At 36.5% G+C, this 66,095-nt stretch overlaps 3 protein-coding genes and 2 non-coding genes across 5 annotated transcripts; all 5 read right to left on the bottom strand.

The window, feature by feature from the left end:
• Positions 1-30,946: 30,946 nt before the first annotated feature.
• On the bottom strand, positions 30,947-34,427 carry LOC107820003 (ras-related protein RABA1f). The gene is made up of 2 exons (XM_016646212.2): positions 34,066-34,427; positions 30,947-31,535 (listed from the first exon to the last, which is right to left on the bottom strand). Exons 1-2 carry the CDS (start codon positions 34,284-34,286, stop codon positions 31,103-31,105), a joined length of 654 nt encoding a protein of 217 aa, XP_016501698.1. The 5' UTR covers positions 34,287-34,427; the 3' UTR covers positions 30,947-31,102.
• Positions 34,428-36,187: 1,760 nt separating this feature from the next.
• Positions 36,188-53,338, bottom strand: LOC107788877 (uncharacterized). Its single transcript, XM_016610610.2, has 19 exons — positions 52,943-53,338; positions 47,841-47,915; positions 46,896-47,046; positions 46,732-46,800; positions 46,385-46,554; positions 45,085-45,222; positions 44,345-44,470; positions 43,314-43,412; positions 41,632-41,752; positions 41,404-41,467; positions 40,944-40,998; positions 40,730-40,854; positions 39,429-39,502; positions 38,583-38,632; positions 37,830-37,916; positions 37,431-37,481; positions 37,272-37,355; positions 36,862-36,912; positions 36,188-36,539 (listed from the first exon to the last, which is right to left on the bottom strand). The coding sequence occupies exons 1-19, from the start codon at positions 53,246-53,248 to the stop codon at positions 36,456-36,458; spliced, it is 1,980 nt and encodes a 659-aa protein (XP_016466096.2). The 5' UTR covers positions 53,249-53,338; the 3' UTR covers positions 36,188-36,455.
• Positions 51,338-51,432, bottom strand: LOC142165650 (small nucleolar RNA snoR113). The gene has a single exon (XR_012696304.1). It is a non-coding gene; the product is annotated as a small nucleolar RNA snoR113 (small nucleolar RNA).
• LOC142165651 (small nucleolar RNA snoR113) lies at positions 51,717-51,811 on the bottom strand. The gene has a single exon (XR_012696305.1). It is a non-coding gene; the product is annotated as a small nucleolar RNA snoR113 (small nucleolar RNA).
• A 10,005-nt stretch (positions 53,339-63,343) lies between the features above and the next one.
• LOC107788876 (protein ASYMMETRIC LEAVES 2-like) lies at positions 63,344-64,103 on the bottom strand. Its single transcript, XM_016610609.2, has 2 exons — positions 63,510-64,103; positions 63,344-63,405 (listed from the first exon to the last, which is right to left on the bottom strand). The coding sequence occupies exons 1-2, from the start codon at positions 64,069-64,071 to the stop codon at positions 63,344-63,346; spliced, it is 624 nt and encodes a 207-aa protein (XP_016466095.1). The 5' UTR covers positions 64,072-64,103.
• Between the last annotated feature and the right edge of the window lie 1,992 nt (positions 64,104-66,095).

The raw sequence follows: 66,095 nt of genomic DNA, 5'->3' as shown, positions 1-66,095 counted from the left end.
TTCTTGACTATTTTTCTTATGGTGAAATAAAAAGTATCTATGTCCCCAAACTGAATTAAAATAGCTAACATCACTCTAAAGCAATTACGATAAATAATCTGACAAACTAATGAAACTATATTTACTACAACTTATTTTAGTTAGAAACAACTCCTTCAAGAATGCTTTATATTTTACAGAAGCTAAACATTGTGACTAAGAAATCTTCATATTCAAAAGTAACGTAGAGATTTTCATATTTAAAAGCAATGCTAAAACAGTAGCTTGTATCTCAACAAACAAATCTACAATAGAACTAAAATCTTCCACAGATTATTGTTCACATAAAATAACTAAGCAAGAGAGGAATAAAAACCTTTGCAGTGAAGCTTTTCAATATATTTTGAGAAAAATCCGACAATTACAACATATGAGCAAAAATTGTAACCGCGAACTGGATCCCCAAACTCGAACTGAACCTTCGTCTCTCCTAAAGCTCTTTTGAAACTCTCTGAAATCTCTTCACTAATTTTTGTTTGACCTTCCTCTTAATTTTGTTTTCTTCTCTCAAAAATCCTGTTCCCCCGATAATGTTAAAAGCTAATATGTTATGATAAATATCACATTATGTTGGATGTCTACTCTTCTTCCATGATCTTCATCTCAAATGTTTAATGACATATTCAATGACATATTTTGTATGTTCAATGACTCCATGACATATTTTCTTCACTTTTATGCCTATATAAATGCCTTGTAATAGATAGGAAAATACAAACAATTGAAGAAGAAATAAGAATCTCTCTTCCTCTCTTTCTCTCTATATCTCTTAGTTTGTTTTTGCTTGTTCTATATTGTTATTTTGGGTTATATTTTATAATACGTTATCAGCACGAGACTCTACCATCTCACGAAGATCTTTGAGAAAATTAAGTAAATATGGATATCTTTCAAAGCAAACTTGGATCAAAGTTCAATTATAAAAATATTTGCTTAATTGATTCATGTACGACACATGCAATATTCAAAGAGAAGAAATATTTCTCTCATTTAAGTATGTGTAAGGCAGATATTACTAGATGAGAATCTCACCTTTCTCTCATTTCATATTGAGACAATAGATGAGAATAATATGGAATATCTCATCATTACCAAGAATGTCTCTGGCCAGAAAAGAATTATTGAGAAGTTCTCATCTTTATCTTGTGGCCTGTATTGGACAAAAATTAGTGCAATTGAGGCACATTCTACCTTAAACCAAAAGGTTACTGCTTCCAATACTTTTGTACTTTGGCATGATCGATTGGGCCATCCTGGATCAATTATGATGAGACGAATCATAGAAAACTCAAATGGGCATCCATTAAAGAATTTGAAAATTCTTTTAAATAATGAATTTTCTTGCACTTCTTGTTATCAAGGCAAGTTAATTATAAGACCATCACCAACAAAGGTTGGGATTGAGTCCCCTACGTTTTTAGAACGTATACAAAGGGACATTTGTGGACCTATTCACCCACCTAGTGGGTCGTTTAGATATTTTATGGTCTTAATAGATGCATCTTCTAGATGGTCTCATGTATGCCTATTGTCATCTCGCAACCTCGCGTTTACAAAATTAATGGCACAAATAATCCGATTATAGGTACAATTTTCCGATAATCCAATTAAGTCTATTAGACTTGATAATGCTGCTGAGTTTTCATCCCAATCATTTATTGATTATTGCTTAGCAATTGGGATAGAAGTGAACATCCTGTAGCTCATGTTTACACTCAAAATGGCCTTGCAGAGTCTTTAATTAAACGTCTGCAATTGATAGCAAGACCGTTACTCATGAAAACGAAGTTGCCCACTTCTGTTTGGGGTCACGCCATTTTACATGCAGCAATGCTAATTCGTCTCAGACCGACAAATTATCACAAATATTCCCCGTTGCAATTAGTTTTGGGTCATGAACCTAATATATCTCATCTAAGAATTTTTGGATGCGCTGTATATGTGCCTGTAGCACCCCCATATCGCACCAAGATGGGCCCCCAAAGAAGGTTAGGAATATATGTTGGGCTTGAATCGCCCTCCATTATTCGCTACCTTGAAACATTAACAGGAGATTTGTTCACTGCTCATTTTGCAGATTGTCGATTCGATGAGGCATTTTCCCAAAATTAGGGGGAGAAATTAGTGAAACCAAACGTGAAATTTTGTGAAAAAATACATCATTGTCTCATCTTGATCCACGTGCCTCTATTTGTGATACAGAGGTGCAAAAGATTATCCATTTGCAGAAAATAGCAAATCAAATGCCAGATGCATTTACGGATCTGAAAAGGATAACAAAATCACATATCCCTGCAGAGAATGTTCCAATCCGTATTGATGTCCCTATTGGACAATCTTCTAGTGTCATAGCTAATGAGTCAAAAACACGCCTAAATGTGGCAGACCATTAGGTTCTAAGGATCGAAATCCTAGAAAAAGGAAAACAAATGATCAAGATGACACTACGAAAGAGTCTCATAAAGAAATTCACGATTTAACCAATCCTGAGATTCATGAAGAAATCAATGAGCCTGAGACTCAAGAAAATAAGGAACTATCAATAAATCCAATCGATATTGAGAGAAATTTGAATCGAATGGATATAATGGTGGATTACATCTTTGCATATAATGTTGCATCTAGCATTATGCAAGAAAGTGAGGATCTTGAACCTCAATCTGTTGGAGAATATCGACAAAGATTTGATTGGCCAAAATGACAAGAAGCAATCCAATTAGAGTTAAGTTCACTTGCAAAACGTGAAGTTTTTGGGCCTGTAGTCCAAACACCTAATGATGTTAAGCCTGTTGGCTATAAATGGGTCTTTGTACGCAAAAGGAATGAGAAAAATGAGGTACAAAGATATAAGGTACGCCTTGTTGCACAAGGATTTTCACAAAGGTCTGGTGTCGATTATGAAGAGACATATTCTCCTGTTATGGATGTTATAATATTCCGTTATCTCATTAGTTTTGTTGTCCATGAAAAGCTTGACATGCATTTAATGGATGTAGTTACAGCCTACCTTTACGACTCACTTGATAATAAGATATACATGAAAATTCCCGAGGGATTTAAAATGCCTAATGCACAGAATTCAAAGTCCCGGGAAATATTTTCAATCAAATTGCAAAGATCTTTGTATGGTCTAAAGCAATCAAAAAGAATGTGGTATAACCGTCTTAATGAGTAATTTATTAAAGGAGGGTTATATAAATAATGCCATTTGTCCATGTGTTTATATAAAGAAAACAACATCAGAATTTGTTGTACTTGCCATATATGTCGATGACATAAACCTTATTGGAACTCCTACAGAACTCCAAAAGGCAAATGATTATTTAAAGAAGGAATTCGAGATGAAAGATCTCGGAAAGACAAAATTATGCCTCGGTTTGCAAATTGAACATTTGACAAATGGGATTTTTGTTCATCAATCTGCCTACATTAAAAAGGTATTGAAACGGTTGTACATGGATGGAGCACATCCATTAAGTACTCCGATGATTGTTCGATCACTTGATGTGAATAAGGACCCGATTCGACCTCAAGAAAAGAATGAAGAACTTCTTGGTCCTGAAGTACCATATCTTAGTGCAATTGGTGCACTAATGTATCTTGCTAACACTATAAGGTCTGACATAACTTTTTCAGTTAATGTCTTTGCAAGATATAGCTCTGCTCCTACAAGGAGACACTGGAATGGGATCAAACACATATTGCGATATATAAAAGGGACTACCGATATGAGCTTATTTTATGGCAATGATTGGAATCCCGATCTTATTGGTTATGCCGATGCTGGGTATTTATCTGACCCGCATAAGGCTCGATCTCAAACATGCTATGTGTTTACATGTGGAGGCACTGCCATATCTTGGCGATCGACTAAGCAATCAATCATAGCTACTTCTTCTAATCATGCTGAGATAATTGCTATTCATGAAGCAAGTCGAGAATGTATTTGGTTGAGGTTTATAACACATCTTATCCGAGACAAATGTGGTTTGAAGTGTGAAACTACCCACAATTTTGTATGAAGACAATGCAGCATGCATAGCCCAATTGAAGTGAGGATTCATAAAAGGAGATAGAACAAAGCACATTTCACCAAAGTTACTCTTTACACATGATCTTCAAAAGAATGGTGATATCAATGTGCAACAGATTCGTTCAAGTGATAATATGACTGATTTGTTCACCAAAACTCTACCAACATCAACCTTCAAGAAACTAGTGTACAAAATTGGGATGCGAAGGCTCAAGGATGTGAGTTGATGCTCTCGTCAGGGGGAGTTAATACGCGTTGTGCTCTTTTTCCCTTACAAGGTTTTGTCCCACTGAGTTTTCCTTGCAAGGTTTTTAACGAGGCAACCAAAAGGCGTATTTCTAAATATGTGTACTCTTTTTCCTTCAGTATGACTTTTTTCCCATAGGGTTTTTCCTAGTAAGGTTTTAACGAGGCACATTATCTATGGACATCCAAGGGGGAGTGTTATGATAAATATCACATTATGTTGGATGTCTACTCTTTTTCCATGATCTTCATCTCAAATGTTTAATGACATATTCAATGACATATTTTGTATGTTCAATGACATATTCCATGACATATTTTCTTCACTTTTATGCCTATATAAAGGCCTTGTAATAGATAGAAAAATATACACAATTGAAGAAGAAATAAAAATCCCTCTTCCTCTCTTTCTCTTTATATCTCTTAGTTTGTTTTTGCTTGTTCTATATTATTATTTTAAGTTATATTTTATAACATAATACATTATATAGAATAGTGTGTGAGTTGTTAGAGAGGAAAAGTGGGGAGGTGGGAAGTGAGGTGTATGTTGTGAGGAGACGTGAGGGGAAGGGATGTGAAAGGTGGGAAGTTAGGCTAGAAAATGGGGATTATGGGAATAACAAAGTAAAAATCAGTTTTTTTTTTTGGAAAAAGTTTTGGTAAGAAACTTTGTCAATTTGACGTACTTCTATTTCATGTCTTCGTTTCCCTTTTATTTTTAATAGATAAATTAAATGTTACGACCCTAAATCCAACCCGGTTGTGATGGCACTTCTCGTGAAGGCAAGGCCACCCGACTCACTTCTAATTTACTTTAAGCAATTAAAATAATAACTACTAAGTCTTTAATCAGAAATAAAATCCCAAAATAAGCATTTAATAGTATAATTTGCGGAGATAAAAGCCAACATAGTCTGACATCATGTGTCACCATTCATGAGCATCTAAAACAATACTACCAGTCTGAAAGTCTACTCCACTACTAAATAATTGAATCAGAAAAAAATAAGATAGAGAGAGGTTGCACTGGGCTGCGAATCGCCAAACAGCTACCTAGTAAACCTCCGAAGATCTGCTGGAACTATCAACCCTCAGTAGAAGGACATATAGCGCCCGAATCTGCACACAGAGGTGCAGGGAGTAAAGTGAGTACTTCTAACTCAGTGAGTAATAAGAATAAATGAAGACTGAACGTTATAAAATTACGTTAAACACAACATTTAGCTATCATATGCATATCAAAATCAGTAACACAATTTATTAATGAAATCTCATAAAAACACCTTTTTAAGCAGTCAACAATAGATAAGAAAAAATAATTAGGAATGGTAAACACATAAGAACTGCCCCTCGGGCACAATAACATCAAATCAGCCCCTCGGGCAATATCACAGAACAATACCAGCCTCTCGGTTATATCTCATGTCACAATGGGTACCCGCACTCACTGGGGGTGTGCAGACTCCTGGAGGGGCCCCTTACGACCCAAGCGCAATATCAAGCCATCTCGTGGCATCATAAACAGGCTCTCGGCCTCATATCAATCTCAAGCCACCTCGTGGCATACAATCTCAAGCCCTCGGCATCATTATCATAATTAGTGTATCACTGTTGCGGCATGTATCCCGACGCAAAAGTATCCTCACAATACAGGCCCTCGGCCTTACTTAGTCAGAATCTCATAAGCCCTTCGGGCAATAGTAAAAATATGCAGCTCAACTCAAAATATCTTTAAAACATCATTTAAGGTTTCTAAATCAGATTAACATTCCTGAGTTATGAAAACATTGAAATATCTGGCATGACTGAGCACAAGTATGAAATCAAACAGTGAGGAAAATATAATTAACGATCCCCTAAGAGTTCAAACAGTTGGCACGAAGCCCAAATATGGCATTTAGCCCAAAGTATATTAATATCAAACAATTAGCTACCAAATATACAGAAAAATAGTCATTCGGGGTGGACTAAGTCACAATCCCCAACGGTTCACGACCCCACGCTCGTCATCTAGCGTGTGCGTCACCTCAACACAGCCGAACGTTGTATAATTCGGGGTTTCATACCCTCAAAATAGCATTTAAAATCATTAATCACCTCGAACTAGCTCGAAAAGCTACTCTGCAACACGCTTGCCTCTCGAACCAACTTCCGAGTGCTCCAAATCTACCAAGTTCAGATTTTTATCATCAAATTATGTTAAACGAATGAATTCCAATTGAAAATTATCGATTTTAAGCACAAAACCCGAAATCAGTCAAAACCCGACCCCCGGGACCGCATCCCCGAACTGGAAAAACTTTATACCAAAATGTTCTTCATCATCTCACGAGTCCGTACATATAAAGAACTCAAAAATCGGAGTTCGTTTGACCCCTCAAATCATCTCTAGAAGGTCTTATAATCTCAAGCCCTAACTCCACCTTTTTCTACTGATTTTCATGAATTAAACACTGATATTTTTTTACTTAATCACAAATAATTGAGTTTTAGGGTCCAAAATCCTTACCTCAATGAATAACAATGATTTTCTCTCTTCAAAATCGCCTCAAAGCTCTTTTCCCGTTCAAAAATGGTGTAAAGGGGTTTACTCTTCGCTGGGAGGGGGGGGGGTTATTTAAATACTGCTCACGCGTTTTACTGTTCACCCGAGTTACTGTTCACCTGAGTTACTGTTCACCTGAGTTACTGTTCATGCTGAATCTCAACAAATATACCAAGACGTCCCATAACATCATTCGAACTTAGTCGAGCCTTCGAAACACCAAAAACAACATCAAAACACTAAAATCACATCAAATTCAAGCTTATGAACTTTGAAATTCCTAAATTCCACCAACGCCGAAACTATCCAAAATAACCCCGATTGACCTAAAATTTTGCAGACATATCCAAAATGACATTATCCATTCCGACCCCGATAGCCTATTTTCCACTGCCGATCGAAAATCGCCAAAAGCTAACTTTCGCCAATTCAAGCCTAATTCTACACCGGACATCACAAAAATATTCCGGACACACTCCTAAGTCCCAAATCATCTAACGAAGTTATCCGAGCCATAAAATCCATATTCCTAGGTCATTTACCAATAAGTCAACTCTCGGTTGGCTTTTCTAACTCTAAAGCTACTTTTAGAGACTAAGTATCTCAAACTTTACCAGAACCATTCCGGATTCGATCCGACCAATCTGATACCACATAACACGAATAAACAAAGCATAAAGAAGCAGAAATGGGGAAAAATATAGTATTAACTCATGAGACGACTGGTCGGGTCGTCACATCCTCCCCAACTTAAACAAACGTTCGTCCTCAAACGTGCCCAGAGTTGTTCCAAAAGTCAACCAATCGCTGAATAACCTTACTATGCACATACCCGGGGGTGATCCCACGTCACCATATCTCATATAGGTCCAATAACATAATGCAACTGAAATTTCGCAATCCAACCTAGGCTATAAACCTTAGAACCATATTTCCACTTCCGAAATCATCCACAAGATCAGAATCTCATACCTATAATCTTAATAAGCCTGAACAAGCTGAAATAACCCATACTTGCAACCTCAGGTGCAATTACGTGATATACCACATAACTCAACACTTGTAGCGATAACTTCTAATCATAGCAGCTGCACACAACGATCGAATACCGGTGGAAAATCCCTTATCAACTAAAGTCTCATTCCAACACTTTCACATACTGTCAATAACAAATGAAACACGCAGTAAGCTATAACCATTTCTCAGATCAACCATTCATGAAGCCACTTCTCCTTTGGCAAAGACCATAGCAATTTCTGAGTCGAACCTCGACATTATCCTTCCAACGTGCTGAAATCAAATCCATTTGTATACATCAAAGACCCAAATGATCTCATCTAATCCAACATGACTAATCTGGTGACAGGACACATCAATACAGGCTAAAGCTGCAACTTGTGCAATCTGCGCACCAATAAGAAAAAATCCGAACATACTCAAATTATGAAAATGACTCAATTGAAAGAGATGTACCGCAAGCTCACCAGTACCACCTCACCATACTGAGAACCCGTCACACCTCGTAGAAACAGAACACACGAATTCAACCCGAAGGATCATACCTCCATATAACTTCGCTGCAATGCGCGACCCTATCCAAACACTGGTCCATATAAAACACCTCAAGTCACTATGCTCAAAATCGACCACTACGCAATTTGATGTCTAGAACCAAAGCAAATCATCATAACCACGACGAAACAATTGACATAACATTACACAACTTGAAAGGACACAGCTGATGCGCCATCCGCCAAGCAATATTCAATACTCCTCCCGCTCGAATTCCACTGAGAGACTCCCAATGCCTCGCGACACGGAAAGGTAACTCATAGATCTCCCCAGATTACTAATAAGCTCAATAACAATCGAATCAACCCATCCTTCAACAAACAACTCGGAGCCAACCAGGCCGACTCAAGTTAGAACACACATCCACATTGGCCTGCCAACGAACCCCTATATCAAGGAACCCTGAAGATGCTCCTTCAACTCCTTTAACTCTGCTGGTGCCATACGATATGGTGCCCAATACCAAATCAATACCGAAATCAACAACTTTGCCCGGCGACATGACCGGCAACAGGAAACACATCCGGAAAACTTCCTCAACACTAGAACTGAATCAATATGAGGAGCCTCTGCACTGACATCCAAAGGCGGACCTACATGGAGATGAGAGGGGTCACCGGAACCCGCTAGCCTCGGCAAATACCGTGTATATATATTTGTATATACATCAAGGACCCCTGAAATAATTTTGATGTGCCCCCTCAAGCAGAAAAGTTGAATAGCTTCCTTGGTTTTACAAGTTGCGTTATGTCCCCCCTCACTAGAAGACCTGGGTTCGAGACCCAACACCAGCTCTTTCTTTTTATTTGTTTTTATCTTTGAATTCAACATAGTATGTATCCTATATTTTGTGGTCAACTTGTTTTTTTTCTTTATCTTTTCTAAGTTAATGAACAATAATTCAGTACTAATACATAGAAGGGGATAAGATATTCTATTAACAAAAAGCCAATCACTTTCTTTATCCTTATATCTAAGTTTATAAGCGTTATCACTTTCTTGACATGTATAAAATTAAGTAATTCACCAAAAATTTCCCCAAAACAGTAATTAAAAACTCCAAAAACCGTTCTGCTTTCAAGGATCACTTTGGCAAAGTAGCAAACGTCTATCGATTCAACGATAGTGACTGAGACTCTACTTGGATTGCTTAATAAATCTTTAATCTTGATCATATTTGACTAAGTTTTTTTTATATTTTTGAACATTCTTTCGGTCACTAACTCATATTCATTAAGTTTTCAAGGAGTTAGTGTGCTAAATTTTGTCGTTATTAGCTGACATATCTATGTCAAAAATAGCAGTGCCCCCGCTGCGCTCAAATCCTGAGTCCGCCTCTGATGACATCCATCACAAGAGCCCAAATAAGAAAGACAATCCTTCCCATCCATCCGCTAGGTCTTCGAAATATAATACCACCCTACTAGAACATGAAATCCATCTAATCTCACCACTCAATCTGTGGCATTCCCGTCATAGCCAACATCGCCGCCTTAGCACAATCGCCCAGAATGACACAACACCGAGACAACCAGTCTATACCCGATATCACATCCAAAATCTAACATACCAAGCAACAAAAGATCCACTCGGGTCTCCAAACCCCGATAGTCACTAAACAGTGTCGATACACACGACCCACAACCACAACATAGCCTGAATATGAGAACTTTCTGTTTCCAAATCCATATGGCACATGAATCACCAAATCTGATCCCAATTCCGCTGTCTGAATACATACCACACCTCCAATACCCAATCATTCCACGAGAGATACTCTAAAATTCTTCTGTGCCACCAAGCAAACTCGAATATCAGCAGTCGATCTAACAAAAAGTGTCGCAATACTCCCGAAGTACCATCAACTTAATCACATTGCCTTTTTTGAAACATATACCCTCGCCAAATCACTCCAATTAGCAATACCATTTCCTTAATCATCTAAAGATCATTTCCCCAATCATCTGCACGCTGCCTAAGAGTTTTATGACCTTCCTTTCAGAACTGAACCGTAACCTTACACACGCAATCTCAATCCTCCACAATGTACCGCATATACCATACCATCCTAGGATAACATGAGAACTTCATATCCCTTCCGAGCCACAAGAAATTATGTACTCCACCAACCAAGAACTTTCCATTGAGCCTATCTGGAAGAAAATCACTATATATCCCATTCTCCTCACGCTCGTGGAAAATATACACCTCTATCAGTGGTAGAAATCATCAAAACTCCCCGACTCCTTTTTACACAAAACCCAACCTGTCAGGACTAAATCCTTCTAACTCAACCAAGCTACGCATGCCACTAAACCCAAGAGCATTGCCGCAAAACACCTGTAGAAACTCATTACCTCGTAAGCACCCAAGGAACTAATCATATCCTTATCGTACCGATCTGGCCTACTACAAAGCTATCCCATCTATCCAGGTTCTTTCTAATTTACTTTCAACTTGATGCTTCTTTTTGCTATAACACTACAATCCTCGACCCAGAATTGCCATACGAGACCCAAGCATAAAGCCACACCGTCTAAGGTTCATAACCCACTGAATACTCTCTTAAATATCCCCAACAGCACCATATTCGAAACACTTTACTCTGAAGAGACTTCCTGCGCATCTAAATCCGTGGCCTTCAAATTTCTGATGCTGATATATATAGAATTCCCTAATTGATATCAAAATACCACAAGCCTTGACACCCTCCAAATGCAACCTCAGTTTCTAGCCAAAAGTACAACTTGAAAATCACCTAATCATTGCATGTAAAATCTTGAACACATTAGAACTATTCTCTAGAGTCATCCACTCTACTCAAATTGCAATTAGCCTGATCCAATGAACCGAACAACCTGTGCCTCATTTGCACTCCGACACCGCAGAATGTAACTTCACCTTGATGCAACCAAGCCACTTTTTTTTCTATGCACCGAGCATTCTTTATCAATAACAACTCAAGACATTCTGTGATTCTCACACACCTATGAAGCATGATATAACCTTACCTTAGTCGAAAATTTTCCTTTACTCGAGCCATCCTCGGTTTCAATCTCCGTAAGCCATAACTGATTCACCCATACGCCTCAACTGGAACGACGTAGCACATAATCGTGCAGTTAACTAATCAATAGAAGACTTCCCCACTTGGCTCGAAGCCAAAGATCAAACACACACAATAACTCATAATGTTTATACTCTATTATTGCCATAATACCATAGTGAGATTAAACTCAACCCTTCATAAGCTTGTGAAACACCAACCATCTAGTACTTTAAATCTTCTACAAATCTCGCATTCACTCTTGCAACAGTTAAACCCACTCTCTTAAAAGACCCAAATTTAAGTTGCAACACATACCTTTCACTTGTAAATGAGATCTTCTATCAAACAACATAAGGGTCACACAACTTCAGAACACTCCGCATAAGATAACCCACCTGTTTTGCCTCAAACTAGCATTTCTGTATACCTTCCACCGTCATAAACATTACGCAGTCACTTAATCTTCCTGAGTCTGAACTCATACCGCGACATAAAATTTACTTCACTCCTAGCTAGGAAACATGAAAAGATTCTTCACACCCCCATAACTCGGGGCTATACCTCAAATCATGATGGAAATTGAGCACCTGATAGTTCTTTTATCCTCTAGCAGACCCTTCTCGTCGCTTCCAAATCATATAATTACATCTCGCAGTCATAACATACTTATCACGTAACTATCCAGTCATTACTTCCCTCAATAGGGGCACAACAACACATATAGATCCAAAAAACACGCGCTCCCGCACTCAACAGCTCAAGGCTAAAGCTATAGGCAAAAATCCGGCCTCGAGTCCTCGAGACTGGACCAACATCAACACACAGAGATCACATCTCGCCCCTCGATTAGGGAATCACAAGCCATCGATGCACAGCAGATACTAAGCGCCCATGCGCGCATACGAATGCGTGGAAGTAATTCAAAGAGTTACATTTTAAGCTAAATCAAGGACGCACGATAAGAATTCAAGAATGTAAAGTTTTCCTAAAGGTTCTGCAGCCTCTCGAGGATAAATACAGACGTCTCTGTACCGATCCGTGAGACTCTACTAAACCTGCTCATGACTCGTAAGACCTATGTAACCTAGGCTCTGATTCCAACTTGTCACGACCCTAAACCCAACCCGGCTGTGATGGCACCTCTCGTGAAGAAAAGGTCAGCCGACTCACTTCCAATTCACTTTAAGAAATTAAAATAATAACTGCTAAGTCTTTAATAAGAAATAAAATCCCAAAATAAGTATTTAACAGTATAATTTGCGGAGATAAAAACCAACACAGCCCGACATCGGAGTGTCACCAGTCATGAGCATCTAAAACAATACTACCAGTCTGAAAGTCTACTCCACTACTAAATAACTGAATCAAAAAAGAAATAAGATAGAGGGATGTTGCACTAGGCTGCGAATCGCCAAGCAGCTACTTAGTAAACCTCTGAAGATCTGCTGGAACTATCAACCCTCAGTAGCAGGACCTGTAGCGCCCAAATCTGCACACAGAGGTACAGGGAGTAAAGTGAGTACTTCTAACTCAGTGAGGAATAAGAATAAATGAAGACTAAACGATATAAAATCACGTTAAACACAACATTTAGCTATCAGAGGCATAACAAAATCAGTAACACAACTTATTAATGAAATCTCATAAAAACACCTTTTTAAGCAGTCAACAATAGATAGAAAAAAAAACTAGGAATGGTAAACACATAAGAACTGCCCCTCGGGCACAATAACATCAAATCAGTCCCTCGGGCAATATCACATAACAATACCAGCCCCTCGGCTATATCTCATGTCACAATAGGTACCCGCACTCACTGGGGGTGTGCAGACTCCTGGAGGGGTCCCTTACGGCCCAAGCGCAATATCAACTATCTCGTGGCATCATATACAGGCTCTCGGCCTCATATCAATATCAAGCCACCTCGTGGCGTACAACCTCAGGCCCTCGGCCTCATTATCATAATTAGTGTATCACTGCTGCGGCATGCAGCCCAACCCAAAAGTATACTCACAATACATGCCCTAGGCCTTACTCAGTCAAAATCTCATAAGCCCTTCGGGCAATAGTAAAAATATGCATCTCAGCACAAAATATCTTTAAAACATCATTTAAGGTTTCTAAAACAGATTAACATAGCTGAGTTTTGAAAACATTGAAATATCTGGCATGACTGAGCACAAGTATGAAATTAAACAGTGAGGAAAATATCATTAACAATCCCCTAAGGATTCAAACAGTTGGCACGAAGCCCAAATATGACATTTAGCCCAAAAGTATAATAATATCAAACAATTAGCTACCAAATATAAAGAAAAATAGTCATTCGGGATGGACTAAGTCACAATCCCCAACGGTGCACGATCTCACGCTCATCATCTAGTGTGTGCGTCACCTCAACACAGCCGAATATTGTATAATCCGTGGTTTCATACCCTCAGAACAACATTTAAAATCATTACTCACCTCGAACTAGCCCGAAAAGCTACTCTGCAACACGTTTGCCTCTCGAACCAACTTCCTAGTGCTCCAAATCTACCAAGTTCAGATTTTTATCATCAAATTATGCTAAACGAATGAATTCCAATTGAAAAATATCGATTTTAAGCACAAAACTGGAAATCAGTCAAAACCAGACCCTCGGGCCCGCATTCCGGAACTGGACAAACTTTATACAAAAATGTTCTTCATCATTCACGAGTTCGTACATATAAAGAACTCGAAAATCGGAGTTTGTTTGACCCCTCAAATCATCCCTAGAAGGTCTTATAATCTCATGCCCTAACTCCACCTTTTTCTACTGATTTTCATGAATTAAACACTGATATTTTGTTACTTAATCACAAATAATCGAGTTTTAGGGTCCAAAATCCTTACCTCAATGAAGAACAATGATTTCCTCTCTTCAAAATCGCCTCAAAGCTCTTTTCCCGTTCAAAAATGGTGTAAAAGGGTTTAATGGTCGCAGAGGGTTTATTTAAATACTGCTCACGTGTTTTACTGTTCACTCGAGTACTGTTCACCCGAGTACTGTTTGTCGCAACTCCTTTTTCCGCACTCGCGAGGGTGCAAGGGAGTTTTTCCAATTAAAGGACAATCGAGACGGGATTGGTTTATTTATTTCAGAGTCGCCACTTGGGAGATTTAGGGTGTCCCAAGTCACCAATTTTAATCCCGAATCGAGGAAAAGAATGACTCCATATTACAGTCTGCGTACCAGAAATCCGGATAAGGAATTCTGTTAACCCGGGAGAAGGTGTTAGGCATTCCCGAGTTCCGTGGTTCTAGCACGGTTGCTCAACTGTTATATTCGGCTTGATTGTCTGATTTTATACAAATATGAACTTATGTGCAAATTTTATCTTTTAACCGCTTTATTATTATTGTTTTTAAAAGAAATATGAACATCGCTTAAAACACGTCTTTGGACTGCGTTACATGAAATGCACCCACAATCCGGAACACGTTTTATTTGATGTTTTGGGATTTGGATTCGGGTCGCATGAAATGCACACCCAGGCTTAAGAAAGTAAAATATTAAACACGCGCCTAAAGAGACTATCGCGTTATTATTTTGGGGAAGACCGTGAAATTCGCTAAACGGTCCTTCCGAATTCTAATTAAACCATACATTTTGTGAGGGCCCCGCAATCTATACGTTTTATTTGGCGAGGCTCGTCTCATTTTTATTTTTACAGGATAAACCTACAATGACTATATTTTCTATTAAGTTCGTCTATAAACTAAAAGAAAATCTCTTAATTATTTACATGCTGAAAAACGTAACTTATTAGTTATTAGTTTACGGCTAATGCGAATGGAAAATTGCGATCGAGTTTGTACAAAGAAAAACTGCTTTCATTTTATATTCTGTTATTCAATAATACTAGAACATGAGATTGACCATAATATCAAAAACAGATTAATTATTCTCCGTAATTTAAAATAACATTATTAGATGAAGAAAGTATACATATGCAACCTCATTATTCATTAATCATTCAACTACATCTTTATACGAAGAAAGAAAAATTATATTCAACCACAAATCTAAACAGGAGGAATTCAACAGGAACAAAGCCTGATTAATATTTCATTTTTTGCTTCAAGCCGAGATTGTACAAATGTGTACCTGGAAACAGCAGTACAAGAACAAAAGAAGGAGAAATCAGCAGCAGTAATAACACAGCAACAGCAGATTCAGCAACATCGCAAACCAGTACAGTAGGAATAGCAGAAAACCCAGGAGACTATAAACGACTCCAAGTATAGTGAAGAAGTAAAAGGCAGGAAGGTTCTGACTATTTCAGATCTTAAGCGAGGCAATAAAGCAGTAACTATTTTTTTTCAACTTCAAAACTCTCCAAAATGAATTCTGCCCCTGTATATTCAGTGTATACAGAATGTATATCGGGTGTATACTTCTCACTCCGCCCCCTTTTTTTTTCTTCTCTCTATCTAGTTTTTCCTCTCTTTTTTTCCACCCTTCTTCCTAAATTTTCTCTTCTATTTATAGCAAAATTTTCGAAATTTTCAGATTTGTTTTTTATTATTTTATTATTTTTTTAATTAAAAGAAATCCCACTTACAAATTGCTTTTATTTTTTTAGAAAAAGAAATCCCACCTTTATTTACTTTTATTTTTAAAATTCCAACTTTAATTACTTTATCTTATTTAAAATCCCACTTTTTATTTTTTTAAAAGAGAATCTCACTTTATTTAACTTTTCTTTAAAAAATAAACCACTATCTTTTCTTTTTCTTTTAAAAATGCTACTTTCAATTACTTTAAATTTTTTAAATTTTCAGATATCTTTATATTTATTTTTTAGTTCCAACCTTCTTTTACTTTTAAATTTTTTAAAACTTTTTACTTTTTTTTTAAATTTTCTACATTCTTTTACTTTTTTTTTTATTTTTTTTTTATTTTTTTAAAATCATTTCTATATATTTTAAAATAAAAAATAAATAAAATAAAATATTTTCGGATTTTTTTTTATATATATAAAAAAAACAAAAAATAAAACTATTAATAGTGATAATTCACTTTTTATTTTTATTTTTTTATTTTTTTGGTTTTGTTTTGTGTTGGACAAAAATGAAGAAGGGGTGTTGGGTTAATGGACTGGGTCGACCCAGTTCGAAATGGACTGGGTCGTAGGGAAGATTGGGCCATTTTTTGGGCCTATAGCTTGAAATTGAAGAAGAGGCCCAATTCCGACTTTCTTTATATTTTCGCTCTCTTTTCTTCTTTTATTTTTCTAAAACTAAATTATAAAAATACTTAAACTATTATTAAGAACTAAATTAAGTTATAAAGGCGCAAATTAACTCCCAATAACAATTAACGCACAATTAAGTATTAATTAAGCATAAAATTGTATATTTGGACATTAAATGCTAAAAATGCAAACGATGCCTATTTTTGTAATTTTTAATTTTTGTAAAACAATTTTAATTACTAACAATTGTAGAATTAAATCCTACATGCAAAATGCGACATATTTTTGTATTTTTTATTAATTTAGCGAATAAACACGCACAGACAAATACAAATAATTCTTCAAAATATCACAAAATTGTACACCAAAGGAAATCATTTTATTTTTGAATTTTTTGGGAGTAATTCTCATATAGGGCAAAAATCACGTGCTTACAGCTGCCCCTCTTTGCCCGGAGACACGAAGGGTTTTCGTGCAAAGATAAAGCGAGCGATTTTTGCCCATCCGAGTACTCCGTTGAAGCATTTTTTTGAAAAAGATTTGACCGAACCTTTGCTTCAAAGGTTTCCTACATATCCTGGGCTAAACAGGAATCAGGTCAATGTAGTTCGAGAAATTTTGGTAGCTGGGACTACCGTTGGACTGCAATGTTACTGTTGTTGCATGCTATTACTACTGCTTACCGATCTCCTTGTTACACCGTACTTAAAAAAAACAAGAAGCTAGGCTAGAGTACAATTTGTTTTTGTTGCCTTGCTTCCTTGTCTGCTTGCATTTCTTTCGGTGCTTTACTTCTTTTGACACATGTACTTGAGTTTGTACTGTGACCTCTTGTTGCAACCTTCTGTTTCCCGGTGCCGGGGAATTTTATTGTTTCCTGCTGGGGATTCCTATTGTAACCCTCTGTTTTATTGTCCTCTGACTTGATTTTGAAATGTATGCCTCTGTTATCTGGGCGGGCTCCCAATTTTAATACTTGAAAATTAAAGACTTGAAATGTATGCCTCTGTTATCTGGGCGGGCTCCCAAGTTCAATGCTTGAAAATTAAAGACTGAAATGTATGCCTCTGTTCTATGGGCGGGCTCCCAACTTCAACAACAACTTTAAAAATGAATGTCATTCCTCTCTTCAACCAATACATCGCCATTCTGTTCTTCAGGGGGGCTCCTGATTTCAACAACTTTAAAAAATAAAATCCTATTCGAGGGCGGATGAACCCGAAATATCCTATTCGAGGGCGGATGAACCCAAAATATCCTATTCGAGGGCGGATGAACCCAAATATCCTATTCGAGGGCGGATGAATCCAAAATATCCTATTCGAGGGTGGATGAACCCAAAATATCCTATTCGAGGGCGGATGAACCCAAAATATCCTATTCGAGGGCGGATGAACCCATATATCCTATTCGAGGGTGGATGAACCCAAAATATCCTGTTCGAGGGCGGATGAACCCAAATATCCTATTCGAGGGCGGATGAACCCAAATATCCTATTCGAGGGCGGATGAACCCAAATATCCTATTCGAGGGCGGATGAACCCAAATATCCTATTCGAGGGCGGATGAACCCAAATATCCTATTCGAGGGCGGATGAACCCAAAATATCCTATTCGAGGGCGGATGAACCCAAAATATCCTATTCGAGGGCGGATGAACCCAAATATCCTATTCGAGGGCGGATGAACCCAAATATCCTATTCGAGGGCGGATGAACCCAAATATCCTATTCGAGGGTGGATGAACCCAAAATATCCTATTCGAGGGCGGATGAACCCAAAATATCCTATTCGAGGGCGGATGAACCCAAAATATCCTATTCGAGGGCGGATGAACCCAAAATATCCTATTCGAGGGCGGATGAACCCAAAATATCCTATTCGAGGGCGGATGAACCCAGAATATCCTATTCGAGGGCGGATGAACCCAAAATATCCTATTCGAGGGCGGATGAACCCAAAATATCCTATTCGAGGGCGGATGAACCCAAATATCCTATTCGAGGGCGGATGAACCCAATATATCCTATTCGAGGGCGGATGAACCCAAAATATCCTATTCGAGGGCGGATGAACCCAGAATATCCTATTCGAGGGCGGATGAACCCAGAATATCCTATTCGAGGGCGGATGAACCCAGAATATCCTATTCGAGGGCGGATGATCCCAAAATATCCTATTCGAGGGTGGATGAACCCAAATATCCTATTCGAGGGCGGATGATCCCATTTTCAACATCTTGGAATTGTCTTACCTCCGACTGTTTTTCTCCAAATCTTGTTGTCTTGCTATCTCTTAAAACTTGAATTGATTTCCTTGTTCTTCTGAGAAAATTTTCGACCATGGCAGAAAATCTTCTGCCCCAGTTTTGATGCTTTTCCTTGTTCTCCAGGTGGACGCCTGACTTCTGATATTTCAACTGTTCTTCCTTGTTCTCCACGTGGACGCCTGACTGTTAATTCAATTCTTCATCCTTGTTCTCCAGATGATTGCTATTTCTTTTCTTCATCCTTGTTCTCCAGGTGGACGCCTGATTGTTGTTTCTTTCATTGTTCTTCCTTGTTCTCCAGGTGGACGCCTGATTTCTGATATTTCATTGCTCTTCCTTGTTCTCCAGGTGGATGCCTGATTACTAATACTTCAACTACTCATCCTTGTTCTCCAGGTGGATGCCTGATTGTTGTTTCTTTCATTGCTCTTCCTTGTTCTCCAGGTGGACGCCTGATTTCTGATATTTCATTGCTCTTCCTTGTTCTCCAGGTGGATGCCTGATTACTAATACTTCAACTACTCATCCTTGTTCTCCAGGTGGATGCCTGATTGCTGGGGATAATACCACTGGGGAGTCTCCTTTCTTTCCTTCCTTCAAATTCAATTTTTTTTTCTTTTTTTTTCTTTCTTAACACTGCTGGGGATAAAAGTGTTATCTTCTTGGGATAACGTTGTTGAGGATAACGCTGCTGGGGAATTTTATCCCTTCAAATCGATGCTTCATTCTTCTGGAAGCTGCTGAGGATGATAATGGTTTTTGCTTTTCTGAGCACAAATGTCATCCCTTTGTTCTGTCTGCTGGGGAACAAATTCTTTTATTAAAACTTGTTATGCTGGGGGTAAAACTGGTTCAAAGACCACTTCCCTTGAGACTGGTGCTATATTCATTTTACCCTGAATGGGTATCTGACTTCCAGAAAATTTTCCAAATGAAAGGAAAATTTTCTGCCCCAGTTTGACAGTCTCCCTTATGGCCCGCATTTCTGTCATCAATGCCACTTCCTTTACCTGTTTCAATTTAAACAAAAATTGTTAGTTTAAAACGCGGTGGTTGGTTGTGATACTCCCACTGGGATGGTTTTCCCTTTTCCCTTCCTTGCTCTGCATTCCACAACTTGTTGGGGATGATATTATTTGCTGGGGATAATCCTTTTCTGCTGGGGATATCCCTCTTCTTTCGTGGCATGGCTCGGAAACTTGCATTTTCCCGACCTTTTAGTCTCGCATGAATTTCCCAAATCATGCTTATTGTTTTTCTTGTTTTGTCCACGGGCTCTGGTCTTGAGGTTTAATAACCTTTGATTTCGGCAAGGATATCCCTCTTGACACTCGTCAATCCTTTTGCTGGGGATATCTTTCTTGACACTGGCCTCGCGCTTGTTCCTTCCTGACTATATCACTTGGATGTACTAGTCAGATCTTATCTTGGAAAGCTGATGGTCTACTTTGAAGTCATTTCCCACTGGTCTTGACCAAACAGACTCTACTGGGGAAATTGCTATGAAAGGAAAAGATAAAAGGGAACAGAATAAAAGACAAAGGAAAAAATGACTCTTTAACAAAAGAAACTATAAATAAAAACCTATCAAATGAAAACACTGACTCTAATGGTCATGACATGCATATGTGGCCTATCCTTCGTCATCAATCGTCTTTCAAGGTCTTCCCTTGACTATTCCCCATCTGATTCCCAATCTTATTCGACTTGTAGTGCCCGAAGGGTTTTCACTATCAAGCCTCTCTCATTTTGGGTTTTTCTCTCAGCTTTCATCGCCTTATGGTGTCCGTGAAGATTTTCACCGATAAGACTCTCTCATTTATATCACTTTCTAGCTGGGGATTTGGAGTGTTGCCGGTATGACTCTCTCTGCTGGAGATTAGAGTCCTTTCTGCTATGGAACAGAATGTTATGTTCGCTGGTAAGATTCTCATTTGTCTGACTTGGCATCTTTTGCAGACTGATCAGAAGGTCTTTCTTTGGACCGTAATGTGGGTTTTTTGGATAGGCTTAGAAAGAAAGGGTATTAAAGGCTCAAAAACAAATCAATTTGGGGTTCAAAATTACAACCTTCGGAACCAATTTTGCTTACAACGAGCATAACTCTTGCCCCAGTTTCTTGCTTGGGGATTATTTATTTATAATTACTATTTTTTTTTTCTCTTTTTATTACACCATGCACACCATGCACACTATGCACACTGTGCTCCCTATGACCGAGCCGTGAGGCGCCTACGTATCGTCTTTGAGGAATCAGGTCAAACGTAGTTCCCAATTCCTTTCATTTCATTTGACTTTCTTTTTTTTTATTTATTTTTTTGATTTTTTTTTCTTTTTTTTCGTATTTCCTAGTCGTTGCTATTGATTCCGAACGAGGGGTATGAAAGAAAATAAAATAAGGCTCAAAAGGGGTAACGAAAGATAAAGTGTTTAGGTAGCAGAATAAAATGCCTTCGTCATTCCAGTCTTTAAAACATGCCAAGTGCAAACAACACAATTGAACATAGATTTATAGCCTCTTCTGATGGTGCTGGACTTGACAATTATGTTAAACACTTGCTTTTTCATTTGTCATTTCTAAAGCACTGCTGGGCGACACTCTCACTCTCATGCACGACCCTCATGCCAATTTGGCGAATCTTGCATTTAACGGTTTCTTTATGTTTTACTTGCCCCGGTTTCACATGACTCGGGATTCAAATAATCTCAAACCGTTCTTATTTCCTTTAAATGCTTTGATCACCTTCCCAGGGTTTTATGATTAACTTTATAGACTAGGCCCAAACTGTGTGCGCATGTCATGTCCCTAGAATCGGTATTGAACGAAAATGACAAAAGGACTAAATAAAAAGATGACTGGAAATAATAAAAGAACGGCTTTTGTATTAAACTTCCGGCGAAATGGTTAGAAAAACAAACAAAACAACCAGAATAAAATCTTAACACAACATCAACGAGACTTAAACAAACTGATACGACAAAAAATGGAAAGATAAGAAGGTTTGACACAAGACAATATTCGGATTACAACCCTAAGAATAATCCGGATAACAGAAATGACAACAAAATAAACCACCAACAGCTTCTCTCTTGCTAACCAAGGAACGGAGCGTCCTCCCATTTTATCAAAATTGGCATCTTAGCCACTAAGCTTTGCATTAGTATTGTCAAGACCATTATCAGCTTCCATATTATCAACCTCCGTCAACAAGTTCTCGATAGGGTTTGAGTGCTCCATGTTACTGTCATCGATCACAATCCTCCCTTCTTGGATCATTTTCTCTACTTCCCTTTTCAAATTACGACAACTCTCAATGTTGTGCCCTATGACATTGGAGTGGTACGCGCATTGCGCTGCCGGATCAAAGTTTCTTGCATGTGGATCTGGAGTATATGCGGGGAGCGGCTCAATCAAGCCAGCATGCTTTAGCCTTTCAAACAGACTTGCATAAGATACTCCGATAGGGGTGAGAGCCTTTCCTCGTTTGAGCAACCTTTCGTTCCTAAATGCTTGATTGGGCCGGAAACCTGATCCAGGGGGCTTCCGGTAGGCTTGTGAGGGTGGATAGGCCTTCTGTGGAGCTGGGTATTTGGAAAATGAAGCCCATCTTTGGGAACCTCGTGGAGAGAAGTAGCATTGGGAAGGGGAGTAGCGTGGACGAGTGATGGAGCTACTCGGGTAGCTAGGAAAGCTGTCATAAGTGGGTTGGGATGGAGAGTATGGGGGATGGGTAATGCCAGAGTTTGAAAAGCTTGGCGGTGGTGGGGGTGGTGCTTTCCCAGTTATCCATGCTTGATACATGTCTGCCACATGTTGTCTCAGCATTTTCACTTCTTCTACCAACCCGTTGTTCTGTTCGACCAATTGTTGTCGGTCATCAGTACCGACCCATCCTGTTCTGAGGTTCTGTGTCATTTGCTTTGCGGGGAGGAGTTACCACAACCAACCACTTTTCTATATATGAACACAGCAAAGGGAAGCCATGATGTTAGTGTCAGGGCATTTGACAGATAATCATATATTAGAGATGCAATGCACCTAAGCAGTTAAACTGTTCTATCAGAAATGCGATGCACTTGCGCTTTCTTTTATTTTTCTTTCTTCCTTTTTTTTTCTTTTTCAGTGATGGTCGAATCTTATAGAGATTGCCTACGTATCATGACCCCGCATGAATCAGACCTTGTGTAGTTCGGACCAATAAAAGATAAGCAATACTAATCATTTTTTTTTCAATTTTCATATTGGGTTTCAAAGGTTTAAAAATGACCTACAAACTAGAAAATCAAACGACCCACATATTATAATCAAAAGTTTTACAAACTCCAAAACAAACGGCCAGCTTCCTTTCTCCGTTTGACAAATGCAACCAAACGGTTATTTTTGCAAATGTGGCCCCGTCCAAATTTTGAGGCCGGAGAGGATTATTTTATGACACTTTACACACTTGTCCGTTCTTTTACGAAAATAGCCTTTCGACAACTGAAAGATACTCTGAGGCTATTTCGGCAAGAACGGTTTAAGACGCGGCCGAAGCTGGCTCGGCTTATTATGACAAAATTCAAACGGTATTCACCTGACCGCCGACTATTTTTTTTTTTTTAAATTACAATAAAAACCTGGTGTTGCAAACACGGCCCTTCAGCGCCTCGGGGACGAAGATTTTTAAGGCTGTGTGGGTCAACTAGACCAAAATCCTAAACATGACCCAAAAGGTGGTTGTTTATGCAAAGTCGGCCTTCTGGCGTCCCATTCGGGAACATTCGGCTATGTCTTGATAAAACAACGTCCCCCGACTTCTTTATGACTCTTAAAATTCGACATATTTTTTTGTTTTTTTTGGCTATTTTGTTTTAGCAAAAAGTGGAGGCTGGACACTGCCCGACTTATTTATGAAAAAAAATTAAAATTTTGACATGTTTTTTATTTATTTATTGGTTTTTGGCTATTTTAGCAAAAATGGGGGTTGGACCCGATGAGGGTTGCCTACGTATCTCACATCCGGTGAGAATCAAACCCGCGTAGTTCGGGCCGGTCATGAATAAAGTAAATAAACTGATTTTAAATTATGATGATTTTTTTTTTGTAAAAGAACTGCTTTAAAAGAAGAAAGGAAGTATTTTTATATTTTTTTTTTTTTGGATTTTTGATTGATTTTCTTTTTGAAAGAAAGATTTCTAAGAATTCCTTTTCTTTTGATTTGAACTTTGAGAATTTCAAAAGTAAAAGGAAGATATTTTTTTTCTTATTCTAAGAAGAAAGAAAATATTATATTTTTTTTTTGGAATTTTACCTTTAATAAAAGAAACGCTTTCTAAAAAAATATTTTTTGAATTTTGAATTTTCTTTTCAATTTTTAAAGAAGAAGGAAAATATTTTCGAATTTATTTTATTTTATTATATATATATATATATATATATATATATATATATATATATATATATATATATATATATATATATATATATATATATATATATATTATTTTTTTTAATAATTAAAAAGACTTTCTAAAGAAGTCAATAACGGAAAATTTTTTTTTGGATTTTTTTTTTGTTTTGAAAATTGAGAGTCTAAAAAAAACTTTTCTAGACTTTTGGCACGACAAATATTTTTGCAACAAATAAAGATATATATACATTTTTTGGAAATAAAGAACAACTTTTTTGGATTTTTATATATATACATATTTGCAACAAATAATAAAACCACTTTCGACGCGACTCTTTTTATTTTATTAGTTATTTTTATTTTGGTATCTAAACAAATAAATAAATAAAAACTCATTTTAAAACAAGACTTTTTTTCATTTTCATTTTTTTTTATGGCAAGACAAACTATTTTTTTTTCTAATTTGTTTTTTAAAAACAAGACAGAACAACGACTCTTTTTTTTCTATTTTTCCTTTGCTTTTAATAAAATAAACTAATAAAATATTATTTTTTTTTCATTTTCTCAAAATTTCGGCAGAGTTTTGACAGTTATTTGGGCATTGTTTTTTTTTTCCAAAAATAAACAATCAATTCCCTAACCACTATTTTTTTTCAATTTCAAAATATTATTCCTGATATTCAAAAGTCAGTCAACACAAAAGTCCGAATCAAATAAATGCGCAAATAGTAGCAAGTAAGATGCATCAGGATGGTCATTTTCATTTTTTGGTACACCTGTCCTAGACAGGCCCAACCCCTGTGTTGAGCCTCCAAAGTCAAATGCACGTGATGCAAACAAACGTTCCTACTAGGGATCCGGCATGAAGCTGAGTTATTCTAAGTGAAAAAAACCTGAGGCATATTGTTCTAGCCCTGGCTTACCCAAGTGGACAGCTTGAGCCGAAATGGGGGCAACGTACCGGGAGCACGAAAGTCTGCCCGACCTAGTTACTTGTCTCAACTTCGTCTTATTTGGTATGACTTCTAACAGAAAAGTGGGTCACGCGCACGTGTACACCATAAATTTAGAAGACTCAGAAAGAAGAAGAGTTTCGTAGCAGTTTTATACACAATTCAGATAATATTAAATCGGTAAAAGCATCATTTAGCATATTAAGCATAAACATGTAAAAATCAGATAATAAATAAAGCCAACTATAACAGTTATTTTAAGCTCGAATTTCTAACCCTGAACCAGTGGTTCTGGGCCATTTCCCCAGCGGAGTCGCCAGAGCTGTCGCAACTCCTTTTTCCGCACTCGCGAGGGTGCAAGGGAGTTTTTCCAATTAAAGGACAATCGAGACGGGATTGGTTTATTTATTTCAGAGTCGCCACTTGGGAGATTTAGGGTGTCCCAAGTCACCAATTTTAATCCCGAATCGAGGAAAAGAATGACTCCATATTACAGTCTGCGTACCAGAAATCCGGATAAGGAATTCTGTTAACCCGGGAGAAGGTGTTAGGCATTCCCGAGTTCCGTGGTTCTAGCACGGTTGCTCAACTGTTATATTCGGCTTGATTGTCTGATTTTATACAAATATGAACTTATGTGCAAATTTTATCTTTTAACCGCTTTATTATTATTGTTTTTAAAAGAAATATGAACATCGCTTAAAACACGTCTTTGGACTGCGTTACATGAAATGCACCCACAATCCGGAACACGTTTTATTTGATGTTTTGGGATTTGGATTCGGGTCGCATGAAATGCACACCCAGGCTTAAGAAAGTAAAATATTAAACACGCGCCTAAAGAGACTATCGCGTTATTATTTTGGGGAAGACCGTGAAATTCGCTAAACGGTCCTTCCGAATTCTAATTAAACCATACATTTTGTGAGGGCCCCGCAATCTATACGTTTTATTTGGCGAGGCTCGTCTCATTTTTATTTTTACAGGATAAACCTACAATGACTATATTTTCTATTAAGTTCGTCTATAAACTAAAAGAAAATCTCTTAATTATTTACATGCTGAAAAACGTAACTTATTAGTTATTAGTTTACGGCTAATGCGAATGGAAAATTGCGATCGAGTTTGTACAAAGAAAAACTGCTTTCATTTTATATTCTGTTATTCAATAATACTAGAACATGAGATTGACCATAATATCAAAAACAGATTAATTATTCTCCGTAATTTAAAATAACATTATTAGATGAAGAAAGTATACATATGCAACCTCATTATTCATTAATCATTCAACTACATCTTTATACGAAGAAAGAAAAATTATATTCAACCACAAATCTAAACAGGAGGAATTCAACAGGAACAAAGCCTGATTAATATTTCATTTTTTGCTTCAAGCCGAGATTGTACAAATGTGTACCTGGAAACAGCAGTACAAGAACAAAAGAAGGAGAAATCAGCAGCAGTAATAACACAGCAACAGCAGATTCAGCAACATCGCAAACCAGTACAGTAGGAATAGCAGAAAACCCAGGAGACTATAAACGACTCCAAGTATAGTGAAGAAGTAAAAGGCAAGAAGGTTCTGACTATTTCAGATCTTAAGTGAGGCAATAAAGCAGTAACTATTTTTTTTCAACTTCAAAACTCTCCAAAATGAATTCTGCCCCTGTATATTCAGTGTATGCAGAATGTATATCGGGTGTATACTTCTCACTCCGCCCCCTTTTTTTTTCTTCTTTCTATCTAGTTTTTTCCTCTCTTTTTTTTCCACCCTTCTTCCTAAATTTTCTCTTCTATTTATAGCAAAATTTTCGAAATTTTCAGATTTGTTTTTTATTATTTTATTATTTTTTTAATTAAAAGAAATCCCACTTACAAATTGCTTTTATTTTTTTAGAAAAAGAAATCCCACCTTTATTTACTTTTATTTTTAAAATTCCAACTTTAATTACTTTATCTTATTTAAAATCCCACTTTTTATTTTTTTAAAAGAGAATCTCACTTTATTTAACTTTTCTTTAAAAAATAAACCACTATCTTTTCTTTTTCTTTTAAAAATGCTACTTTCAATTACTTTAAATTTTTTAAATTTTCAGATATCTTTATATTTATTTTTTAGTTCCAACCTTCTTTTACTTTTAAATTTTTTAAAACTTTTTACTTTTTTTTTTAAATTTTCTACATTCTTTTACTTTTTTTTTTTAAAAATCATTGCCGAAATATATATATATATATATATATATATATATATATATATATATTTTAAAATAAAAATAATAAATAAAATAAAATATTTTCGGATTTTTTTATATATAAAAAAACAAAAAATAAAACTATTAATAGTGATAATTCACTTTTTATTTTTTTATTTTTTTTTGGTTTTGTTTTGTGTTGGACAAAAATGAAGAAGGGGTGTTGGGTTAATGGACTGGGTCGACCCAGTTCGAAATGGACTGGGTCGTAGGGAAGATTGGGCCATTTTTTGGGCCTATAGCTTGAAATTGAAGAAGAGGCCCAATTCCGACTTTCTTTATATTTTCGCTCTCTTTTCTTCTTTTATTTTTCTAAAACTAAATTATAAAAATACTTAAACTATTATTAAGAACTAAATTAAGTTATAAAGGCGCAAATTAACTCCCAATAACAATTAACGCACAATTAAGTATTAATTAAGCATAAAATTGTATATTTGGACATTAAATGCTAAAAATGCAAACGATGCCTATTTTTGTAATTTTTAATTTTTGTAAAACAATTTTAATTACTAACAATTGTAGAATTAAATCCTACATGCAAAATGCGACATATTTTTGTATTTTTTATTAATTTAGCGAATAAACACGCACAGACAAATACAAATAATTCTTCAAAATATCACAAAATTGTACACCAAAGGAAATCATTTTATTTTTGAATTTTTTGGGAGTAATTCTCATATAGGGCAAAAATCACGTGCTTACACTGTTCACCCGAGTTACTGTTCATGCTGCTGTGAAAAAATGCAATAGCTTTTCTTCTAGTCTAAATTGATCCGTTAACCTTTCGAGATCCACCCGAAGCCCTCGAAAATCTCAACAAATATACCAACACGTCTCATACCATCATTCGAACTTAGTCGAGCCTTCGAAACACCAAAAACAACATCAAAACACCAAAACCACATCAAATTCAATCCTATGAACTTTGAAATTCCTAAATTCCACCAACGATGCCGATACTATCCAAAACAACCCCGATTGATCTGAAATTTTGCATACATATCCAAAATGACATTACGAACCTGTTTCAATTGTCGGAATTCCATTCTGACTCCTATAGCCTATTTTCCACTGCCGGCCGGAAATTGCCAAAAACTAACTTTCGTCAATTCAAGCCTAATTCTACACCGGACATCACAAAAATATTCCGGACACGCTCCTAAGTCCCAAATCACCTAACGAAGCTATCTGAGCAATAAAATCTATATTCCGAGGTCGTTTACCAATAAGTCAACTCTCAGTTGACTTTTCTAACTCTAAAGCTACTTTTAGAGACTAAGTGTCTCAAACCTTACCAAAATCATTCCGGATTCGATCAGACCAACCCGATACTACATAACACGGATAAACAAAGCATAAAGAAGCAGAAATGGGGAAAAACGGAGCGTTAACAAAGTAAAAATCAGATTTTTTTTTTTTTTTGGGAAAAAGTTTTGGTAAGAAACTTTGTCAATTTGACGTAGTTCTATTTCATGTCTTCGTTTCCCTTTTTTTTTTTTTGATAGATAAATTAAATTATGAAAACAATACATTGACCAACTACCTTTTTTTTACACCAAGAAAAATATTAGAAAACTAAATACATATAATTCAAATAATAATAATAATAATAATAATAACATAACTTACTTATTAAAATTCTAATTAAAAGAAATCGTATATATTTTTTTTTAATTTTCATTTTCTCTTTACGAATAAAGTATGTTCTATAGGTATTTATATATATATATTTGGTTTTTCTCAAATGAAACTTATTAAAAGTAAGATAAGTTAAAATATTAAGATTAAATGTAAAAGAAATATTTACATTGAAATAGTATAGAATTTGGGTGTGGTCAAAAATTAGTTGTTCGCACAACTCCTTGTTTGTACTATTTTAGCATTCCTGGAATAGAATGGAGTAGCTTCTGGAAGTAGAGAAAACTTTAAGCAACTCTGACAAAGATGATTCTCAGGACATTCTAAGTTTGACAGGTCAAAGCCATCAGAATACTACTAACGAAAATGGATATCCATGTGGGCAGCCTTTGGTCTATGAATAAAATGCAAAACATATCATATTGCAAAGGAGTTACATATTTTGGACAATTTCTGCACCTAGCCATTGAGGCAGTATTGATGTCAATTTTACTTGTTCTAGCTTAGTAATAAGGATTGTTAATATGTCAAGAGTTCAGGTGTCTCCAATTTGTTACTCCCTCTGTTTCAATATATATTTCTTACTTTCCTTTTTAGTCTGTTTCGAAAAGAATGCATCTTTTTATATTTAGTAAATCTTCAACTCCAACGTTCTACATGGTATATTTAAAACCACAAGATTCAAGGATGGTACATTACACACATCTTTAGTTTAAGACCACAAAATTTAAAAGTCTTACTTGCTTTTCTTAAATTACGTATCCCGTCAAACTAAAACACATAAATTGAAATGGACAGACTAAATGTGTTCCATTGTGCTTTTTCTCGGGGGCACCTCCAGAGACGTTCATGTAGTTTTTACTTATTGTGAATTTGTCATATAATTTTTACCTATTGTGAATTTGTGATGTAGGTGTAGGAACTTTGCTCTTTTCAGGTAGTGTTCATGTGTCCTTTAGCCATGTTTGTGTTCTCTTTCCTCGATTTGTGAACGTAGATAGATATTCGTTCTCAGTCATAATGCAGTTTTATTTAGACCCAAAAAAAATTGTTATTTAAAATGTAATTACCTTCAAAGGTGATCCAAAAACGAAATTTCGACGGATTTCTGAAATTCAATTATTCAGTTCCAACAGGAAGGTGAAATACTATCACGAAAATGATTACCAAGTAACTGTGAAATTATTATAAGATTCACAACATAGTGTATGTATATCAATTATAGCGGTTTTGCAATATATTTTATATTTAGGAAGAATAATTTTGTAAAGTAAAATATAAATGATATCGAATAATTTAATTACTTTTTCCACCAAAAAGTCATCAGAAAAGAAGGGCAGCTTTTAAGAGAAGCAGCAGATTCGCACATCAGAAAATTAACCACCAGTTTATCAGGGCACTAAAGTGTCACTGTTCCTGATTTGTGGTGTCTACTCGACTCATTAATGCCACAGAGAAGAGAAGAGAATCAAGGAATTTGCATGTTGGATAACATGAGAAATTGATTAAATATTCCTTTAGTCTACAATGACTAGTGAAACAATCGATTACACAGGCGAAATAATCTGCTCAAACATGCCTCAGTTCAATCTTTGCAATCAAATACACCCTATCCTAGAGATTCATAAGAAGCTATACTACAATCATACACTAACCTAAGACAAATATAGAAACAAGGATAAAGAATGCTATGAATCACTCAAGGAGGGGGGGGGGGGGGGCTGCAGCTCAAATCCTGACGTGAGCACCAGTAAACTAGAGCTCTCACGGCTAAGCAATTCATGTGGTTAATTCCTTGTACAGAAAAGGAGAAATTACCACGGCCACATGATAATTTGAACTCAAAAAGAACGAACATCATCCAACATAAGGTTGGTTCTTGTTTTAAGTAGAACAACACCCAACTTTCTTTACTGCTGAAACATCATCCTTATTTCCGACACTAATAGTCTGTCCCTTGGGCAATGCTGCCTGGTCATCCCCTGCTTCAAGAGCTTTCCTGCTCACGACACGGTATATTTGAGTGAGCACTTCTGTGAAGGCATTTTCCACATTCATGGACTCCAAAGCAGATGTTTCCATGAAAAAAGTACTCTCCATCTCAGCAAATGCTTTGGCATCCTCAGTGGAAACAGCCCGTAGGTGACGCAGATCTGCCTTATTCCCCACAAGCATTATGACAATGTTTGAGTCAGTATGATCTCTGAGCTCCTTCAACCACCTTTCCACATTCTCAAAAGTCACATGACGAGTCACGTCATAAACCAGCAATGCACCAACAGCTCCTCGATAGTAGGCACTCGTGATTGCACGATATCTTCAAGAAAGAGCATCAGTTGAGATTATGTTAATGATAAAATATATGAAGTCGCAAAATTTCCACACAGGAAAGTAAGATACTAAAACTGCACAACATAAAGAAGATCACATCACAACATATGGGTCTATTGGAGACAGTAGAAGTCCGGATCTAAGCCAATTAAAGCACAAAACCTATTTTTCAAGAAAATAGACCTTCATCTCGTATCAACTTAAGTTAAAAAGTAGACATCTATAGACATCAGATACTCAAAACAAACAAATGGATGAGAAATAAGGAGAGCAGTATCTCACCAGCATACCATGTCACATACAACTTCTTTTTTTTTGATAAGGTAATAACTTTTATTAAAAAAGGGCAGAAGAGCCCGTATACAAGAGGTATACCCAAAAAGTAGAAAGCCTTACAATAAGAGATGGTTTTCTACGAATGACACCCAATCTTCCGTAAAAATAGGAACATCATGGGTGCACCAAAAATACCGAGTACCATGTCACATACAACTTATAAATACCGAGTACCAAAAATTAAAGCATTCAGAATATTACTTGGATTACTCATAGATTAGCTATGGCACAAATTATTAATATTGTTTAGTGCACATTCTCAATACAAACCAGACAGAAAAACAAACACAAGGGAGTAGGTCTTCATAACATACACATCACAGCTCATATAGCAGAGCCACAGAAAAAAAAAGACACTCTAGGCTTGAGAAGGTAAAACAATAACTAGGAGAAATAGACATAAGGAGACAATCTCCTAATATATCAAAATCATTCATTGTCAGCCTAGTGAATCAAATTTAAGAAAGCCTAATGCATCAAAATTTAGAAAGCAAATTTTTATATTTAGATTCAAAAGAATACCTCTCTGCCTTCACAAGGTAGGGCTAAGGTTTGCGTACACACTACCTCTCCAGACCCCACACTTTGGGAATACACTGGGTATGTTGTTGTTGTTGTAGATTCAAAAGAATCAGACTGGCCCCTCCTTGGAGTAGGATAGATATTACACTTCAACCCTTGCCGCCTCAATCAGTCTTTAGTTTGAAGAAAGCAACATGAAAACCTCAAAACTCTACATTTCCTAGAGTATGTAAGGACCTAGAAGCTAAAATCAAGTGCAGAGATGAGCAAGGAACCTCAGATGATTCCAATTTGCATCCGCACCACCAGAGCACACGCAACCGTATCAGAAAGGTGATAATACCTTTCCAAAGTCAAGTCATTTTTTATCCCCCACCTTAAGAGCATCAACAGTATTATCACTTACTCTCCACATGGCTCAAACCTCCAATCTACCAGCTGCTGGTGGAGGTGCTCTCATACCAAGCAAGTCTCACTCATCAGAATCCTTCATTATCAGTTTAAGCCTCTATAAATTCTGTTTCAGCTAACAAGAAGCTACTTATCGTAGGGGTGTGCATTCGATTTATCGATTTAATTTTGACCCTTATCGATAATTACTTATCGATTATCGATTTGTACATATGCTTATCGTTATAGTTTCAATAAGGTTTCGATTTTTTCGATTTCGATTTATCGATTTTGGGGCTTATCGATTCGGCTATCGATTACACCAATAAGAAAATTTGCGGGATTCCACGGAAAGTATATCGCTATAAACACGCCTAACTAATATGGACAAAAAGAAGCTAAAATAAGACGAACACCGTTTATAACATAAAAATTGTGTCAACAAGCACATGCAACGAAACTAAAGTAAAGGATCAAATGTATGCCACCAACACTCCAACGGTATAAAAAAAAATACATCATCACAGCTAATTCTGTTTTCCATTAATTTGAACTTCATTCCCTTGAGTTTTAAATATGATCATTCCTTAAATGTGGTTGAGGATATGATTAGGGACTTAGGGTAAAGGAAGGGTATTATAGAATAAGGGTAAAAAAAAAATTGTTTTTTTAGTATATCTTATCGGTTTATCGATAAACCGATAACCGAAGAGGACAAAATCGAAATCGATAACTCGATAAGGAAAATTTCGAAATCGAAATCGATAAACCGATATCGATAAATCGATAACAAATAATCAATTCGATTTATCGATAAACCGATTCGAATGCACACCCCTAACTTATCCTCAGTACAGAATGTAGTTACCAAAGGCTGAGTAAAGAGTCTACCCAAAATCAACCACACTGATAACCTCTGTATCTATAATTAAGGATTTGAAAAAGCAATCACACTAAATTCGCACCTCCAAAGGCCTAGCAGGCGCAGTAGTAATCTGCATCAACTAACTAAAAACTGGATCTGCCTTCGTCATAACTTTAAACATATTAAATTATTTGCTCATTTACGATCTTACACTTGCACTTCAAGCAAATCTCGGATCTAACTTCGCACAAAAAAAATGACAATAATAAGGTCGTAACTTTGAAATGCATAGTAGTATATCATCAACATACCAGATCTCAAAAGTTCCTCCACACACACTACTGAAAATGTCAATCAAACGAGAAACTTTTTGAAATGAGTAGGAAAAAGAAAAAGCAGATACCTTTCCTGGCCGGCGGTGTCCCAAATCTGAGCCTTAACGACCTTATCTTCGACGCGAATGCTGCGAGTTGCGAACTCAACGCCGATGGTGGACTTTGACTCCAGGCTGAACTCATTACGACTGAATCTGGACAAAAGGTTCGATTTACCAACACCGGAATCACCGATTAGAACCACCTTGAACAAGTAATCGTAGTCGTCGTCCGCTCTGTATGCCCCCATTTTAAGGATTGTGGGGACAGAGTAGGATAAATTTGAAGGAAAGATACAGAGAGAGAGAGAGAGAGCTGAAGGGGACACCGGTTTAAGAAAAGAGGAGCGGGAGATCTATTCAAAGTATTAGTAGCACTATCCAAACATTTTAAAGTTTACTTTTCTCAACTAATAAACCCTCCTTAAGTCTCTCACTTTGATACTCCATTTGTTTCTCAACACTTCGCAACTTCAATCCTCTTAGAAAAAATATACTCCAAATTTCCTTTTTTATATTTTATCATAGACAATAGTCACGACATTATCCGACCAAAATTTGTTTTGGCTTTGTCATTTGACATGTGAGTTAAGATAATTTGTTAAAGTTAATATCTCTGTGATAATTGAATTCTCGGGTAGTAAAAAAGCAAACTTGTTTTACGTGTTGGATAGAGCTAAAGTAGGTTCCCACTAAACGAAACTCGGTTAATAAATATAGTCTATTGAAACTGGGATATTTACTGACATCGATTGCCACTGCCGAGTAATTAAAACTACCACCCCCTCCGCCCCCCCCCCCCCCCCAAAAAAAAAAAAACATAGAAATGGTTCGGTAGCATTGAAGAAACTTATGTTGATCATTTTAGTTCAAGAAAAATAGCTCATTGCTGCATTTTATACTAGTTTTTCTTGAATAGTTTGTTTCACGAGGGTGGCTTTGGAAAAGGAGAAAGAAAGAAGAACGAAAAGAGTTGGTAAAAATGAATGGGAAATTACCAGCTATGTCCATTTATAGGTAGCTCGTTACAAAAATTGGTCAATTTATAAAATATTACTACTATTAACCAATTAGCTATTTGTAGAAAAAAAAAATCAAATTTTTGCTTTGTTTTAAGTGGGTGTTATTAGAATAGATTGGGCACAACTTAAGGAGCTTGAATCTCAATTTTGGGATGATTTGGTGAAGTTTTGAGGTTGTTTGAATTGAAAATTCGGTAAAAACTGAACATGAAAAAAATGATGTGTGTATCATTTGTGTTCACATATGTATCATATATTTATCTATTATGTATCACATGTATATCCATGTATACCCGTGTGTGAGATACATGCGTGATGCATGTGTCGTAGAAGACTTTTTTTAGCTCAATTTAATTACGAATTTTGATATAAAACCAGTCCAAATCACCTCCAATCTTCCTTAAATTTTGTATATTGACTTATTATATATTTTCAATGAATTTCAACTATACCCATTGAAAAAGTTCCTTTTTTGTTTAGATTTTTGGAATATTGTATATTTTTTTTGTATTTCATCACCTTATTGCTACCTCATCCATAAAATTTCATTTCCGTCTTGTATCTAGTGTTGCTAATCACGCTTAAAATATGGAAGGTGATTTTTGCATGTGATTCTTTGAGAGAAGGAACCCTATTATTTGGTTTTTCAATTTTTGTTGGCTAAGTCTATGATTAATGGCTAGAGGTTGGTAAGGAAATTTATTTGGTACATTTGTGTAAGTTTCCCAAAATGAAAAGTAGCCCCTCTGGGATATAAGGGTGGAAACAGAAACAGTCAAATGGGATAGGAACATAATAACGACAAAACAGAAAGCGAACCCCGTGTAGGAAACAAGGCAAAGAAAGAGGACTGGAAATTTGATCTCCCTCGCTGTATAACTAGTCTATAACCAGGAGTTGCATTAAGTAATGTTCACAATTGCAAATGAAATGGTTTGCAGCTTGCATTTGTATTAGAGAAGGCATAAACAAAAGTAAAAATTGTATGAACAGTTAATGCAAAAGATGATACCGCATAATATTCACTAAATCAACAGATGGCACCACTAAATATGAAACGAAACTTTAGAGGGTATCACAAAAAAGTAAAACGTTAATTCAAGTGAATTGGTTGAACGATGAGAAGGGGAAGAGTCAAAGTTCGACAAAATTTTATTGCGTTCGAGCATTTATTTTCAGTAACTCTGCCTTTAATCAGCTGTTACAGCGAAATACATTTCCTGGTATCCAGTGTTTGAAAAAGAATATTGTATGATACATTTTTTCTTTTCTATCTATATAAGCGTAAAAATCTATAAATGAGAAACACCTAAGTAGAGGTGAAAATAATTAAGCTTCACGTATACAAACGGTGGCACAAGCTTTGACAGGTATCGAGGAAAAGTAAAGAAAAAGGCTTCAATCCTTGGGTCTCTTGCTCATTTGCTTTCTTTTGTTCACTTCCAGGTATCTCTTTCTTAGCCTAATGGCTTTTGGCGTAACCTGCATCAATAAATTTTACAAGAAATGCGTCATTAGCATAGGTTTATTTCCTTAGCTACAGCACTGCACGGGTCGATACGTAGTATCCATCGTTTACGGCTAGGACTACTGGGTATCTAATCCCATTCGCTCCCCTAGTTTTCGTCTCAGTGACACTGCTTAATATTATGTAATGCCAAATCAGTTTTATTTTCATTGTGCAAGTCAGTAAAGCTTTATTGACCAAGCAACCCATGATTCAGGATAAGTACTACTATAGAAAGAGTTACCTGTAACGGCAAGTCATTTTATCATGTTTGAGAAGTTAAAATAGCAAACATACCTCAATAAGCTCATCCGAAGCAACGTATCCTATGGCTTCTTCAAGACTCATCTGCAACAAAATCAACGATATAATCAATACAATCCATAGGAGCAAAACATAACACCATCAAATCCTTTAGCTAAGACATTCTCGAAGATGGACAATCCAGTGAAGACTGAAACTTATCACAGTTGGAGAGAACTTATACAGGGGATCATTCCACATAGCTACTAAACTATATTTCCTGACATCCTTTAGAAGGGACCCTCATTGTGGACATTCTTTAACCACTTCTCATAAGGAAATATGATTAAGAGTGCCATACCCAAGATGTCAACAGCAAAAAGTTTTGTAACTGGATAAAGTAAAACGCAAAATGAGATATTTCTCGCCCCCAAAAAAAAGTGAACGCAAAATGAGATACTTACAAGGCGGGGAGGAGTTAACCTCACATTCTCATCCTTGCAAGCAGCCCTTACATTTGTGAGTTCTTTTGTCCTAACTGGGTTGACCTGTTTCATGCAATCACCCAAGAGTCACAAATGCACATGACAAATACACTAAGATAAGAAACAACAGCTCCTTACATCAAGATCGGTATCTCGAGAATGCTCTCCAATAATCATGCCATCGTATGTCTGCATATTATCCAAGACAAAGATCAGAATATTTTTATATTGTTCATAAGAGCATGTCCGTTTTGCTTTCTTCGTTTACTTCGACATTTCAGTTTTTACAAGTCTTCACGTTACAAGGACTCTGGTACTATAGTCTATTATACATTCCACACTCAAAACATCTCCCCCTCTTTTTGTGAATAAGTAATCAAAACTTGAATGACAACATCTCAGAGCCATCAGCCCCAGGTAATATATGTGTGTGTGTGTGTGTGTGAGAGAGAGAGAGAGTGTGTGTGTTCCCAAAAGGAACCAAGTGTAAGGAAAGAAACTAAGAGAAAAAGTTAGCAAACAGTTCAGTTGAACCACCTCCATCCCAGGAGCCACAAAGAGAATTCCACGAGCTTCTAAATTCATAAGAGCATGAGCAGTGATTAACCCGCGGCCCATTGATACCTGTTAAACCAATAGAATGAGGCACAATAATCCACAAATGGAAAGAGGATATTATATCGAAATACAATTGGTGTATACAGATTTGCAGACATTCAAATCTGAAGCTAAACTGCCTCAAAGTGTAAGAGGGAAGCTGAATTAGATGTACTCATAACAAATATGCTAAAGACAATTGGCAATAGAATAAGGGCCAACAAATTCTGGGTTCAACGAGGATGCTTTGCAAAGATTTTCAATGTTACATGTGATTGAACTGTCATCCATGAAAATACAATGAGAAAAACTAGAGAAAAAATGTTTTATTTATTCAGACCTAGCATCCTTAAGCAGGTAAGTATGTAAATGCATCTTAAGTTGGTACTATGAAGCATGAACCATGAAAGTCACAAGTTGTAAAAGGACAATATACAGAAAAACTCTGAAATGTCTGGCCAAGTGACATGCATTCACGCATCACTACATAGTAACAATGTTATAAAGTGAAAATTGGCTGAACAAACTTAAGATGTATAGAATGGGAAATGAAAAAGACATCCCTGGCAGAACAGAGGGACATACCCCACCATTTATACTTCACAAAGATGAAACACAAAGCAACATTAAACAGGACAAGGGGACCGAAGAAAAGATCTCAAACAGTCTTTGCAGGGTAACAAGGATGCTTACTAGTACTCCTTTCCTGACATTTCCAAGAGGACCACGATATTTTTCATAAGCTGCACCAAGATGAAAAATGCTAAGTTCAATGAAAAGTTCGTTTAACCATATGTGAGGAATTCAACAAGCATGTGTTATTAGTCAAGTAAGCAAAGAAGGAACAAAGCTAACGAATAACTCCAACAGAACCAGAACCTTGGCAATTGCTAAATGAAAGTTTGCTCTATACACATGTATTTGAGAGTTGATCGTGATTATTCAAAGATACATCCTCACTTGCATCTATTCATAGCAGAAAAAGAGGGCAAAAGCTCATTTTGAAGTGCCATTCAGAAATCAGCAAGTCAAGGACAAGCTTTTCCTTATTCTTGACTGTCAATTAAAATTGAGAATCCAAAAGTTCTGAAGAACTTCTCAAATCTGAAAATATAATTAACACTATATTCCTTGTCAAAGAAAAAACTCGCCCATGAAGAACTTCAGCCCCCAAAAGCTCAGAAGATCAAAAATAAGAAAGAAAAGAACGGAATGGTTTGCCCGATGTGGATCCGAGGAAAGAACAAGGATATAAAGAGGACCACATTTGCAACACACGTGTACATTCTGAGACCTTGCAACACCAGATTAGAATGTGTTACTACAGACAATTTGAGCTGATATACTCAGATCCACATATTGCTAATGCTAGCACACAGTTACATTTTTTCAGTCTACTATTAAATTGTATTAAAATAGGAGAGAGGACATAATTGCAGAAATACGCAGAAAGATCCTATTGTAATGTGCAGCAGGAAATTGGAGAAATGGACAGATTAAATTTTAAGGATAAAAAGTAAGGATTAGTGAAAAGTATACTTAGAAATGCCCGGTGCATAAATCCAGCGCCACGGGTGTCACTGCTGAACACACTTCTATAGCCAACTAGCCCTCTGCAATAGGTCAGGGAATGTTAAAAATTAGACAAACTAAACAATGGAATCAATCAGACAAGCTTGATGAATATGCAGTATATGGAGAGTGTCTGAATACAGAAAAGCAAACATGAAACTGAAATCCACAAATTTGTTGGTTACCTTAGATAAAATCTTTGAAAAAAATGCATTGATTAATCATTTCAGTAAACTGACATTTACCTTTATTATTCCAGTAACCAAATTATCCAATAACTTTTAATTTCACATTCTTTCAGGGTTATGGGCTACACTAGAAAGACAAAGACCATATAAAAGGAACATTCTTTTGGCAAGCCAAAATCCATTTTGAGCTATTGCAATGTTGGAACAAAGAGGGTGGACATCATTTCCCAAGCCATTTGGGTGGACTGCTTGGCTTGACAGAAATAGCAGAATTATTGAAGGCAACAGGAGAAACATACATAGCCTTAAACAAAGATGTATTTGTTTGCTAGCTTTTTGGTGCAACCTGCTTATTGTGCATGATGAAGTTGGATTTCTGGATACAATAGAGGAACTGCACTTTTAGTAATTATGTCTTTTAGCACTGGCTTAGTGCAACAACAAGAAGAATAACAAAAAAGAAAGAAAAAAAAATAGTGTATTCCCACAAGTGGGGTCTGGGGTGGGGAGGGTAGTGTATACGCAGCCTTACCCCTACCTTGAGAAGGTAGAGAGAGTGTTTCTGATAGACCCTCGGCTAAAGGAAAGATAGAAAGAAGCAATAACACCAGCAAGATAGTAAAAAAGCGAAGGAAACATCAGCCAGGTATTAAGAAAACCGATGCAAAAGAACACAATAATAATAGGAACCGAAGAATAAGAAAATACAATGCTAACACTATTACTACTGTTAAGGACAAGGAAAAGCTCGACTAACTACTAACTACTAACCTTCTATCCTAATTCTCGACCTCCACCCTCTCCTATCAAGGGTCCACCGGCTTAGTGCAAGTATTTATAAAATCTTTGATTACTTATCAAAAAAAGGAGGATGGAGAACAAAAATATGCTCAGATAACTAACCTTCTAGTATATACTAAAAGAGAAATCTTTATTGACATTAATAAATTTGATTATTCCGAATGAACCTTGTGTCGAAAGATATATATATATATATATATATATATATATATATATATAATATATATATATATATAGATACAGTAATAAAACCTGCAAAGAAGAAGTGAAAAGAAATACCTTGAAGGACATGTAAGACACATTCTAGTCCTTCCCGTGTTGCCAGGAACAGGGCCCATGTCAGTAACTTCACCCCGCCTGTGAGAAAGTGCTTCCATGACCAAACCTACATGCTCGTCATCAACCTGGAAATAGAAAACGTGGCCTAGAGATTTGGCATAAGTTCTAATTAAGTTAAAAATTTATCTTAGGCTTATGCATTTGACTTGTGCACCTCAATAGTCACTTCTTCAATTGGCTCAAGCTTCACGCCTTTCTCTACTTTGTACCTATGCATACAGACATTGCAAATGCAATATTAACAGCTTATCGCCTAGATTACTGGTGAATAATTGATATTAATAGCAGAGTGATCATTAGACAATTCAAGACATAAAAAGATACCGTCTTAAATGAAGCTATACATGTCTACCATATATATGCATGTGTATGTACTGGGATGTGCATGTCAACATGCTTGTATAGTTATGGAAAGCTTCAATCTACAGACCATGACAGGAAATAATTCCCCTGCTCTTTTTTTGCTAAATGCTCTATATGTTCCTGAAATATTTGAGTAATCATAACAATATTTACCAAGTCACCAAGTTTACAGTATAGAATTAAGAGTACACATGCATATCAAAGTGTAATTCCCTAGCAAACAAGCCTAGAACGATAACAAAGAAACTCACATGACTTTAGGTGGGGAGACAGAGAGCTCAAATCCTTCACGTCTCATGTTCTCAATTAAGATGCCTATTATGGACAAGAAAACAGAAAGAAGAGTTAGATTGTATGTAAAACTCTAGAGGAAAATATTTCAGGTGGCATGCTTGATCCGGTTTAATTATTGTCCCTTAAGCATATCGGAGGAGATAAACATTAATATTGTCAGAAATTGTTACACCTAAACAGCTCACCTAATTGGAGTTCACCTCTACCCTGCACTTCATATGATTCTGATGTACTGGGGAGAACATTTATGGCGAGATTTGTTTCTGCTTCAGCTAGCAGCCGGTCACCAATTTTCCCTCCAGTCAACTATAAAAAGTGCAAAAAGCATTTTAGATGACATCAAAACAGACAGAAGCAGCAGCAGTTTTAGCAAATCCTACTTCCCAGGCAGTTTTCACAAACAAAAATCAAAGATACCTAATGGAATTCTAGAAAGCCAAAACTGAAAATTTTGTCCGCATTCAATAAATTTATGGACACTGATTCCAAAATGCTCTATCTCAAAATGGTAAGTCATTTATGGGAATAAAATTCTTATTGGTTACAAGGAGCAATATATAGGTTCAGTATTTCTCACCCAAATATCAAATAAAAAAAGTCAATTGAGACATTAAGCCCCACCAATTGCTCTGCATATAAAAGCATTACAAACTGCCAAATTTTTGCAACTTAACAGCAAAGAGAAGCAAAGAAAACCATCCACCCTTAACATCTTCACTTCTGCCCCAACTGAATGTTCTTATTTCCAGAAAGGTTTATAAGGCTGTATAGTACAATAACCCTTCAGAACAATAATTACAGACATTCTCTGTTTTTACTATCACATAGAGTTTTTATTAGAGAATGTAAGGAAGAAACAATATCAACTTCATTTTTAACTGGTAAATAGGAAAGGGAACAGAACTAGCATAGAAATGAAGAATGCATTTTTATTCTGTAACTAATGAGTTAATTTATTTCAGACCATCATGCTCCTTTCCTTCTCGTTTTGAAGAAACTTTTAAGGTTAATTAGAGATAGTGGTCCAAGAAAAACTTGACAATATTATAAAATTTAACATAAAGGAAAAAGATAATTGCAGAGGAGATTTTGTTATAATCAAGCACAAAATTACCGTCCAAGACCATCTAAGGAGACTATAACCCATTCCCTCAACAAATGTGGGAGTTAACACTCCCCCATACCTAGGACTGAACAGCTAGAACTTGGATAACATAACACGGGAGCCCAAAATTGTGGAACACAATAATAGGGACCGATGTGCCTGGCTCTGATTACCATGGGAAGAAATGGACCTTGGACAAACTCTAACACTAAACGAAGCTCATGAGGGGAGGATTCCCCAATAACATACAAGGAGACTACAACTCATGCCCTCAAGAAATGTGGAACCTAAACACTAGAATTTGATCATCTTCGTTAGGTTAAAGGAGACCGCACCTCCTGAACCTAGCTCACAACTACAACTCATCAACCTCAGTCACAATCAAAAGTAAAGATAAAACATAAAACAGAAGTACAACAACAACAAGAACAGACCCAGTCTAATCCCACAAGTGGGGTCTGGGGAGGGTAGTGCATAGGTAGACCTTACACCTACCTGGTAAGGTAGAGAGGCTTTTTCCCATAGGCCCTCGGCAAAACATAAAACATAAGTGAAATAAAAAAATGGATTCTATTAGGATCAAATAGACAAAGGCCATAAATGATTAAACACAAAAGTAGTGGATGAGATGGGTATCTCTTGTAAAGACATTCTCCAAGTATTTTTGATAATCACATTCTCGGAGTATTAAAAGCAGATGCAACTAGACGTACACATAGATCACACAAATAGGAAATGAGCGGAACAAAATTACATACTTACATGAATACCATCAGAACCAGCCAAGGGAGAATCATTGACACCAAAAGTCATGGAGATGGTAGGGGGATCAAGCACAACAGTAGGTAATGCTGTCATAACCTATCAAATTTGAGAGGTTAAACTCAAAAAGAGTTCAGGATCAGTAACATGTTACACCGATCAAGAACCACATACCGCGCGGACAATAACAAGGAAACACATCAGAAAAATATAGTTAAACAAGTCACAAGTACTAAAATGTATCAACTAACAAAGCATAAAAAAGACTAGTCGAAATATAAAGGAAAAGGACGCAAAACAGCAGTAACATAATGAATTAGATATCAACTATTGCTTGGTTTGAATCAACTGACTAGAATGTACATTGAATTACACACCTTATCACTAGTAGCTTGTTATAGCCGATCCCACTTGTTTGGGACTGAGGCATAGTAGTTGTTTGTGATCACTAGTAGCTTGTTAGACTTCGACAATCATCTATGTTGGATATCTCAATACTTTGATTTTAGTTTTAAAGATGTACAACTTAAGATTATAAAAGGAGATACCTCCAATTATTGAATTACACACCTTACCACTAGTAGCTTGTTATAGCCGTTCGCACTTGTTTGGGACTGAGGCAGAGTAGTTGTTTGTGATCACTAGTAGCTTGTTAGACTTCGACCATCATCTATGTTGGATATCTCAATACTTTGATTTTAGTTTTAAAGATGTACAACCTAAGATTATAAAAGGAGATACCTCCCATTTAATAATTCTTACTCCCTCCATCCCAATTTATGTGGCAATGTTTGATTGTGCATGTAATTTAAGTAAGAAAGAAAAACTTTTGAAACTTGTGATCTAAAACAAGCCATAAACATTCGTGTGGCTATTGATTATCACATTCAGGGTAAATTGGGAAATTTTAAGCTAATCATGTTTAAATATAGAAAAGTGACATTCTTTTTGGGACAAATTAAATAGGAAGGTGTGCCACATAAAACAATTAAAATTTCATTGGATCGCAAAGTGATAACAAATCCACATACCTCCACATTTGCAACTGTGTGCCCAATTGTCGGACTTGACAACCCTGCCATCGATACTATGTCACCTGCACCAGCACTATCAACTGGATCTGCTCTCATACCCTTCTTTTTCATCAGCTTTACAATCTGTAAAGCCGCACGTTTGACCATCAAACATGGAAAGAACACAAAGTGAACATTAGCTGACAATATCAAGGCATGGCACTAGTTCAGGCTGCCTATTCCAACAATATAGGTAAATAAATAAATAAATAAATAAATAGTAGGATAATATAATCCTAATCGTTCAAGCTTGAAATAAGTTGTCCGGATACTTAGCTTAGTAAACCATAAAATGAAATACCTTAATCCAGCTTTCCTCTAAAAATTTGACTCATAATAAAGTTGCCATCGACATTACAATCAACACTCTAACAATAGATTCTTCAAGTTATTTATCTCCTACGTTAATTAAAGTATCAAAAAACAATACCATAATATCCCATGATAAAACAACACCTAATTCTCTATTACATGGTTTTGACTATTTGACACCAAAAAGTTACCAAATTTGGATTTCAGTTTAGGTTGACTAACTCAAACTTTGACCAAACTTGGAACTTTGAAAATTAATTTAATGGTTCCACATACAGTAATTTATTAGATTTTTCAAATATTACTCTAGCATCTTAAAACATATTAAAATAATAATAAAATTTGAACAGATAAAAGATTTTCCGTTAATTTTTAAGACAACAAACCTTTCCTTCTTCAAGTTTTACAGTTCCATCTTCTGTCTTCTTAAGCCCATGTACTCTATCACCCACACGAACAACTCCATAAGATACACGGCCCGTCAAAACACGACCAAGGTAAGGATCTTTCTCCATCATAGAAACCTGAAAGCAACTGTTAAGCATCTTCTCAATGCTCATAAAACATAGAACTGCAAAGATTCTGAAATGATTCAGAATTAAAAATCATCAAAAGAATGTGACCTGGAAAAGAGATATCAACCAGGTGCTTCAATGGTTCGGTACATCTAATTAGGAACCCCAACCTAAATGTTTGCGCCCAATGAGTCACATAAAAGATGGAGAACTTATTTCTTAAGTTGAGATCACCTTTCAAAGAAGATAGTACTATAAATCTACACTATAACAAGCTTTAAAACTACCTCATCTGTTGTACTTAATTAACGGAATGGTCGGAGGAATCTTGGCTCTTCTTGTATAAATCCTAAATCTTGAGCCCCTTAAAACCTGAACCCCCCCCCCCCCCCAACACACACACACACACACAACAACAACAACCTTTTTCTTTCTATTTGGATTGCTTTCTCACCTATTGTTAAATCCTTGCTTTCCAGGCTATATACCAGCCTGACTGAATTGTTCCTAAGCTCGGCTTCTTTGATTGATTGTTTAAACAACTCATTTCCCACATACAAAGCTCTCTTTCCCAATTCATCTTGCAGCATTATATCCATCATAGATACATCTAGCTTAGCTCTGTATAACAAAACAGCCCAAACTATTTAATCTGTTCGCATACACTGGTCTCCAAGATTTCTTTGACTCTAACAGTGAGTATCCAATTCTTTTTGAATTTATAAGCTCATAGTCATATGATCATGTGTTCGCTTCTCTCTTCCATCTCTGTTGCTAACTCATCAAATGAATATTCTATTTGGCATTACTTCAATCGTCCTACAAAATAATGCTCTCAGAACAAACACTCTTCTGCACTTTCTCATCGATAATACATCCAAATATGAAGGAATTCAGTGTACAATCTCGTTGGGAAAAAAGAAGATGGATGAATTTCTTACTCCTGGGCCATGGCTAAAAGCAATTTGAAAAAATGAAGATATCATAACCAAGTGCAGGAAGTTGTACAAGAGCTAAATGTATGTAAGCTTTAATATATGAGACCCATTACCAGCTTTTGCACTTGCTACGCTTTAAATTTTGCAAAGTGGCATATGCAGCTATTCATCTAAATCATTTATTTCATGCAAATGTAGATTCATAAACTAAGTTATCCAAATGTGATACTAACCAACATCTGGAAAGGGGCATCTACGCTAGCACTTGGAGGAGGAACATGCCCAATAATTGCATCAAGCAAGTGTGACATATCCTTCACATCATTAGGACATTTTGTATATGTGGAAGATGCCCATCCTTCTTTCGCCGAGGCATAAAGAACAGGAAAATCTAATTGTTCCTCTGAAACAAAAGAATACAAGCTTGATCAGAAAATAGTTGGAGGTTAAATTCAAAATCCATCACATAGAAGATATAGAGTTTGCATGTGTGTGTGTGTGGAGAGAGAGAGAGAGAGAGTCCAAGCAAAAGACTGGAAAAAGGAACTTCGAATTTTTATAAAGACGATGTGTCTAGAACCTGAAGCACCAAGGTTTGCGAAAAGATCAAATACAAGGCTCTCGACTTCATTACATCTCTCTTCAGTCACTGCATATGTACAGTTGAACAGTTAAATATGAAACTACTAAACAAGCTTGTAATGACTGATAAGAAATTGAGAATCACCTTAGAAACCATTATACCTGCAGGTTTGTCTACTTTATTGAGAAGAAGAATAGGGCGTAAACCATATTTTAGGGCCTTGGCAAGAACGAATTTTGTTTGAGCAAGTGGACCTTCACCAGCATCAACAACTAGTACTGCTCCCTCAACCATCCCAACAACCCTCTCAACCTGTAAGTAAAAGAAAAGTACAGCTTATAATTGTCATGTAAACCTAGAAATATAAGGTGACACTCAGTATAAATTCAAAAAAAAACTTCCGTCAAAACAATAAAACACTGCATGACAAAGTCAAAGTTGATGGCATTTGACAGCAACCAACTTCACCAATTATCCACTTTCCATATTTTTTTAGATGAAGATGACATAAAAACAATAGAAAAGGTATTGCCAAGTCACTAGGGTAAAATGGACTATTGTTCTTATATTTCACTCCCATTCAATATCCAGTCTTATCAGCTTTTCTACGACATACCAAAATTCAAATAAAAGTTTACCACAAAGAAATTGCTTTTACAGCAATCTTACTTTAAAGGATGTAAGGAGAAGAAGACTAGAATAATAGCTTCAACTAGAGCCTGACGGACTTCCCAAAATCTTGAAATTATTGTGATTCTTTAACACTATACCAGCTGATCCATTTATTGATTCTAGACAATCCGACACTGGAGAACTTCTTACTTGAGAAAGAAATTACAGTGGTAATTCTATTTCAAAGCAGATCAATGTTTTCTACTCTATTTATCACTTTTCCCTCAAAATCCAAATAATTTTCAAAAATTTCAACACTTTCACGCTTTTTTATATGTAATGTTCAATTTATCTTAAACACTTTTTACACACTTTGATCCCAAGGTAATAGTCTAATTACCAATTCTTGTGGAGACTTCAACGTGATTTATATATCAGTGATTTTACATTATAAGGAAAATCACAAAATTTATAATAAAAAAAAAAATACTTACTTCACCACCAAAATCCGCATGTCCAGGAGTGTCCACCATGTTAAGCTCTTTGTCCTTCCACGAGATGGATGTAACCTTAAAGGTGTTAAAAAGCATATCAGAGCTCACCCAAATTTTGGTCCAAGTAATTCTATTAATGGAGATTCACTTGAAAGGACACCAGGAATGCTACCTAATCAAAACAATGTTTAAACTAACATGTTGACCCAATTTGTAGTCATAAAAATAAAAAATTAAATAAAAAGAATATGGCCCCCAAATAAGACAATCATAACCTCTTCTTCAGAAAGTAAAATCACATTTTTAAGTTAGACCCCTTGGTCTAAACTTCATTCCTCTCAAATTGATGACCTCAAATCATTCAGAACAAAACAAAATTCTCCTTCACCATGATTTGTCAACAACTGTTGAATCTTTTATAAATTTTAAACCCATATACTTTCTTTTGAAGAGAATAATCAATTGAACATCTCGCTTAAACTGAAAATAAATAAACTAACCTTGTAACTGAACCAAGTCATTTATTTTGAGCGTAGAAAATGTAGATAAAATACAATATTACCCAAGCACATCACACATTATCCTAAAATCTGTATTTGATTTGTTAATTAATGCCTATAAACTTTTCAGTATTAGATCAACAACAACATACCCAGTCTAATCCTACATAGTGGGGTCAGTATTAGATCGTCATCCAAAAATTCATCTCATCCAAAGAATGAACTTGGACAATGACTCCGCAAAGAAGAACACAAAATGAAATCTCCACGGAAATTTCCCATTCGGAGGGGAAAGGACCCAAAAAAAAAAGAATCATGCACTGATGCTGATGTGATCAGAAAGATTGCCTCCAAAATCCTAGCAGAAAGACTGAAAAGAGTGATTGGAAACCTTGTCTCAGGGCATCAAAATGCATTCATCAAAACAAGACAAATCACTGATGCTGCACTAATTGCTAATGAGGTTGGATAAGGTGGATCAAGTTTTGTGTAACAACTGTGAAGTATTCAGTTCTTGTCAATGGAGGTCCCCTCTCACCCTTTTTGTTCATTTTGGCAATGAAGGCCTCAGCAAAATGCTTGACAAAGCAAACCAAATACACTAGTTGGAGGGTTTCAAGGTGGAAAGTTTTGTTGGGAGCTCAATTAGTGTCTCTCATCTCTTGTATGCAGATGACACACTTATTTTCTGTGGAGCTGATAGGTCGCAAGTGCTCTATCTTAACTTCACACTCATAATTTTTGAAGCTATATCCGGCCTCCAATGAACAGATTGAAGAGCACTATTTACCCTGCAAACACAGTCCCAAATATGGAGGAGCTAGCAGAGCTAATGGGTTGCAATGTGGGATCTTTTCCCACAACATATTTGGGTCTACCACATGGAGCCAAAGTCAAGTCACCAGATATCTGGAATGGGATAGTAGAGAAATTTGAAAAAAGGCTTGAAACTTGGCAAATGCAATATCTTTCACTAGGGGGCAGAATAACACTCATTAACAGTGTCCTAGACTGCATACCAACATACTTCATGTCCCTATTTCCTATACCAACCAGGGTGCAGAAAAGGCTAGACAAAATTAGAAGAAACTTTCTGTGGGAAGGGAATAGTCAAAACAACAAATTTCATCTGGTGAAATGGCCAAGAGTGATTCTGCCAAAGGAGCATGGAGGATTGGGCATAAAAGACCTAGCATTGCACAACAAGAGCATGCTAATAAAGTGGCATTGGAGGTATAACATTGAGAACACTGGAATGTGGAAAGATGTGATCATGGCAAAGTATGGGGTGCAAAGTCAATGGTGCACCAAACAGAGCAGGTTACCACATGGAACTGGTCCCTGGAAGCATATCTCAAGCCTATGGAGTGAATTCCCGCTCAACTGTTCAATAAAGCTAGGGAATGGAGCACATGTGTCATTCTATCTCAAGCCTATGGAGTGAATTCCCGCTCAACTGTTCAATAAAGCTAGGGAATGGAGCACATGTGTCATTCTGGAAGGATGAGTGGTTAGGAAACCAGACTCTGAAAGAAGACTACCCAAATTTATATCTCATAGCTAACAATCAAAACTCCACATTGGGTCAAATATGGCACAACAACTCATGGGACCTACAAACAAGGAGAAACTTACAGGACTGGGAGCTAAATGACTATCTGGAGCTTCAATCTAAGCTAGCAGGGGTCACTATCAAACCTCAGGACAGAGACAAACTATTATGAGATGGCCAACATGATGGGATATTCACTGTCAAGAAAGGTTATGCACATTTGTGCTTGAACAAGGAGTTGATTGACAACTGGCCATGGAAACTCATCTGGAGAACTAAACTTCCACCTAAAGTAATTGGTTTCACTTGGATAACCTTATATGAAGCATGTCTCACTCAAGATAATCTAAGTTGAAGGAACATCTACATAGTGAATAGGTGCTACATGTGTCAGATGAAGCCAGAGAGTGTGAGGCATCTTTTTCTCCATTGTGCAGTTGTGGCAGATTTGTGGAGTATGTTTTTCTCAATTTTTGGACTAGCCTGGGTCATGCTTAATAGTATTAAAGAGGCCTACGAAAGCTGGTGCTCTTGGAGAGTTGGCAAATCCATCAAAAAAAACTTGGCTCTTGATCCCCGCTTCTATTTTCTGGTGTATATGGACTGAAATGAATAGCAGATGTTTTGATGGGATATCAACTCCAAACCATGCTCTTAAAGCTAAATGTTTATTGAACCTTTTTACTTGGCTTAATCAGGCACCTGTATCTAGTTGTGATCATTTTTTGGACTGTATCTGCTCCTTAGTTTTAACATAGGTTTATTTTTGTTTTTGTTTATGAGCAGACACACTCTATTTACTTGTACTCTCTTTTGCTATGCATCTTCTTGATGCTTTTAATGAAATTCTCTTACTTCATTAAAAAAAAAAAAGAATCATGCACTTTATTCCAGCTTCTAATTCTATATGCGCACCACATTTCTATTACTCCTTTTTTTTTCTTTTCATATGATGTTATTACCTTTGTAGTTTACCACAAAAACACTGACACCCTTCCTATTTAGCGAAACTACATTTTCTTTCTTCCAATTTTACCCTCTTCGAACTACTCAATCATACATTTAAAAGTGGTCTAACAACTTGTAAGTCCAAAATGCTTAACGATAAGACAAAAGAGGAGCAAGAATTTGCTATAAATTTGCCATGAAAAAGACAACCTAAAAATCATAAGAGGATACAATATTACTTCAAATTTTGATACCCATAAAAATGACAGTACTTTTAGCTGATGTGTCCAGGTCTTCCAAGACTTAAAGCGAGTGCACAGTCAACCGTCACATAAAGTGTACAAAAGGGGTATCATATCGGGGCATTCATAATACCTCTCAGTTTGAGGAAAAAGCAAAGCAGCAAAGCAATATACAGATTAAGTATGGGGACAAAGATAAGGGTGAAGAAAACCAACTATTAATTAGAACTTTCTAAAGACCAATATCATCCATATCTGGCTCAGAAGATATACCTTGGTGTAAGTTTCATCACTCTACTACCAACCACATGGTAGCAGCCGTAAGTCCGGCCTTTCTTTCATCATTGCCAAAGGAAGCAGTAGCTTGCATTTCACATAGTAACAAGTTCTAGATTTTTTATATCCTCCATCACCATATGTATTTTAAAAACAATATACATCTTAAATCAAAATCACAGGGAAGTTCCTAATCCACGGCTGTCAAGCTAAGGAATTATATTGGTGGTCATCACGAAACCTCTTAGTCTTAGAAGGAAAAAATCAAATCAATATAGAAATTAAGTACTAGTCAAAAGATTCGGAGGAAAAAAACAACTCATCAGCTAAAACTTTCTAAGATTAATATCATCCATATCTGGCTCAGCAAATATACCTAGCTGTAACTTTCATCTCTCTACTACCAACCACATGGTAGCAGCCGTAAGTCCGGCCTTTTTTTCATCATTGCCAGTGGAAGCAGTAATTCGGACTTCAGATAGTAACAACCTTACAATTCTGATATCCTACATCACCACATGTATTTGAAAACTAATATGCATCTAATGAAACTGGAAAAAAAACATGCATCTTCAAATCACAGAGCAACTCTGAACACCACGAACATTTAAGCCGAAAATCTGGTTGAATCAGGGTACAAGCTACTATAGTGAGAAGAGAGTCAAACTCATAAAGCATCTTCAAATGACAGAGGAATTCATGGTCTAATTACTGTGATAATTCCATCTGAAGGTTAGCAACAAGGGTTTTTATCTTAATTTAGCAAGTGTAAGGGACAATTGGGTGACTTGAACAAAACATAAAATATTGCTATCAATGAAGGGAAGACAGTGAATACTTAAGGAAAAGAACATAGGGAGCTCCATGGTAATACAAATTGAAAAAGGCACAGATAACTCTGAGAGCAAGCCTTTGTCGTTATTTGGGCGACAGTAAGTGGGCCTTTTCCTAAACCATATTTACATGCTTATGTGTCTTTATTCCACAAAATTTATTCCCTCCTAATCAATTCAACTGATATAAAAACATGGACCAAGTCAGCCCCAATTTAAAATTTATAGTTGAATCCAATTCCAGCAAAAAAGACCCTCCTTTTGAACTATCAAAACTGACGAAACGATCACATCCCCCCCCACACACACACACACACGAAAAAAAAACTCTCTAGCAACATTTCAAGTCCACTAGCAGATACATCTAATACGTATGGACATAATGTACATATAATACAACACACATATAGCTTAGTATAGGTAAGCAATACAAAATAAACCACTAAATTAACATTTTCTAATTTAATTTTTGACACGCACAAATGGAGAAATGGTCCAAATAAGGAAAAGAAATGACACGATTTGGATTTAGCCCATTAAAAGATTTGATTGATCTAACGCATTTCTTCTAGCATGAGAATCCTAGTGAGGCTTGCAGTAACTGTGATTAGCCCCAACAAACGCAAAGAGTTAATTATTCAAAAAGCATTTTTTTTGTCCATCCCAGATTTAAATGTAGTGATTACACCTTTTAACACATACACAAAGTAGCAAGGTTAGCGCGCGTGTGTATATATACAGAGTCCTATACCTTAGAAGCAATAGTGATGCCGCGCTCTCTTTCGAGGTCAATAGAGTCTAAGGCACGCTCGTGAGGTATATCGGCGCCACACTGGCGGAGGAGCCTATCCATGAGAGTAGTCTTGCCGTGATCGACGTGAGCTATAACCGCGACATTCCTGAGGCGGCCAGGATCCAGGGCACCGCCGGGGGCGGTGGCAGTGGCGGTGGAAAAAGCTCGAGCATAGGATGAGGATTTGATACGGGAATAGTGGGAAGAAGAGGAGAAGGAGGTTCTAGTAGTGGACCAGAGAGACCGAAGCAATGGACCGACCATTTCGAACTCGGATGAGAGAAATGGCTGCTTCTGCTCCTTGCTAGATCTGAGTCCTCTGTTTATAGGGGTTTAGGGTTTTAGGGAAAATTAGAAATAGTAAAAAAGTAATATCTTATTTTCTTTTTATAAATATGGTGTGTGCCTCAACTAAGGCTTGGACACATAAAAAAAATCACTAGTATTTTTTTGACTGCACTGAAACTTGAACTTGATTCTTATGTCGCTTCTTACATAATACTAGGGTGTCAATGGACATTTAAAAACCGACTAAATCGACCGAATCGTAATATATCGAATCGATTTTTAGGTTTTTTTTTAACAAAATCGTAAGTTTTTATATAAATTTATAATTGTACCGATAATTAGGGTATGTTTTTTATTTTATGAAAATAAATCGAAAAAATACCGAACCGTACGAATAAATTTACATGTGAAAAATATATCTATATATTAAGTTTAAAAATGATAAAACATTAAAAAATTTGTGGGTTTTGAAATTATGAAAATAATTACAAGCCAACAAATAATAAACGCAAAATCATAATTCTCAAACTTATTATGCTACTCCCATCGAAAATAAATTATTCCAACATATTCACTAGCAAGACACAATGCATTGTAGCGATTATGAATAGCAAACTATAATATATTGATTATATTTTCTTTCGTATGATTTAAATTTATCTTTTTGAATATTTAATCTTATATAGACTTTATTATTGAGTCTCAATCCCGGTTTGGTTAATATCTTTCCACTCGTGTGATTTATATTTTCTTTATATTAAAATGTTTAGTTTCTTTTATACTATTGTAGAGTAGTTGATGGATCTATACTCTAGCCATCTTTCATATTTTATTAATTCATCACCCTTTAAAATGTAAAAATGTCTAGAGAGTTTTGCTAAGTCATATAAAAGTATGTATGTTATTGCATTATACTTCTACTAGTGACTTTTATATGACATTTAAAAAAAATACCGAAAATTAGTCGAACCGTACCAATACCGAAGAGAAATCGATATAATTGGGACGGTTTCAAAAAGTCTAATTTTGGTTATACATAATGAATAACCGAAAATTGATATGGTACAAAATTTACAAAACAACCGGCCGAACCGAACCCTTGACATCCCTAGCTAATACCTTAGGGTGCTATAAAATAATTTTTGGAGAAAAATTTGAAAAGTATTTTTTGATTTAAATTTTTATTTTGTTTGACTGGTTCTTATTTGGTTTTAGAAATGAAAGTTATATATAAGGCTGGCAAACGGACCGGCCCCGGGCCTAAACGGGCTAAGTGGGCCGGTCCTATGTGGGCTCGGGTTTTGTGGGCCAGACTTAAACGGTCGCGGCCTTCGTGGGCTTTTGGAGGTAACCAAACCAGGACCGGACCATGAACTAATGGTTTCGGCCCAAGTGGGCCGGTCCCGGGCCTAAGTGGGCCTGGCCTATTTTTTTAAAAAGAATTTAATCTAAGGCAATTTCTTGTAAATTATATTATATAGTTGTGACTTAAAAAATTTTAATTCAAATTTAAAAGACAAAATATTGTAAAAAGATATTCAAAGGAATGCGTTATATTTTTTTATTATTATGACATTAACAAAACATGGCACAATCTTTCTTAGTCTCCCCCTCCCCCCAATGGAATGAGCACAACCAATGGTGGTACACCCAGCCCTATACCGCTATACTGTCGTGAAGATGTGCATTTTGTGTGCTAGACATGATTAAGCTTGAAATCAAAGAATCTTTGACAAGAAAAGGTGTGAAGAGTAACATGTGTTATTAGAAAACTAGCACCAAAACAATCACTATTATTTTTAGCCCCACCGTGGGCGCCAAACTGTTTACCTTAAAAATGGTAACTACAATTATATTTGATTTTGTGGTTCTAAAAATATGTGATCTACTTTAATACTAGTTGTAGGGCAATAGATGCTAAGTGTAAGTAAAGAATATTTGAAATGCAAACCAATTGGGTCACAATGTTGAGCCTCGAGCTGGCTGGAGCAGGGCCTCGAGGTTTAGATAGGGCTAATAACGATGAACAATTGATGAGGAATCAATGATAATGAGGGCATCAAAGATGGCTTTTTGTGTTAATAATGAGCAATAAATGAAGAACAATAAATGAACAATGAAAGAATGAGCAATAAATATATAGAGCAGTTGTTTAAGCAAAGAATGTTGTATTGTATTCAATATGTTGTGTAATAATCTGAATCCCCTTACAAGATGATAAGAGTCCCCTTTATATAGGAGGGGTGAATCCCAACACAATGTCTAATAAATGACAAAGAAATAATATCAATACAAGTGTATAACGGCTCAGTACGGATTTGTACTATTCTTACAGACTCTGTCAGTCCTCATCGTGTGCCCTCGGGGGTTTCCCGCCTTTCTATAATGATGGTCGTCGATTTGCATACTGCCTCGAGGTACACCATCGTGAATCTTCGACGTACCCTGCCGAGGCGAATGCTTCGGGGATGGACCATGGACTGTGCTTTGATCTCATCGAGGCCGGGCTTGAACTGCCACGGGAGCCTTAAAACAGTCTTCCCTAATTTTGACTATATATAGATAGTCCCTGCGTTTCTTAGAGTGAAACGATAAGAAATGATCTTGACCCCGATTTTCTCGAACCCCTCGTCATGACGTCATGCTCGTAAGCATTCGAAGTGACTGAAACATCCCATCGGTTCGTCTCCCTAGAAGCATTGAATATACCGCCAGTCCATTTTCCCAAAAGCATTGATTGCCCCGCCGATCCGTTTCCCCAAAAGCATTGATTGCACCGTCAGTTACATTTCTGTCTCTCTATAAATGGGGGATTGCTTGAACCAAGACTTCACTTAGTCCTTTTTCAACAGTCTTTAGCCCTTTCCCTTCTATACATCCTCCTCCAAACTCCTATTTATATGGTTCAAACCCGTGATCGTAAGTCCATACGGCATCAACTTTGTTAGTTATGCCATGGCTCTTTTTCAGAGATTTTCCCCACTGAATGATATTATACTGGATGTTGTTGTTGTTGTTGTTGTTAGCCCGAAATAATGAGAGAGGGGTCTCAAATTCTTCCCGTATCAAAAGATATGTGGATCATAAACCGCTGCTCATCTCTCTTAACTTCAATCTGGTGTGGTGCTTCACTCTTTTTTCTTTCCATGGAGCGAGGTGGCGCTATCTACTAACTTTAGCATCCCACACCGGTACAATGTCTCAAGAAGTGGCTTCACAATAGTAGTGCTGACGAGGCACATACTCGCCAAGTTTTTCACCAGGCCACAATTTTCCTCGCCTGTTAAAAGCTTTTGCTCTTTGACAGGCTATAGCCTTTTCTTCATCTATTGTTGCTTCGAAAGAGGTTCTCGAAGGCAGCGCTCTGAAGATCGAAATGGGGTCCCCGAGGAAACGGTTCTCGAAAATGTCGCTCCCAAGGATATACCCTCGAAAGTAGATTAGGCTTTTCAGCTGTTATTTTTTGCTTCGTTGTTTCTGTGTAAGGACCCCTCGTGGGCTTTTGTAATCGTCCTTCATTAATATAAGAGTTTCTTCATTTTGCCTTCGTTTGTGAAAAATCCAAGTGTATGACTTTATCGATCGGTCCGAATACTGGACCCGGTCATAATAAACCCTTAGGTTTATAATTGGTTAATATAACATTCCTTGGAGCTCCCTACTATTCCTTAGACTATGCCTGGATTGCTTCAGAAACCTAGTGGATTGCTTCAGAATATAGAGATTCCGACCTGGAAATGAGAGGTGCTTAATATGGACTTCATTATTGGATTGCCTCGCTCTTATCATAAGTTTGACTTCATCTGGGTGATAGTTGATCGACTTACAAAATGTGCCCATTTTCTGCCAGTTAAGACAACTTACACGGCTGAAGATTATGCGAAGTTGTATATCAAGGAGATTGCTAGGCTTCATGGTGTGCCAGTATCTATTATATCAGACCGAGGAGCTCAATTTACGGCTAACTTTTGGAGGTCTTTTCAGAAGGGTTTAGGCACACAAGTGAATCTCGGCATTGCATTCCATATGCAAACTGACAGATAGGCTGAACGTTCCATTCAGATACTTGAAGATATACTACGAGCATGTGTTCTGGATTTCAAAGGAAGTTGGGATGATCATCTACCACTCATAGAATTTGCCTACAATAATAGCTACCATTCTAGTATTAAAATGGCTCCGTACGAGGCACTGTACGAGAGAAGATGTAGATCACCGTGGGATGGTTTGAAGTCGGTGAAACAAAATTATATGGCCCATATTTGATTCACCAAGCCATTGAGAAGGTGAAAGTGATACAAGAACAACTAAGGATGGCGCAAAGCAGACAAAAGTCTTATTCTGATGTACAACGTCGTGATATGGAGTTTGAGGTTGATGATTGGGTTTTACTAAGGATCTCGCCGATGAAGGGTGTTATGCATTTTGGGAAGAAGGGTAAGCTGAGTCCGCGGTATATCGGTCCATATAAAATTCTTCGACGAATTGGACAGGTTGCTTATGAGTTAGAATTTTCCACCCGGTATTCCATATATCTATGTTGAGGAAATGTATTGGAGACCCTTCTCGAGTCGTCTCTATCAAAGATGTACAAGTTACAGAGGATCTATCATATGAAGAAGTGCCAGTGGTATATTAGATTGACAAGTCCGCAAGTTGAGAACAAAAGATGTAGCTTCTGTCAAAGTATTGTGAAGGAACAAGAATATGAAAGAAATGACATAGGAAGTAGAAGACAAGATAAGGTCTAAATACCCTTACCTGTTCCAGAATGAAGATAACGAGGATGTCAGGGGAACGAAGGACCCATTAGAAGGTGAAACAACTCTATGAGGTACGCAATAGCTTGAGAATACTCTTCCTTAATGCAAAATAGTGATATGCAGATAATTTACATATCCATAATGCTTTGTAGCCTTTTGAGGGAATACGTTGGGCTTAACTGCTTGCGGGTTTGGCTAGTGTCCATTTCATAGGAGAAACTTGGCCAGAAATTTTCGTTGAAATCCACGATGAGTTAGACTCCCCATAAACCCTTACATTCGAGGACGAATGCTCCTAGGAGGGAAGGGTGTTACAACTCATATTCACGTACGTTAGTTTATACCATAAGTTAGTCAACGTAAATCCGAGGAGGTATTATCTTTGAGATAATAAGAAGTTAATCCTATTGGTCTTAAATGATACAAGGGTGTATAAGGGGGGTTAACAAGTATTAGAAGTTAAACGAATCAAGGAAGTTGTAATCCGTATTTTTGGGTAAACCTAGAGGTGCTTAATATACTCAAGAGGTCATGTTTTAAGGTATTTTAATCATATAATATCCGTATCATAAGTATTGAAGTCAAATGAGTTATGAAACAAAAGTCGACAAAAGTTGGCGCAACTTACGTTCATAATTTTACTTAAACTTTAGGTCGAATGCTACTAAGCTTTTCTCCCAATTTACTAGGAATTACGGGATGATCTACCCATCAAATTGAAGATCTATGAGTCTAGTTTCCAATGAATTAAACCTTTCATCCATACAATCTCAAGTAGAGAAATATTCACATTTTCGTGAGACTGCGCCAAGCACCTTTCTATGGGGCCTACATAGGCGGTTTAAGATATACGGATATAAATAAGATGCCTCAACCCCATGTTTAGTCATTATTTTACAGTATATTCAGACCTTAGAACCCTAAAAATACTCTCTCAAGTTTTTCTCATGATCCAAGACCAAACAAAGTGCAAACAACACAAATCAAGTATCGGAAATCCCGTGGCGCTAGTAAGTTTCTTGTTCTTCTTGTTGTTGCTCATTTTTTGTGTTGTTTCAGCTCGTGTGGGAGGTTGTTTTAAATTTTTTATGTTTTGTAAATACTCCCTCAAGTTTTTAATATCAACCCTAGGTGATTTCAAGTCTTCTAAAGTGATTCTAGTGCCGAAAAACCCTAATTGATTGCTAGTTTCGCTTCCTCGTTCTTGTGGCAGCATTGGAGGGATATTTTGTGGGAAATTAAGGTCAAATTGGAGTTTTTCTTTCTCTTTAAAGGTAAGGAACTCTTACTCTACATGTATTTAAGATTATCCAAGTTGCAGCTAAGTCATTGAAGCTAGAACTTGTGAAATATATATCGAAAGGCTTGGTAATAGTGTTGTTGGTTGGTGAAATGTTTTGGGAGGATCAATATGATTATTATTGATCTTGTTTGGGATGTTTGGTGATTGTTTTGACTTGTGAGAAGTCATATAAATAGTAGAGGTGATGTGTGTTTCCTCGTAAATAGGTTGTGGTAGATACATAATAGTTACGACACCTAAAGGATAACGATAGTATCATTTCTCTTATTGTAGACTAAGGAGTCGTGAAATTTGCATAGCTTGAGGTTGGGAAGTATATACAATGTATGTGAGGCTATCCCTTTCCTTCTTTTGCACGACTCCAATTGTATATAATATAATGAACGAGCTTCCAAAGATACTCTACTCTAAGAAGCTAGCAGTACTTACATTGTTTCCCTTCTTATGGAGCGATTGATTTGATGTTGCTTCTCCTATTCTTATGTTATTAATGTTGTTGGTACTTCCTGATTCTTAAAAGATTCATGATGAAGAGTTAGTCCTAATAACGTGTATAGAGGATGCCAACCTAACATCACTTCGAAAGGTTCAGAATATTATTCCAATGAGTCCAGCATGCATGATACATATGTATCTATTTTACTCTACCGAGCCATACTATAGATGACTGGGAACGGTACCTATTGTGCAACCACTAACCAGTTGGGTTTTACCGAGCTCCACGTGGCCGGGTACGATTCTACCGAGCCTTATGATGGTCGGGTACGTTTTTACCAAGCCTATTATGGCTGGGTACAATATGATGATGATGATGCCCACAGAGGCGTATGTTTTAAAAGTTTATGTATACATACATATGTATCATGCATTTCATGTCAGTAGCCCTCAGAGGTACTCAGATGTTCCAGGTTGTATATTCTCTATCCTTGTTTACATTACTGTTAGTATTTATGGTTCCCTGCCTTACATACTTAGTATTTTATTCGTACTGACGTCCTTTTGTTTGTGGACAATGCATGTGGTGCTGCAGGCCCTAATAGACAGGCAGGTGTAGCTCCCCCACCACAGTAGGTTGTCCAGTTCAGCTCCCCCACCACAGTAGGCTGCCCACTTCAATGGTTATTGGCGAGATCCCTTCTCCGGACTTGCCGTGGTCTTGGTATGCATTTTTGTTATAGATATTATGGGTATGTCAGGGCCCTTTTTTGGCAATATTGCAGTACTTATATTCCTTTAGAGGCTCATAGACATATGTTGACTCATGTATAGTTTGGTATGCCTTGTCGGCTGATTTTTGCTGTATAGTCTTTTATGGCAGCATGGTAGCTCGTACCTTATATATAGTTTCTTAGATGTCTGGTCATCCCATGTTATGTATGTTCATGCCATTATATTTCATTGTAGTTGTTCATGATCCATGTCTACCATTTATATTAATCTCGTCGGCCCTTAAAGATAATAAGGAAAGTTAGATAAATGTACGTTGGTGTTCGGCAAATATGGCCCGGGTGCTAGTCATGACCCTCCAGTTTGGGTCGTGACATATATGTACTCATTGTCTATTTGATTTAGCCAATAAATCGCCCGATAATTGCTAAATCGATGCCGATCTACCCAAATATCTTATCGGTTGACTAACGAATTAGTGCATTTACAAGCCGTTAACCGATAAGACAAACTGATAAGCGTAAATATCCGCCCAATCAGCCCGATAAGCTGCCTTAGCGCCGGGGGCGAGTCAAAACTAGAACTAATTTTCTTTGGGCATCGTGGGTAGCGTTGGGCGCGGATTGTGACGCCTAAGGCGTGCAGTTGAAATAAAAGGGACGGTGAGAGAGAAAATAGCTTCATTCTTTAAAGATTAAACCTCTCATCTCATCCTCAAGTCATCCAAGGCTTCTCATACTACTTAAGGTGAGTTTTCAATGCGATTAACATAGATTCTCAAACAATATTCCATCTCAAAATCGCTAGATTCTCAACAAGAACTCAAGAATAAGGTCTCTCCGCTAACTTAGGGTTTCGCGATTCAAGGCAAATTTCGTGAACGCTTTCAACCACGATTATTAGAACGGTTTATGATTGATATTTGTTCTTATAAACTACTACTTAGAGAAAGATACTTAGATTGGTGATGAACCTTAGAAGGAGAGAAGAATAATACCTAGGATTTTCAAATTTTGGAAATCTTGGACCTTCTAGTATTGATTCTTGATGTAATTGTATATAGATTGATTTGAGAAGTTGAATCATGTGGATAGAAGTAACGGGGGTGATCAAACAAAGAACTAAGGTGAGTAGAGATAATGTTTTTACTAAAGTCGTCTTCTCACAAAGATCATGCCATAAATATTTGTTCGATTGTATGGGACGTTAATTTGGGCTCTGAATGAAACGAGTGGACTCACATTATCCATTAGAATTGTAGAAAAGATCTTAGATGATTATCATGGTTAATAACTTAAGAATAGTACATTGTTCCATAAATCATGTTCTATGCATTCATGACTTGCATATATTTATTTATAACCTGTTGAAATTTCTTTTACATGATTTTATGGAACTCTTTTGATGAGAATTGTGAGATATATTATTGTTTTACATTTTGTGATACAAGAATCACTTAGAAGAATATTGTTTTTTTATAGATCTCTGAGAAGGGTTTATATCCTCTAGGGATTTATGTTATCCCGAAATTACTCGTGTCGTAGTAGGAGATTAGTGTACCGTTGGTTCAGGTACTATAATAGAAGTACCCATGTAAGGCACAAGAACGCGAGCATGCTAGAACCTTGAACCGTGAGGCACTACAGGAATAGGGTCCAGACGATCAGGCTGGGATCGACCACAATACTGATCATATGGTGACATTTTCAGAATAAGAATCAGAAAGAATGTCAGAATCAATGGAACTCCCAAAGAAAAGAAAGAAAAGAAAGAAAAGAAAAGAAAAGAAAATAATTTAGAAAATTTACAAGGATTGTTTCAAGAAAATTTATATTATCTATTTAAATTTTTATATTTTTTTCGGAGAAGAAGAGAAAAAAAAAAGAGAATTTTCATAAATGACATCAAGAAAAACCTTATCATAGATACATGAGTTGTTTGTTTCAACTTTTCATGAGAAACTTTTGGAATTTTCTTTTCTCATGCATAAATACTTCTTTTAGAGTCCCGTTCTAGCTTTAGTGGGAGGATTGCTTTACTTACTGAGTATAACCTATGTCAATGTAGGAACATATTTTGCAGGTAAGCAGGCTACGAGCTAAGATATCCTCCTCTCATTATCAGTAGACTTGGTGAGCTCCATTTTGTTTCATGGAGTAAATGGAGCTCGTTGATTTCAGAATTTTGTCTTATTATTCAGTATTTCTTAGAGGCTTCACAGACATAGTCATAACAGAGTCATGAGTGTCCACTTTATATTACATTTGTTTTTCAATGTATTTAATATAACATAACGAATTTATTTTCGAATATCATTTCATTTAAAGATTCAGAAAAGAATTTGCTTTAAATAATATTGAATTGTGTTGAGATGCATTGCACAACAGAAATAGAACAGAGTAGAAAAGTTAAGATGGTTCGCTCGGTCAAGTTAAGTCACTGAATGTCGGTTACGACTTAGTTAGAAATGAGGTCGTGACACTAATAACTAGCTTGTTATGGTTCATCATTTCGGTTATCGTTCATCACTCCAATTGGTTCACCTCCTAGTCGGATCAAAATCTGAATTGATATATAATGTTGCGTCGCCAGCTCATTTATGATTGTTCATACTTCATTGTTACTTTTTTACAAATATATATTCTTACTTTCTGCTTAACAGTAGTACAACTATTACTGTTTGTTGATTCTGGAGGAAATAAAGGGAAAAAATAAATAAAGAGAAAAAGGACTCAAAAGCAACAAGATGTATCTATATCTCTATAGCAAAACATATCAAAAAAATTGGTAATAGAAAGGGAAACTAAAAAGAAAACAAGAAAGTTTAGATCAGTAATTTCATGAGCTAGCCTCCCACGATGAGTTTTCCATTCGCTTGACATCAATTGGGTTACAATTGCCTATAAATATTCACCAAAAAAATTGTTAATGTAGAAAAAAAAAATAGAATGTGTTTAATTAAAAACATGTAGAAAAGAACAAATAAGTATTTCAAGATATCTACCTGCAGTAAGATAATAGTGGTTAGTAAAACCATCAATTGCTTGTTGTGGCACAATAATAGTGGAACCATTACAATCACTTGTTAATTTCTCCATATTATTTTGGACATGTTGTAAATGGATGTTATTGCTACACAGCCAAGACTCCATCATAGAATTGGCTTTCTTATTATATCCATTATTCAACCCTTGTGCTGCATTGTACATCATATCATGAGTTGCCCCTTGGGTTGGAATTTGAAGAATTTGCTGGTATTGGCTTTTATACAACTTGAGTTCCTCAACAACTCTTCTATACTCTCCATATGAACCGAGCACAGGATTTTTCTGCCTACAGAACGCTTCCCAAACAAGCGAATCCGCGGCTTTTTTCCGATCTTCTTCTATGAGAGTTTTTATTAGTTTTGCGACGTTACTGACACCAAATATCTTGTGTACTGCTTGAAATTCTCGGCTTTTCTCTGCTGGGAAATAAGGTGCTAATATACATGTGTTTGCACACTTTTTTCGTTGATGTTTACACGATGCACATGCAGCTGTGTCTCGACCATTAATCTTCTGCATCTTAACTCTATCAAATTTGATCAATCAAAGAAAAAGAATAATCAATAGACTTGTTTATTTGTGTGATGATTTGATTATATTGTGACATGATCAGGAAAACATACAAGTAAAAAGATCGCTTTACACTAGTAAATAACTTGCTTACATAGTATAAATCGAGGGCATGAAAAGATGCCTATGGTAAAAGAAAAGACAAGATTATAATAAAGGATAATTGGTTGATTAATTGCTTTTAGGTAAATCACATGAATGTTATGCAGCACAATTAATTTATTTATTGGATGTAAAAATACTAGTCTTAATGTACACATATACACATAGAGTAATTACTTCATAAACAAGATTCACAGTTAGGAGCTTTCGTTTGCATGAGATCTTATTCAACGTAACGTACCAGTACTGGATTTTCGAAGTTTCTAGACGGCTACTATATTGGGTTCTCACGAGGTGTTATATATAGAGGGCCAGTTGAATATTCCTAATAATTAAGGAGGCGTATTTTTTAATCGAATCAATTGGAATTTGTTATTTGGACAACTTATTATTTTATTAGTATTGTTGTATAAGGACAACAATTATTAGAATTTGTTGTTTGGACAACTTATTATTTTATTAGTATTGTTGTAGAAGGACAACAATTATTAGAATTTGTTATTTGGACAACTTAATATTTCACTAGCATTGTTGTAAAAGGACAACAATTCCTCAAACGTAACATTTAAGGAGTATATGTTTTGTATTACAAAACTTCCCCGCTTAAATTTTGGATAAACATAAATACCCTCTTATATATAGTAGTAAAAAAGAGTAAATTTCACTTAACGATCCCTTAACATTTGTATTTAGGAAAATAATATAGCTTTCATCTTTTGAGTGATAAAAGAGGGCCTCATATTTTATGCTATGATGTGGTGCAGTGGATGAGACTGTTTCTCCCTTAACCAGAGGTCTCGAGTTCGAGCCCTGGGTATGGAAAAATCCTTGGTAGGGAGCGCTTCCCCTCGAATGGGGCCCTACGCGGCGCGAATCCGGATATAGTCGGGCTCCAATGCAGGTACCGGACACCGGGTGGAAAACCAAAAAAAAAGTATTTTATGCTATGTGGTTGAAGATGTTTACTATGGAATTACTTAATGGAGGTTTGAATCTTAATCATTCAAATCTCGAACATTAAATGCGTTCGTTTTTTAAGTCTGAATCTTAATTATTTAGATCTTAATCATTATGTGTGTTTATTTTTTTTAACTTCACAACCACTTAATGAGTTTGAATAGGCATGTATAATTAAGATCTATGACAGAGACTTAACTTCATTAAGATGATATCATCCATATTCATTATTAACTGCTGCCACCGGCTACTATTATCAACTACCGCCATGCCGCCACCGCCACCGCCATAGCCATACTCAACCACCGCCACTGCCATTATCATCCTCAATCATAGTCGCCCCCATTATTGACTACCACCATGCACCATCCCCACCACTCCCAGCACCACCATTTTCAACCACAACCAATACTCATCCACCTCAACTACCACAACTAACCACTCCCATCAATATTAACAACCATAGGCGACACTGTCCATCATTATAAACTACCACCACCTTCCTCAATCACAACTACCACCACCAACCACTATTAATAACTATCACCACCCACCACCACCCACCACCACCAACCTCAATCATAATCACCACCGCTACTAATCACTACTAGCTACTACCATGAACCACCACCATCAGCCAAAACTACTACCAACCAGTGCCTCTAGTCGGCATTCACAAGCACCACCGTTAGCTATCACCACACGTAACTACCATATTTTAAAAAAATTATATATTTTATTGATAGAATATTGGATTAATTAGTATTTCATTTGAATTTTATGTTTATTAATATTTAAATTAAGATAAATTTTATATATCCAGATGTTAAAAATCAAACAATCTTAATCATTTAGTATTCATATCTTTAATATACATCTTAATATTCGGATGTATCTTCAAATTCAAACGTCTT

The sequence above is a fragment of the Nicotiana tabacum genome, chromosome 10, assembly GCF_000715075.1.
Source record: "Nicotiana tabacum cultivar K326 chromosome 10, ASM71507v2, whole genome shotgun sequence".
In the NCBI taxonomy this organism is placed as follows: Eukaryota; Viridiplantae; Streptophyta; class Magnoliopsida; order Solanales; family Solanaceae; genus Nicotiana; species Nicotiana tabacum.
Note: the sequence above shows the minus strand (reverse complement) of the source record. Positions and strands in the feature narration are given on the sequence as shown.

Excerpts from the sequence above, each read along its gene's own strand:
- LOC107820003 (XM_016646212.2), bottom strand. The coding sequence starts at position 34,286 with ATGGGGGCATACAGAGCGGACGACGACTACGATTACTTGTTCAAGGTG. Across the intron at positions 31,536-34,065 it reads GACACCGCCGGCCAGGAAAG|ATATCGTGCAATCACGAGTG; the intron begins GTATCTGCTTTT and ends TCTTTCTTGAAG.
- LOC107788877 (XM_016610610.2), bottom strand. The coding sequence starts at position 53,248 with ATGGTCGGTCCATTGCTTCGGTCTCTCTGGTCCACTACTAGAACCTCC. Across the intron at positions 46,555-46,731 it reads CGCAAACCTTGGTGCTTCAG|AGGAACAATTAGATTTTCCT; the intron begins GTTCTAGACACA and ends CTTTTGTTTCAG. Across the intron at positions 43,413-44,344 it reads ACACAGTTGCAAATGTGGAG|GTTATGACAGCATTACCTAC; the intron begins GTATGTGGATTT and ends CAAATTTGATAG.
- LOC107788876 (XM_016610609.2), bottom strand. The coding sequence starts at position 64,071 with ATGCAGAAGATTAATGGTCGAGACACAGCTGCATGTGCATCGTGTAAA. Across the intron at positions 63,406-63,509 it reads CCACTATTATCTTACTGCAG|GCAATTGTAACCCAATTGAT; the intron begins GTAGATATCTTG and ends GAATATTTATAG.